Source organism: Elephas maximus, chromosome 27, assembly GCF_024166365.1.
Source record: "Elephas maximus indicus isolate mEleMax1 chromosome 27, mEleMax1 primary haplotype, whole genome shotgun sequence".
Taxonomy (NCBI): domain Eukaryota; kingdom Metazoa; phylum Chordata; class Mammalia; order Proboscidea; family Elephantidae; genus Elephas; species Elephas maximus.
This window is the reverse complement of record NC_064845.1, coordinates 4626697-4698785: the sequence shown is the minus strand read 5'-3', so window position 1 is coordinate 4698785 and position 72089 is coordinate 4626697.

The following is a 72089-nucleotide window of genomic DNA, read 5'->3' as shown; positions in this document are numbered from 1 at the left end:
TTATTCAGCTGCTCCTCTATTACACTTTCTTTTGCATGTTTTCTTTGTCTGGATATTATTCTACTCAATTTCTTTTCTTAATATATAACAGCTTTATTGAAATAAAATTTAGTACCATACAATTCACCATTAAAATCTGAATTTCAGTGTGTTTTAGTGTATTGATCAAGATGTTCAAAGATCCACAATCAATTTTAGAATAGTATATCACCTCAAAAAGAACCCTTGTAACCATTAGCAGCTTCTCCTCATTTCCTCTAAAACTCCCTCCCCAGCCGTTAAAAAAAAAAACAGACCTGTTGCCTTGGAGTCAATTCCTACTGATAGAGACCCTATAGGGACCCTATAGGCCTAGGCAACCACTAACCTACTTTCTGCCTTCACACAGTTATTTATTCTGGGCATTTTGTAAAAATAGAATCTTACAATATGAGATCTTTTATGACTTGTTTCTTTTTTTTAAACCACAAACCGTTGCCATCAAGCCAATTCCAACTCATAGCGACCATATACGACAGAGTAGAATTGCCTCATAGGGTTTCCAAGGCTGTAATCTTTACTGAAGAAGACAGCCACATCTTTTTCCCTCTAAGTGGCCTTTGGGTTCCAACTGCCAACCTCTTGGTTAGCAGCTGAGAGCTTAACCACTGTGCCACCAGGGCTCCTTTCACTGTTTTCAAGGCCCAACATTGTTGCAGCATGTATCAGTTGTTGTTAGATGTCGTCAAGTTGGTTCCGACTCATAGTGACCCTATGTACAACAGAACAAAATACTACCCAGTCCTGTACCATCCTCACAATCGTTGCTATGCTTGAGCCCATCGTTGCGACCACTGTGTCAATCCGTTTTGTAGTGGTTCTTCCTGTCTTTTGCTGACCGTCTGCTTTACCAAGCATGTTGCCCTTCTCCAGGAACTGGTGCCTCCTGATAACACGTCCAGAGTACATGAGACAAGTCTCACCATCCACACTTTCAAGGAGCGTTCTGGTTGTACTTTTTCCGAAAGAGATTTGTTCCTTCTTCTGGCAGTCCATGGTATATTCAGTATTCTTTACCAACACCATAATTCAAAGGCATCAATTCTTCTTCCATCTTCCTTATTCATTGTCCAGCTTTCACATGCATATAGGTAATTGAAAATATCATGGCTTGGGTCAGGTGCACTTTAGTCTTCAAAGTGATATCTTTGCTTTTTAACACTTTAAAGAGGCCTTTTGCTGCAGATTTCCCCAATGCAACACACTGTTTGATTTCTTGACTGCTCCTTCTATGGGTGCTGGTCGTGGACCCAAGTAAAATGAATCCTTGATGAAATCAAATTTTTCTCCATTTACCATGATGTTGCTTTTTGGTCCAGTTGTGAGGATTTTTATTTTCTTTATAATGAGGTGTAATTCATACTGAACGTTGTAGTCTTTGATTTTTATCAGTAAGTAAGTTCTTCAAACCCTCTTAGCTTTCAGCAAGCAAGGTTGTATCATCTGCATATCACAGGTTGTTAATGAATCTTGCTTCAATCCCGATGCCACGTTCTTCTTCATATAGCCTGTCTTCTTGGATTATTTGCTCAGCATACAGTTTGAATAAGTATGGTGAAAGGATCCAACCCTGACACACGCCTGTCCTGATCTTAAACCCTGCAATATCCACTTGTTCTGTTGGGATGACTGCCTCTTAGTCTACGTGCAGGTTCCTCATGAGCACAATTAACTGTTCTGGAACTCCCATTCTTTGCACTGTTATCCATAGTTTGTTAGGATCCAGACAGTCAAATGCTTTTGCATAGTCAATAAAACACAGGTAAACATCTTTCTGGTATTCTCTGCTTTCAGCCAGGATCCATCTGATCTGACATCAGCAGTGATATTCCCTTTTCCACTTCAGAATTCGAGTTGAATTTCTGGCAGTTTCCTTTTGATGTAGTGCTGCAACCACTTTTGAATGGTCTTCAGCAAAAAAATTTTTTTTCTCGTAATATTAATGGTATTTTTCAATAATTTCTGCATTCTGTTGGATCACGTTTCTTTGGAATGGGCACAAATATGGATCTCTTCCGTTGGTTGACCAGGTAGCCGTCTTCCAAATTTCTTGGCATAGACAAGTGAACACTATCAGGACTGCATCCATTTATTGAAATATCTCAGTTAGTATTCCATCAATTCTTGGAGCCTTGTTTTTTTTTTTTTTTTTTTTTTACCAATGTCTTCAGTGTAGCTTGGACTTCTTCCTTCAGTACCATCAGTTCTTGATCATACACTACCTCCTGAAATGGTTGAATGTCAACCTGTTCTTTTTGGTACAGTAACTCTGCATTCCTTCCATCTTTTTTTTTGTTTTTCATGTGTCATTCAATATTTTGCCTATAGAATACTTCAGTATTGCAATTTGAGGCTTGAATTTTCTCTTCAGTTCTTTCAGCTTGAGAAATGCCAAGTGCCTGCTTCCCTTTTGGTTTCTAACTGCACTGCCATTTCATTATAATACTTTGTCTTCTCAAGTTACCCTTCGAAGTCTTCTGTTCAGCTCTTTTACTTTATTTCTTCCTTTTGCTTTAGCTATTTTGTGTTCAAGATAAGTTTCAGAGTTTCTTCTGATATCCATTTTGGTCTTGTCTTTCTTTCCTGTCTTTCTAATTACCTTTTTCTTTCTTCATGTACAATACCCTTGATGTCTTCCCACAACTTGACTGGTCTTTAGTCATTAATGTTCAAAGTGTCATATCTATCCTTCAGATGATCTCTAAATTCAGATGGGATATACTCAGGTGGTATTTAGGCTCTTGGGGACTTATTTTAAGTGTCGGTACCTCTTTGTTTTTTTATTCCTGAATAAAATTCCATTTTATGGATATATCACATTTTATTTATCCATGCATCAGTTGATGGACACTTAGGTTGTTCCTACTTTTTGGATATTATGAATAACGCTTCTTTAAACATTCAGACTCAAGTTTTTGTGTGAACATGTTTTTAATTCTCTTTGGTAAATACACAGGACTGAAATTGTTGGGCCATTTGGTACCTTTATGCTTAAACACTTGAGAAACTTCCAGAATCCTCTTCAAAGTGCGCTGTTTCACATTCCCATAAACAGTGTAAGAGAGTTCTAACTTCTCCACATCCTTGCTAACACTTCTTAGTATATGTTCTTTTTGATTATAGCCATCCTAGTAAATGTGAATTGGTATTTCACACTGGTTTTGCTTTGCATTTTTATAATGGCTAATGATGTTCAGCACTTTTTTCATGTGCTTATTGATATTTGTACATCTTCTTTGGGGAAGTACCTATTCATATCCTCTGACTTTTGTTTTTAATTGAGGTATTTCTTCTTTCATTATTGAGTTGTAAGAGTCCTTATATTTTCTGTATACAAATCTCTGATCTGAAGTATACAATTTGCTAATATTTTCTCCCATTCTATGGGTTATTTCATTTTCTAGATAGGATCATATCTTAGAAGTTCTTCCCTAACTAATAACTTACTTGGATATTTTCTTCTAAGACTTTTATAGATTTGACTCGTACATTTAGGTCTATGATATATTTTCAGTTAATTTTTGTGAACGATGTGAGGAAAAAAGTCCAATTTTTCTATTATTGCATGTGGATATCCAGTTGTCTCACCACAATTTATTGAAAATGCTATTCTTTCCCTGTTGAATTGTCTTGGCTTCTTTGTTGAAAATCAATTAAACATAAACATAAGGTTTAATTTTTTTTCCTGTATACTACTCTAGTCCATTTATATATATATCTATCCTTATATCACTGCAACTCAGTACTGATTACTGTTGCATTTGGTTTATAGTGAGTTTTGAAATTGGAAATGTGAGTCTTTCAATTTGGCTTTTCATTTTTAGGATTATTTTGACTCTTCCATGTCCTTGCCAGTTTCTGCAAAAAAGCAATTAGGATTTTGATATGAATTGTGTTGAATCTGAATATCAGTTTGGGGAATATTACCATCTTATCAATATTGTATTTTGATTCATAAACATAGCATTAAGTCTTCTTTAATTATTTGGTAGCACTCACCTTTGAAACCATTTGGGCCTGGGTTTTCTTGTGGGAAGTTTTTTTGTTTGTTTTGATTTTTATTACTATATCCGTATAATTTTTTAAGATTTCCTTAATTTTTTTTTTTTTTTAATGGAAGGTAAAACCAAAACCAAACCCATTGCTGTCGAGTCAATTCCAAGTCATAGTGACTCTGTAGGACAGAGTAGAACTACCCCACAGAATTTCCAAGGAGTGGCTGGTGGATTTGAACTGCTGACCTTTTGGTTAGCAGCCTGAGCTCTTAACCACTACGCCACCAAGGGTCCAAATAGTTGTCTCTAAATCAATGGAAAAAGGATAGGTAGTAATATTCTCTCTTTCATTCCTGATTTTAGAAATTTGAGTCATCACTTTTTTCTTGGTCTGTCTAGCTAAAGTTTTGTCAAATGTTCTTTTCCTTTTCAAAGAACCAACTTTTGATTTTGTGCATTTTCTCAACTGTTTTTCTATTCTCTATTTAATTAATTTCCACTCTAATCTTTTTTACTTCTTTTTCTTTCTCTAAGTTTAATTTGCTCTCCTTTCTCCAGTATCTTATTCTGGAATGTAAAGTCATTGATTTGAGTTCTCTTTTCTTTTTTGGTGCCCGCTCTGAGGTACTCTTTCTTCTTTTTAGTATAGGTATTTAGAGTTAAATATTTCCATCTAAACACTGCTTTAGCTGCATCCCATAAGTTTGGTATGTCCATCTTTTCTGAGAGCACCCATAGGCTAAAAATTTCTCATACTTTGTTGTAAATAAAGTCAGTTCATTTGAGCAGAGCTTCTGAGCACTTTGTCCTTACAGCCTATCTCCACCTCTGAGAAAATCTCTATGCCACTACAGCCAGGACAGTCATCTGCTTCTCCTGGAGTGACAGCCCTCTTTTATGTGAAGAGTTCTAGGGAGGGGTGGTAGTCTCTGGTATTCTTAGCCTGCCTCTCCTGACATAGAATATCCACTCTATGGGTGAGCTGAGGCAAAGGCAATTGAGGGCCTAATATTCTTGCTGTGATGCAGAGACTCTTCCCTACGGCTAGGGACTGGGTAGAGGAAGGAAGCTTCTTCCTCCCTGGCTACACTTGCCTGGAGTTTAGCCTCTGCAACACTTAGCCTAGGGGAAGAGCACGAGAACAATATCCTTGGCCACTCGAATCCGCGGTGGAACATCTGTTACACTGAGCTGGGGGATAGGGAGTGGGTTTTTGCCACTCTCTCTTGCTGTTCTCACTGAGATTTAGTAGATTTATTTAAAATAAATATTCTTCATTTGATGTATGTTCTTATGATAATTACCAGTAGCTTTGGTGTATTTAAAAAAATTGATTTCATGAGTTATGGTTGTTTCTGAAGAAGAACTGATGCCTTTGACTTATGGTGTTGGCAAGGAATATTGAATATACCCTGGACTATCAGAAGAATGAACAAATCTGTTCCGGAAAAAGCATAGCCAGAATGCTCTTTACTGTCCGAAGATGGTAAGACTTCATCTTACGTATTTTAGGCATGTTATCAGGAAGGACCAGTTCCTGGAGAAAGACATCATGCTTGGTAAAGTAGAGGGTCAGCAAAAAAGAGGAAGACCCTCAACGAGATGGGTTGACACAGTGGCTACAACAATGGACTCAAACATAGCAATGATTGTGAGGATGGCCCAGGACTGGGCGGTGTCTCATGCTGTTGTACATAGGGTCACTATGAGTCAGAACCAACTTGACGGCACCTAACAGCAGCAATAGTTGTTTCACTAGGAGTGTGTTAACTCAACTGGAAGCCTCCGGAACAGCCCAGACTAAGTTCCTCTGTGACCCCTCCAATTCAAGTACCTGTTTCTTTAAGAAGGAAGCACACACCTATGTAAGCCAGTCAACACAATCTCGTCTTCTTTCCATCTTTCAGGAATTCTCAATAGTTTCTGAGACAGGAAGATGTAAACATTTTACTTTCTAGGAAATTTTAATAAATTCATTTAACTTAACAGCTTTTGGAGAATAAGAGTAATATATACCCAAAATATATTTGGTTCAATGTCTTGATCGAAATCAATGTATGACCTATTGAAATGAGTATATGATAAATTAATCTATATAAACTATAACTCTGCAATTCAGTGGGTTAAGGGTAAATTATTCAATAACTTATGTTCAGACAATCAGTTAACTGAAAAAAAAAAAGGTCAGATCACCATCTTTGAGTGGCTCCTTTAATCATAAAACAGGAAAAAAATGATAAATTTGACAATGTAAAAATTAATAACTTTTACACCAAAAATACCATAAGTAACTTCAAAACACACATAGAATTGATCGAATAAATTTAGAGCTTATGTTTTAATATTGGAAATGCTTAATAAGATAACACAATGAAAGGCACAGATACCATCAAACTGGAGAATAATTATTATATGAAGAATACATAGTCGAATGCAGTTGATTGTATATTGTATCAGTAAACTGATAAAATACTTGAAATAAAAGTATCTTATCAAAAAGTCTAATAGCATTAATGTTGAAAAAATTAACTTACCTACATGTGACTTGGGAACACTGGTGGCATAGTGGTTAAGAGCTACCGCTGCTAACCAAAAGGTCAGCAGTTCAAATCCACCAGGCGCTGCTTGAAAACCCTATGGGGCAGTTCTACTGTGTCCGATAGGGCCGCTGTGAGTCAGAATCAACTTGACAGCAATGGGTTATATGTGACTTGGAGTCCTGGTGGTGCAGTGGTTAAAAGTTATGGTTGCTAACCAAAAGGTCAGCAGTTCAAATCTACCAGCCACTCCTTGCAAACCCTATGGGGTAGTTCTACACTGTCCAGTAGGTTTGCTATGAGTCAGAATCAACTCAACGGCAATGGATTTGGTTTTTTGGTTTATATGAGACTTAGTTTAAACATATCAGATAAGACAGCCCATTTGACCTAGCATCGAAAGTAGAAAATATTCAGTAAAATGAAAATAATAATAAAGGAAATGTACAGAGCCTTTAGGAGAAAAATTTTATTTTTTTCTGAGAGAAGTAAAAGAAGAAAGTGAAAAAATAAAACATACTATTTGGGGAAGGTGGGGCAAAGGAGAATATTATAAAATAAAATCATCTACAAGCTCAATCCAGTCATAATTATAATGTCTATACAATGATAAAGGATATTGGGGGAGAGTATTGAAAAAAAGATGTCTAAGGATTACACAAAACCATATAAAATCTTACAAAATATTAGTAATAGAGGAATACTAGCTGTACGAAATGTTCAGAAGTTAATGATATTTAACACTACTAAAACAGATTAATGGACTGAACTTGAGAGTATAATAGTAGATAATAGTCTACGTGGGAATGTATAATATGCCTTTCGAATCACTGTGGGAAAAATGTATTCAATTAATAATGTTGGAACTCTGGGGGTCAGCAAAAATGCTGAATTCTTTTACTAAAATCAGGCACAGATGACTCCAAAATTTTAAAGAAACATAAAATGAGTAGAAATCCTTGAATAATTATTTAATCTTCATTATTATTCAATATTTACACAATTGAGCCTGTTGTGAAACCCAGAAGCAAGAAGATACAGCTATTTGATTCCACATGATAAAATCATCTTTCTGGTAAAGACAACACCAGAATCAAAGCCAAATAAAAACTGCAAAAAAATATTGCAACACATATAACAGATACTAGGCTAATGTTTTAATATGCAATAACCTTATCAATTATAAAAAGTCTGAATTTACCAATATAAAATTGAGGAACTCATATGATAGATAATTCCTCAGGTAAATCAATAGGACTTAAACATAAGGAAAATGAGTCAATTTTATTAAAATCTCAAAAAATGATAAAAATATTTGAAAATATACCATTTTCAATGGCAAACAAATTTTAAGTCGTAATAGCCAATGGAACAAAAACTTAGAGAAAATAGGTTCACATATACATGGTAAGGATGTAAACTGAAACAACCTTTGTGGACAGCAACTTATCAACAGGCTTTAAAATAAGTGCACTCAGTTTGACCTACCAATTTCACTTTAATTAATTTCTTCAAAGGTGAGAGGCATTTGAGTTCTTTATTGAGCATGGTTTATTGAGCACATTTTATGTATGAGTCCTATGACAAGCGCTTTACAAACAATATCTTATTCAACACTTTGAAAATCAAGTAGGAAACTCTTGACATTCTGATTTTCAGATGCAAATACTGAGACTCAAAAAAGAGAGCTTTATTTCTCAAGGTTACACAGCTAGTTATATCCACAGTACGATAAACCCAGAAGCTCTTCATTTCAAAATGCATGGCTTTAACCATTATCCTACGCTGCCAGAACATAGCATGCAGTATTCACCAGTAGGTAGAAGCAGTTCTATTGGGCATTTCTAGAATAGTTCATTCTATAGAAAACTTTTCTTCTTTTATGAAGTAAACCAGCCTGATTGGAACAGTGGAGTAGTAAGATATATACAGTACATGAGATATATATCTGAGATTCTGTAGACCCTTGAAAGCCAGAAAATGTATAAGCAATGAAGAAAAATGATAAGCAGTGGAGAGCCCCTAAGATTCTTGAATAGGTGAATGGCAGGGTTAAGGAGTGTGTGTGTGTGTGTGTGTGTGTGTGTGTGTGTGTGTGTGTGACAGAGAGAAAGAGAGAGATGATGGTAAATCTGGTAGAAGCATGCAAGAAGGATTTCATGTATTACAAACTAGATGTGAAAAGAAATATAAGGAGCTAGGCGTATAGCCTGAAGTATTGTAATAGCAATTGTGATAAGAAAGAGAGGGGAAGCCTGCAAACGGTTTCCACAAGACAGTAACACTCTTGGTAATATATGGACTCTCATGATGAAGGATTGAGAAAAATGAGGGCAGAATCAGCATTGCATGTGCCTCAAGGAAAGTTTTCTGAAAAGCTTTCCAGAATATTCTTGAGCAACATTCTTTGATAAGGAGTGATACTGAAACAAGAGAAACATTTTTTTTCCTCAGGACATACATTCAGCCAGGCACAGGTGTTATGAATTGAACTGTGTTCCCCAAGAAGATATTTTCAAGCACTAATCCCTGGTGGAGCCCTGGTGGCACAGTGGTTAAGAGCTTTGGCTGCTAACCAAAAGGTCAGCCGTTGGAATCCACCAGCTGCTCCCTGGAAACCCTATGGGGCAGTTCTTCTCTGTCCTATAGGGTCGTTATGAGTCAGAATCGACTCGATGGCAAGGGTGCGTGTGGTGTATAAGCCAATGGTTTGCGATATTTTGTTACAGCACTCTTAGGCTAGGAAATGAATACAATTGGAAGCAAGTAGGAAATATTTCATGTTTCTTTTTCTCTTTATGGGGCTCTAATATTGCAAAAGAAACCCTGGTGGTGTAGTGGTTAAGTGCTATAGCTGCCAATCAAAAGGTGGGCAGTTCAAATCCACCAGGTGCTCCTTGGAAACCCCATGGGGCAGTTCTACTCTGCCCTATAGGGTTGCTATGAGTTGGAACCGACTCAATGGCAGTAGGTATGGTATGAGTAATATTGCAGAATGAACAATGATGAGAGGAATGCAAAACAAAACGAAGGCTTCTTTGAATTTAAACTTGCACTATATTAGCATCATGTTGAATTATTGCTCATCCTTGCTAATACAGCATTTAACAAGGAATTACAATGTTGTGCCAGACTAGTGCAAAAGGAAACCCTAACGGGGCATGATGTGAAACATTGTCACGAAATATACTCACTAATACGAAGACATGCAATCTTTCCAGTGATACTATTTTGGATTTTCCCATAAGTGTTCTCACCAAAGTGAGAAGGAGCTGAGAAAACTGAGAATGGTGAACCGAATTTGCATAGCTGAGTGTATTCTTGTATAAGATTTTCATGGGAAAACTAAATTTTTTTTTTTCGGTGTTCTTTGAAACATTGGAATATGTATTTTGAAATTTAGGACTTCCATTAACCTACTGACCTTCTATAAAATTTATTATTTAAAAGGAGCCCTGGTGGCATGGTGGTTGAGAGTTCACCTGCTAACCAAAGGTTGGCAGTTCGAATCCATTGGTTGCTCCTTGGAAACCCTATGGGGCAGTTCTACTGTATCCTATAGGGTCTCTATGAGTCAGAATGGACTCCATGGCAACAGGTGTGGTTTGGTTTGGTTTTGGTATTATTTGAAAATCAATGCAGGAGTGGAGAGGGGAAAGGGGCGTGTCTCTGGGGAGGGGTCTAGGCAGCTTGGAACCACGGCTGGCCATCAGGTCAGAGCCCAGGAACTTGTGGAAGCCTGCAGACTCAGATTTCAACACAATGAAACCCAAAGTAATTCACAGTACCCTCCTGAGTTCCTTCTATCTGGCTCTTTACTGCCTGTGCAATGCTGAAAAATTTGTGGGGAGCCTCTTTGTAACTTTGTAAAAGTTCGTGGAAGATGAGTTCCTTGTTTTTCTCCATGGCAATCATGAGTGGAAGAAGCTGGCCATGGTTCACCACTGGCCACCAACGGTGTACATGGAAGTTGAAAATGACTGCAGAGACCCTCTGAATTACTGGAGTACAAGGGTTACGGCCTGATAAAACAGAAGAATGCAACCGATCATGGCACTTTCATTTAGAAGAGAGTAAGGATGTTCTACCAGACATGAAGATGTACTGTTTTTGATAGGTGCCGTTGAGTTGGTTCTGACTTATACCGACTCTGTGCACAACAGAACAAAACACTGCCCAGTCCTGAGCCATCCTTTCAATCGTTCCTATGCTTGAGCTCATTGTTGCAGCCACTGTGTCAATCCACCTTGTTGAGGGTCTTCCTCTTTTCCACTGATCCTGTACTTTGCCAAGCATGATGTCCTTCTCCAGGAACTGATTCCTCCTGACAACATGTCCAAGTATGTAAGACGCAGTCTTGCGATCCTTGCTTCTAAGGAGCATTCTGGTTATACTGCTTCCAAGACAGATTTGTTTGCTTTTTTGGCAGTCCGTGGTATATTCGATATTCTTCGCCAACACCACAATTCAAAGGCGTCAATTCTTCTGTCTTCCTTATTCATTGTCCAGCTTTCACATGCATATGATGCAATTGAAAATACCATGGCTTGGGTTAGGCACACCTTACTCTTCAAGGTGACATCCCTGCTTTTCAACAATTTAAAGAAGTCCTTTGCAGCAGATTTACCCAATGCAATGTGTCATTTGATATCTTGACTGCTGTTTCCATGGCTGTTAATTGTGGACCCAAGTCAAATGAAATCCTTGACAACTTCAATCTTTTCTCAGTTTATCATAATGTTGCTCATTGGTCCAGTTGTGAGGATTTTTGTTTTCTTTATGTTGAGGTGCAATCCATACTGAAGGCTGTGGTCTTTGCTCTTCATTAGCAAGTGCTTCAAGTCCTTTTCACTTTCAGCAAGCAAGGTTGTGTCATCTGCATAACGCAGGTTGTTAATGAGTCTTCCTTCAATCCTGATGCCCCGTTCTTCTTCATATATAGTCCAGCTTCTCGGATTATTTGTTCAGCATACAGATTGAATAGGTATGGTGAAAGAATACAACCCTGACGCACACCTTTCCTAACTTTAAACCAATCACTGAAGATGTACTGGCCTGCTGTAATTCATTGGTCTCCTACTTGCAGCCAATTCTGGAATCATTAGTGGGGAAAGCACGTGGCTTGGGCCACCCACATGGACGACCTCAGCTGCAGAAAAAATACTTCGGTAAATGCCTGGATCTGAATAGACCTTAACAGCATGCTCCACAAGTTGGAGATAAAGCCATTTATCAATGACTACCAGATTGCAGATATTCAAGTTGCTCTTGCCAGTGTATCTTAGGTGATGCCGTAAGTCCAGCATCTTCCACCAGAACAGAATGGGGAAGTACAGACCATTGGTCAGATAGAATCGTGTCTCACCAAGGACCTGCACACAGCCTGGGGCTTGGCCTCAAGCAGGAAGCCTTCTGGGCGCATGCGGCTGATTGTAGTCCAGGGCCGGAGGTCCGTGAAGACAGCCCCTGTTCTACCCTTCGCCCAGACAGACCACACATTGATGCCATAATTGTGTCAATCACCTGCATTTTGAAAAGCAAGAGAAAGAAATACACAATCCACTGCTTTCTTAAAAACAACTGCAAAGTGAAATCCCCTGTTGACAACTCCTTTGTTAATATAAGACTTTTTGTTTTTGTTTTCTTTTCACTTCAGAGTTTATGAATTGATTTTTGGGGTTCATGTAAAGATGGGTAGACTCTGAGTACATTGGAAGCAAGGAAATATCCCAAGCCTGAGTAGGTGGTTCATAGTGGAAATAAAGCTTCAGAGGTCCTTGTTTCTTGATTAAAAAGAAAAAAAAAATAAAAAAATCAGTGCAATATTTTGTATTCTAAGAAGGGATTTGCTAATGTTCTTAACCTCTTTGGGTGTTCCTAAATGCGTAGACTATTGTAGAAATGTGTAGAATATTCTTAGCCTAAATGAGGAGTCTATAGTGAGCCAACCAGTCTTAGTGAGCTGGGGATGTGAAACTTAGTTTGGTTTTGTAGCAAATGGCCACTGTGTTGTTTTCGTGTATGTACAGGGGGAATAATATGATGACATAGGATATCTACTGACCTGGGAAAAAAGCTGTGGGCTCCTTCCAAGAGCCTAAAGCTGAAAATGGGCAACGTTTGGTTTCTCTGATCATTCAGTTTTGTGATCCATATGAATGAGTTAGAGCACTTGAAAAAAATACTTGAAGGGAATAAAGAATCTCTTAATATTTCAAGACTCAACTCTATGATTCTGTCCTCGATATCATCTCCTCCATTTTTCCCCAAGTAACAATGAAGAGTGCCGTTCCCATTTCTCAGGATTTGTTTCTTGCTCCTTGCCTGAGCCCTCTGTTCCTATAGCCCTTGCCCTTGAGGTTGGTGCATCCCATGCCCCTTTTGGGAAACACCCTCTAACTCTTCTTTTTAATAGCTTCTTTCAAGAACTGATTTAAAATTATCCTTTTTCCAGAGAGACTTCACCAATGTTTTGTTTGTGTTCTTACCCTGCACTTATACACTACCTCTTTTTTCATTTTACATACAAACATTTCTTCTTTATACACTTGTAGTTGTCCTCAGAGTTGGTCCCTAGATTAGCTTCAACTCATTTGTTCTCTCTGTGGCTGACACCAGCCTCTCCCTGAGGCACATCCAGGTTTCTTGGTGCCAGTTGATACAGTTTCAGGACTTTTCCCTAAGGAAGAGAGTACAAAGTTATGAACACAGCGTTAGATATAAAGGTACTTAATTATTTAGAATGAGAAAATAAATCATGGTAAATATATGTTTTAAATACTTGACAAATATCAGGAACTTTAGAAATAAAAAGTTATACTGTTATTCATTAACTCCCTGGTATACCTCTATAACATTTTTCCCTGTTATTTGACTGTGTGTTGTTTAAATTGTCACTTTTTTATAGTGACTGTTTTGTGCTATGTTCCATGGAGAGAATAGGAAGATAATTCATTAGTTCCTCTAGCATGGTTGCTTATTATCTGTTAGTAGTAGTAGTATCAGTAGTATTAGCAGTACAGTATGTAGAAGATTATGAATGTTTCCTTCTACTTCACAGCTCATTATATATCATGTTTTTAGAAACACTGTCTAAAAAAAATTATCAAATTTCTTTTCCATAGAACTTGTAAGATTCTAATGAATTTCAAGTTTTCTCATGCAATGACTTAAATATGCTTCAAATTGGCCACAGTCACAGTTTGTTGCCAAAGTCTACATACGATGGCATGTGAAAATTTTATATTGTCTTTATTGATGTCAGTATTTGTGTCAAATCAGCAAGAAATTTGTTTTTTTCAATGCATTCTCATTATTCATACCTCTTCATTAGAGAGGATCATCAAACAATTTAAGAATTTTTATTACTTCTATTTGAAAATTGCCTCTTTTTCTTAATGAACTGCTACTTTGTATGTGATCTGAACATTTTTGGGGACGTTATAATTTTATTTTCTATATAAAATAATTTTTGATTTCATTTCTTTTGGGGCTTTACTTTATAATCCATTTAAAAAATTCTCTCTCTTGTTTAATAAATGAACTAAAGATAAGAAAAGAAGCTACCATTCATAAGTCCAGAACAAATTCTTTTATTTCTCAGGTGGTTTTTCGAATGTTCTAAAGCATCTTTACAACTTGCAGTTAAAATAGTGTAATTCCAAATAAGCGTACTCTGAGATGGGTCTCAACAAGATTTTAGGACTTCTCCAACAGAACCCAAGACATGGCAAAATGTAAAAAGAGACAGTGGTCTTAATTAATTGTGGTGAAACCATTTAAATTTTGAAATGTTTACATGACCTTGCCACTATACTTGTGAACAGACTGCTAGCACCTTTGCAAGAAACTTAAACAAGATTCATGCAAGCAAGCTAGGGATCTCGAAGCATAAGTTCCTTAGCGTCTTCAGAAATTAACCTCCTCTGGTCCCTCTCCTTTCATGAGACATGACCTCTTAGTCTGGGATAGAGAAGACACAGACTAGATTGGCTTAGAGAAACATGAGATACTTTATTGACCTAATCAGAAATTGTGTGTGCAACAGATCAGCGTGTAAGTTAATGTACGATTAGGCACGAGCATGAATTTGCAAGGGTACATGTGCGAAGGAATGAATCAGCATGCAAGTATCTACATACGAGAATGTATAAAAGAGAGTTCACGTGCATGTACTCAACATATTTAGTGAAAGTGTGAGATTGTGATGGGGAGAATTTGACAATAAATGTGGACATGCACGAGAGTGGGAGCATATAAGAATGAATATAAGTAACAGTATGAATGTGCAAAAGATCCTGAGTGTTGCTTTGTAATGCACTGTGATCAAGGACAGCAATGAAAAGTAAAATAAAACAACAAATAAACAAACCAAAACCTCCTATTCTTGCATTGATTTCGGCTCCTGCTCATCACCATGACAACTCATAACACATAACAAGCAGTCAGAACATCATCAGGAGAGATCAGAAGAACGAGCTGCCAAGGCAAACCTTCCTCCTGTTTGAATATGTATTTCCTCAGAGTTTGCATCATTTTTTCTTCTTTCAAGATCTTTGCCTTTTATTTCACTCATATTATTTTCCATTAAAGTTTTATTTTCTTTTGATGAGTACAGCAAATCTTGATGCTTTGCCACTAAGGGCATCTGACATCAGTAGAGTATATGAATTCTAAAATTGCACAGTTTTACATATCAACCAGAAAGAAGTTGCAGGTAAAATTATTCAAGATAAAATGGAGTGTTATCACTAGGTATGCTTTGATAGAGGGCTGTGGGAGCTCAGCAAGACAAAGATAGGACATACAAAGTAAACCAATGATTCTGGCCTCACCTTCCCTACAAAATTCTTATTGAAGTTTCCAGAATCAGTTTCTGCTGAATATAACAGAAACATAACCATAGTTGCTTAAAGAAGTTGGAAAGGCATGAACAAATCAATCTTAGAAGAAAAACTATCAAAATGTTGCTTAGAAGCAAGGATGGTGAAAGTTTGACTAGCTTACTTTGGGCACATTATCAAGAAAGACCAATCACTAGGAAAGGACATCGTATTTGGTAGAGTATAATGCCATTTAAAACAAGGAGACCCCTCTATGAGCTGGATTGGCACAATAGCTGCGACAATGGACTCAAGCATATGAAGATGGCACAGGACCAGGCGATGTTTCATCCTGCTGTAATAAGTTGCCAGTAGTCAGAGCAGATTCTCCAGCAACAATAACAGCAGAAAAAAAATTCCGAAGTAGTCAGCTTAGGGCTGGTTTGGCAGCTTTAAGTCATCACGGACCCAGGCTCCTTCTAGCTCTCCTCTTCGCCGTTCTCAGGTCACCTATGCCGAATTCGAGATGACACAAATGCTTTGCTCTCCTTCCATTGTAAGATGAGGTCTAGGCCCACTCCCCTTGAATCTAGGCAAGACGCAGGACTACTTTGACCAATAGAAGGCTACTTTGACACTGAGCTGGTGACCAGGCCTGAACCTAAAGGTACTTTCAGTTTCTGCTTTCTTCTTCTAGGAACACTCGGAGTCATGAGCTTCCATGTAAAAGAATCCAACCACCCTGTTAGAGAAATGATGTGAACTGGCCCCGAGACTATACAGAGATAATGACCCCTCTGAGCCCAGCCTTTCAGCCACACCACCAAAGTGCCCTTCATGAAAGTAAACTGTTGTGGTTCTTGCAAACCAGCCCAGCTGCCACCAAATTTCAACAAGTGACCACCAGTACGTGCCTTGTAAAACCAGAAAAATCACTTGGTTCATGCATGATATAATGAAATGTTTGATTTTTTAAACCGGTAAGTTTTGGGGTACTTTATTATCATCAACAGATAATAATGTGGTGCAGGATGGCTTCCAGAGCTTAAGCCATCATGTCCCATTGCAGAAAGCCGTGGAGTCATGTAGCAGGAAGAAGAAAGGGACCAAAAAAAAGGTATGTTTCCCATTTTTAGGAGGAACTCCCTGAAGTCACATATAACATGTCTGTTTAGGTTTGGTTGGCCAAAACTTAGTCACATGGTCACACCTACATGCAAAAAGGACTGTAGTATTTTGGATGGGCACCCTGCTGGCCTTAACATATTCACAGTTATTTTATCAAGGAAGAAGAAGGAATGGATGTTGGGGGTGAGCAACTAGGATTATCTACTACATTCCCTCAGCTCATTCATTAATACAACCATTTTTTGAACACTTATGTACCGCCATAACAGATGCATTTTATCTTGACCTTGTCAACACGATAACATTCAATATATTCTCAAATTCCCATTATAAAAATGTTTTAAGATAACAGGCAATAAATCTGTGTCAGTTTTCTATTGCTGCATAACAAATGACCACAAACTCAGTGGTTAAAAAAACAATACCCACTTATTTGCTCACAATTCTGCAGGTCAGAATCCAAGCGGGCTTGAGTGGCCTCTCTGTTTCAGGCTGAAATCCAGGTTTTGTCTGGGCGGGGCTGTAACCTGGAGGCTCTGGTGAAGACTACACTCCCAAGCTGTTTCAGGCGATTAGCTGAATTTGGTCTCGTGCAGTTGTAGAACTGAGATCCCCCTTTTCCTGCTGGCTGTCATTGGGGGACTCTTTCTAAGCTCCTGAGTAGTTGGCACCTCCTGTCACATGGCCCACAGTCTTTAAACCAGCACCGTGTTGAGTCCTTCCTACATATTGAATTTCTCGACGTCAGCCTTCAGCCCCAGAAAGCATTGTTCGTGTGGTTAGATCAGGTCCACCCAGATAACCTACTTACTTTAATATTAACTGTGCTATATAACAAATTATCATTACAATATATTCCCAGGATTTATATCTTATCATATTCACAGGTTCCATGAATTAGGGAGGAATATCTTTGGGGGGAGAGCATTTCAGAAAGTCTGTCTACAATTCAAGGCCATATTCATATTTGGATGAAAATTGGCAATAAATTTGCCACCAAATTACAAAGCAGAAACAGAGCAAAACGATCGTATTTTTGATTTTGTGATCATCTGGTCCTTTGGTAGTCGAGCATCTTGACAGGCTTTCTCTCTCAAGGTTTTCTGTCCATGTCTCTGCCACATTGTGAAAAATTTCCTTCCCATCTGTCAATGAGTGACCTCATGTTTCAGAACTCAATTCAACCGTTTTTTTAAAATAATTTTTGTTGTGCTTTAAGTGAAAGTTTTACAAATCAAGTTGTCTCTCACACAAAAACCCATATATACCTTGCTACACACTCCCAATTACTCTCCCCCTAATGAGACAGCCTGCTTTCTCCCTCCACTCTCTCTTTTCGTGTCCTTTTCGCCAGCTTCTAACCCCCTCCACCCTTTCATTTCCCCTCCAGGCGGGAGATGTCAACATAGTCTCAAGTGTTCACCTGATCCAAGAAGCTCGCTCCTCACCAGCATCCCTCTCCAACCCACTGTCCAGTCCAATCCCTGTCTGAAGAGTTGGCTTCGGGAATGGTTCCTTTCCTGGGCCAACAGAAGATCTGGGGGCCATGACCACTGGGGTCCTTCTAGTCTCAGTCAGACCATTAAGTCTGGTCTTATGAGAATTTGGGGTCTGCATCCCACTGTCCTCCTGCTCCCTCAGGGGTTCTTTGTTGTGTTCCCTGTCAGGGCAGTCATCGGTTGTAGCCGGGCACCATCTAGTTCTTCTGGTCTCAGGATGATGTAGTCGCTGGTTCATGTGGCCCTTTCTGTCTCTTGGGCTCGTAATCATCTTGTGTCCTTGGTGTTCTTCATTCTCCTTTGATCCAGGTGGGTTGAGACCAATTGATGCATCTTAGATGGCTGCTGGCTAGCGTTTAAGACCCCAGACGCCACTCTTCAAAGTGGGATGCAGAATGTTTTCTTAATAGATTTTATTATGCCAATTGACTTAGATGTCCCCTGAAACCATGGTCCCCAGACCCCTGCCCCTGCTACACTGGCCTTCGAAGCATTCAGTATATTCAGGAAACTTCTTTGCTTTTGGTTTAGTCCAGTTGTGCTGACCTCCCCTGTACTGTGTGCTGTCTTTCCCTTCACCTAAAGTAGTTCTTATCTACTATCTAATTAGTGAATGCCCCCTCCCACCTTCCCTCCCTCCCCCCTCTCGTAACCACAAAAGAATGTTTTCTTCTCAGTTTAAACTATTTCTCAAGTTCTTGTAATAGTGGTCTTATACAGTATTTGTCCTTTTGCGACTGACTAATTTCACTCAGCATAATGCCTTCCAGGTTCCTCCATGTTATGAAATGTTTCACAGATTCCTCACTGTTCTTTTTCGATGTGTAGTATTCCATTGTGTGAATATACCATAATTTATTTATCCATTCATCCATTGATGGGCACCTTGGTTGCGTCCATGTTTCTGCTTTTGTAAACAGAGCTGCAATAAACATGGGTGTGCATATATCTGTTTGGGTAAAGGCTCTTATTTCTCTAGGATATATTCCGAGGAGTGGGATTGCTGGATCCTATGGTAGTTCTATTTCTAGCTTTTTAAGGAAGTGCCAAATAGATTTCCAAAGTGGTTGTAACATTTGACACTCCCACCAGCAGTGTAGAAGTGTTCCAATCTCTCCACAGCCTCTCCAACATTTATTATTTTGTGTTTTTTGGATTAATGCCAGCCTTGTTGACGAAATCTCATTGTAGTTTTGATCTGCATTTCTCTAATGGCTAATGATCGTGAACATTTCCTCATATATCTGTTAGCTACCTGAATGTCTCCTTTAGTGAAGTGTCTATTCATATCTTTTTCCCATTTTTTAATTGGGTTATTTGTCTTTTTGCAGTTGAGTTTTTGCAGTATCATGTGGATTTTAGAGATCAGGCACTGATCAGAAATGTCATATCTCAAAACTTTTTCCCAGTCTGTAGGTAGTCTTTTTACTCTTTTGGTGAAGTCTTTGGATGAGCATAGGTGTTTGATTTTTAGGAGCTCCCAGTTATCTAGTTTTTCTTCTATGTTCTTTATAATGTTTTGTATACTGTTTATGCCATGTATTAGGGCTCCTAACGTTGTCCCTATTTTTTCTTCCATGATCTTTATTGTTTTAGATTTTATATTTAGGTCTTTGGTCCATTTCGAGTTAGTTTTTGTGCATGGAGTGAGGTATGGGTCTTGTTTCATTTTTTGCAGATGGATATCCAGTTATGCCGGGACCATTTGTTAAAAAGACTGTCTTTTCCCCATTTAACTGTTTTGGGGCCTTTGCCAAATATCAGCTGGTCATATGTGGATGGATTTATGTCTGGATTCTCAATTCTGTTCCATTGGTCCATGTATCTGTTGTTGTACCAGTACCAGGCTGTTTTGACTACTGTGGCAGTATAATAGGTTCTAAAATCAGGTAAAGTAAGGCCTCCTACTTTGTTCTTTTTCAGTAATGCTTTACTTATCTGGGGCCTCTTTCCCTTCCATACGAAATTAGTGATTTGTTTCTCCATCTCATTAAAGAATGTCGTTGGGATTTGGATTGGAATTGCATTAAATGTATAGATCGCTTTTGGTAGAATAGACATTTTTAAAATGTTAAGTCTTCCTACCCATGAGCAAGGTATGTTCTTCCACTTATATAAGTCTCTTTTGGTTTCTTTCAGAAGTGTACTGTAGTTTTCTTTATATAAGTCTTTTACATCCTTGGTAAGATTTATTCCTAAGTATTTTATCTTCTTGGGGGCTACTGTAAATGGCATTGATTTGGTGATTTCCTCTTCGATGTTCTTTTTGTTGGTATAGAGGAATCCAACTGATTTTTGTATGTTTATCTTGTATCATGATTCTCTGCTGAACTATTAGTTTCAGTAGTTTTCTGGAGGATTCTTTAGGGTTTTCTGTGTATAAGATCATGTCATCTGCAGATAGAGATACTTTTACTCCTTCCTTGCCAATCTGGATGCCCTTTATTTCTTTATCTAGCCTAATTGCTGTGGCCAGGACTTCCAGCACAATGTTGAATAAGAGTGGTGATAAAGGACATCCTTGTCTGATTCCCGATCTCAACGGGAATGTTTTCAGACTCTCTCCATTTAGGGTGATGTTGGCTATTGGCTTTGTATAAATGCCCTTTATTATGTTGAGAAATTTTCCTTCTATTCCTATTTTGCTGAGAGTTTTTTTAATCATGAATGGGTGTTGAACTTGTCAAATGCCTTTTCTGCATCAATTGATAAAATCATGTGATTCTTGTTTTATTTATGTGGTGGATTACATTAATTGTTTTTCTAATGTTGAACCATCCCTGCATACCTGGTATGAATCCCACTTGGTCATGGTGAATTATTTTTTTGATATGTTGTTGAATTCTATTGGCTAGAATTTTGTTGAGGATTTTTGCATCTATATTCATGAGGGATATAGGTCTATAATTTTCTTTTCTTATGGTGTCTTTACCTGGTTTTGGTATCAGGGATATGGTGGCTTCATAGAATGAATTTGGTAGTATTCCATCCTTTTCTATGCTCTGAAATACCTTTAGTAGTAGTGGTGTTAACTGTTCTCTGAAAGTTTGGTAGAACTCTGCAGTGAAGCCATCCGGACCAGGACTTTTTTTCTTGTTGGGAGTTTTTTGATTACCTTTTCAATCTCTTCTTTTGTTATGGGTCTATTTGGTTGTTCTACCTCTGTTTGTGTTAGTTTAGGTAGGTAGTGTGTTTCTAGGAATTCATCCATTTCTTCTAGGTTTTCAAATTTGTTTGAGTATAGTTTTTCATAGTAATCTGATGTGATTCTTTTAATTTCAGTTGGGTCTGTTGTGATATTGCCCATCTCATTTCTTATCCGGGTTATTTGCTTCCTGTCCTGTTTTTCTTTTGTCAGTTTAGCCAATGGTGTATCAATTTTGTTGAGTTTTTCAAAAAACCAGCTTTTGGTCTTGTTAATTCTTTGAATTGTTTTTCTGTTTTCTATTTCATTTAGTTCAGCTCTAATTTTTATTATTTGTTTTCTTGCGGTGGCTGTGGGTTTCTTTTGTTGCTCTCTTTCTATTTGTTCAAGTTGTAGGGATAGTTCTTTGATTTTGGCCCTTTCTTCTTTTTGCATGTGTGCATTTATTGATATAAATTGGCCTCTGAGCACGGCTTTTGCTGTGTCCCGAAGGTTCTGATAGGAAGTGTTTTCATTCTCATTGGATTCTCTGAATTTCTTTATTCCATCCTTAATGTCTTCTATAATCCAGTCTTTTTTGAGCAGGATATTGTTCAGTTTCCAAGTGTTTGACTTCTTTTCCCTGCTTTTTCTGTTATTGATTTCCACTTTTATGGCCTTATGGTCAGAGAAGATGCTTTGTAATATTTCAGTGTTTTGGATTCCACTAAGGTTGCTTTATGACCTAGTATGTGGTCTGTTCTAGAGAATGTTCCATGTGCACTAGAAAAGAAAGTATAGTTGGTTGCTGTTGGGTGGAGTGTTCTGTATGTGTCTACGAGGTCAAGTTGGTTGATTGTGGCATTTAGATCTTCCGTGTCTTTATTGAGCTTCTTTCTGGATGTCCTGTCCTTCACCGAAAGTGGTGTGTTGAAGTCTCCTACTATTATTGTGGAGCTGTCTATCTCACTTTTCAATGCTGATAGAGTTTGTTTTAATGTATCTTGCAGCCCTGTCATTGGGTGCATAAATATTTAATCTGGTTATATCTTCTTGGTGTATTGTCCCTTTAATCATTATATAGGGTCCCTCCTTATCCTTTCTGATATATTTAACTTTAAAGTCTATTTTGTCAGAAGTTAATATTTCCACTCCTGCTCTTTTTTGATTGTTGTTTGCTTGATATATTTTTTTCCATCCTTTGCGTTTTAATTTGTTTGTGTCTCTAAGTCTAACGTGTGTCTCTTGTAGGCAGCATATAGACAGATCTTGTTTTTTAACCCATTCTGCCACTGTCTGTCTCTTTATTGGTGCATTTAGTCCATTTACATTCAGGGTAATTATGGATAGGTATGAATTTAGTCGTATCATTTTGATGTCTTTTTGTGTGTGTTAACAGCTTCTTTGCCCCACTTGATTTTATGTGCTGAGTAGGTTTTCTTTATATATTGTGCTCTCCTCATATTTGTTATTGTTGATTTTGTTTCTGCTGAGTCTGTATTTTTCCCTTGTATTTTATTTTGATGAGTAGGATAGTTTGTCTCCTTTGTGGTTGCCTTTTATTATTTACGCTTATTTTTTTAAATGTATAACTAACCTTTATTTCTTTGTATTGCCGTATCTTCCTCTCCATATGGAAAGTGTTTGATTACATTTCTTAGTCCCTCTTTATTATTTTAATGTTGTCTTCTTTTATATAATAACATCGCTGTTACCCTGTGTTGGGCTTTTTTTAAAAGCTTGCTTTTTTTGGGCGGGGGGGTTTCCCTGTCTGGGTTGACTTCTGGTTGCTCTGCCCAGTATTCTAGTCTCGGTTCGATACCTGATATTATTGATTTTCTAACCAAAGAACTCCCTTTAGTATTTCTTATAGTTTTGGTTTGGTTTTTATGAATTCCCTCAACTTGTGTTTATCTGGAAATGTCTTAATTTCACCTTCATATTTAAGAGACAGTTTTGATGGAAATATGATTCTTGGCAGGCAATTTTTTTCCTTCAATTTTTTAAATATGTCATCCCATTGTCTTCTTGCCTGCATGGTTTCTGCCGAGTAGTCCGAGCTTATTCTTATTGGCTCTCCCTTGTAGGTGACTTTTCTTTTATCCCTCACTGCTCTTATAATTGTCTCTTTATCTTTGGTTTCGGCGAGCTTGATTATAATATGTCTTGGTGACTTTCTTTTAAGATCTACCTTATGTGGAGTTCAATGAGCATCTTGGATAGATATCTTCTCATCTTTCACAATATCAGGGAAGTTTTCTGCCAACAAATCCTCAGCAATTTTCTCTGTATTTTCTGTTATCCCTCCCTGTTCTGGTACTCCAATCACTCGTAGGTTATTTCTCTTGATAGAGTCCCACGTGATTCTTAAGGTTTCATTTTTTTAAATTCTTTTATCTGATTTTTCTTCAAATATATTAGTGCCAAGTGATTTAGCTTCGAGTTCAGAAATTCTAGCTTCTACTTGCTCAGTTCTGCTCCTCTGACTTTTTATTGAATTATCTAATTCTGTAATTTTGTTGTTAATCTTCTGAATTTCTGATTGCTGTCTGTCTATGGATTTTTTGAGCTTATTAAACTTTTCATTATGTTCCTGAATAATCTCTCTAATTTCTTCAGTTGCTTTATCTGTGTGTTCCTTGGCTTGTTCTGCATATTGCCTCATTTCCTTCCCAGATGTCTTGAAGGGTTCTGTATATTAAACTTTTGTATTCTGCCTCTGGTAATTCCAGGAACGCACTTTCATCTAAAAGATCCCTGGATTCTTTGTTTTGAGAGCCTGTTGAGGTGATCATGGCCTGTTTCTTTATGTGACTTGATATTGACTGTTGTCTCTGAGACATCTATAAGTTATTGTATTAGTTTATGCTTGCTTACTGTGTCATAGCTGCTTGCTTTGTTTTGTTTTGGTATACCCCTATGGGTTGCTTGAGTGAGCTAGCTTGATTATTTTCACCTTTGGAGCTCTGGTGTCCTGTCCCCAGCTGGCTAGAGCTGTTATCAGGTATCAGTCTAGCAGTCCATTCAGTTTTCTTGTATGAATTCAGCTCAGATTTCCAGGTAGCTGATATCAAATGTGTGGTACAGGCTCTGTCCTACAGTCTTAGAGGGGCAGGGGTAATTGGCATATATACCTGTATCTGATTACAGCAGGGGGTCACACTCTGAACAAGGCAGGGGGCTGAGAACCGACCCCCAAGTGTCTCTAAGGAAAACGCATCTCTGTTCCCTAGAGCATGCTGGTGGGTGGGCTCTGCAGAGGGACCATGGACACCCAAAGATTTTGTTATAAGGACTGGGAGGTAACAGTTATCCCTTGGCCCCTGTTGCGGGTGGCGGGGTGACCCAAGTGGAGCCACCAGTCCTTAGGTTCCTGTTGTGGATAGGCGAGAACCTTGTTTAATAGGCAAAGCAATGTCAAATGTCAAACACCCACCTCTCCACCGCACTGCTGAAAGGGTTGGAGTTTGCCAACAAGGGCCTATTCTCCCGAAATAGGCCCACACAGGTCCATGCAGAAGGGAAAGGTGCTCAAGGTCCATGGACAGTTTATGACTGGACAGGAACCGCTTCTGCCCTGAGCTCCCCTGGTTAATGGAGCCAGCAAATTATCTTTTCCCCCCATTTGGAAATTTTTTCCTTCCCCAAGGCCAGGAGGACAGCTCCAGGTGCTCACCAGGGTCTATCTTAGGCCTAGGGATTCAGCCACTGAAGCTGGCTTGGAGGTGGAGGGGGGGAGTAGTAAAATATACGCAAGTACTTAGCTTTTGCTGAGAGCACCCTTCTGCTCAGGTTCCAGAGGTGAGAGTGGGCTGTGTGGCTGGCTGCTTCTACCTCAGGGAACTGTGGCTAAATGCTACGACCAGCCCGCCTCTGCCACTGTCACTGCCACCACCGCTCCAGGAATGGTGCCTGAGGGCTCCCTGCTATTTAGGTCCGGCAATTCCTCTCCGCTTCTGAACGGTCTCTTCCTTCTTGCCCTCAGTTCATTGTCTAAACTTGCCTTTGATGCTCAGGGCTCCCAGCTTGTCACAAATATACTCGTTTCACTTGTTTTTTCAAGTCTTTGTTGTAAAGAGGGCTCAACGGACGCGTCTGTGTATTCTGCAATCTTGGCTCCGCCTCCAACCAGTTTTTATTTTGTGAAGTTCTTTTTGATTTTCCCTTTGATCCAAACAATATTGATGGCTCCCTTCTTTATGCCTTCCGTCTATGTTCTAGAGACTTGATCCTGAGTGATTACTACAGTTGTTTGTTACATTCTGTCTTTCCTATAAAACAGAAAACTGTTTGCATTTGTATGTGACTGTTATAGGGTCCCTATGAGTCAGAATTGACTCAATGGCATCAGTTTTTTGTTTTTTTTTTTTAATATATTAGCCCTGGTGGCATAGTGGTTAAAGCGAATGACTGCTAACTAAAAGGTCAGTGTTCAAAACCACCAGTAACTCCACGGGAGAAAGATGTGGCAGTCTGCTTCTGTACAGATTTACAGCCTTGGAAACCCTATGGGGTCTCTATGCGTTGGAATAGACTTCATGACAGTGGGTTTGGTTTTTTGTTGTTTTGTTTTGTTTTTATTATACTTAGCACAACTCCTAATGCATGGACATTTGAAACGTACTTGTTGAACAAATGAGAAGCTAGAAGACATTGCATCCAGCTCAGCTGGCCTTGATGGGGGCTCCACACACCTCCATTCATGGACAGAGGAAGGCTGCTTTATCAAGCTGTGATCCAGACATCCCTTTATACCATTCTTCCATTGTTTGAGCTTATGAATAACAGTAAGGGCACTTTCTATTTGTTTTTTGAATCTAGTCTATCTTTTGTTTCTTTAAAATGACCCCAAATGTTGTGTTAGATAATTATGTTTTCACAATTAAGTTGGATTGGAAGTGTGAAGAGCTGTTTCCCAGTGCCATGTCATAAACTATGTGGTTTGGGGACATCACTGTGACTTGAAAATCATTTATTGGGTTCCACTTATGTGTAAAACTGGCAGTAAGGAGATGGGATAGAAATGACCATGTATGTATTCACGAATCTCTGAGTTAAATGGAGAAACAGACAAAGAAACAACTGAAACCAGTGAGATTTGGGTTGTTTTGGCAACAGGGAGTCCAGGGACTATATAGGAAAGCAGAAGAGGTGCCTGTGACCTTAGCAGAAAGTGAGGGAAGGGGTTCCATGAGAGGTAATAGCAGAGATGAGTGTTGAAGAAGCAGTGTAAGTACTCAGGTGAGCGGGTGGTTGGGAACAGTGTTTAAAGTCAGAAGTTCTTCTTTGCAACAAAAGTACAACATCTACCATTTGGTTTTCAAATGGAAATCAAAGTACCTTTGGGGGAGTAAACGCTCCAAACCATTGCTCACCTTGAGCTCATCGTGGTTGAACCTGCACTGAGAGGCACGTCTATCACACAGAACGCATCTTCAGTGCTCGTGGATAACAGTGAGGGCACACCTCTATTTGCATTCTGATTCTACAAATGTATTTTATTTCTTTAAAACATCCCTCAAATATTGTCCTGTATTACTTTTATTTTAATTTCCACAATTAAATGGTTGAACATGCAGCCTAATTGCAAAGGAAAATTGAAGGTGATTATTATTAAACAGAGATGGCACGTTCGTTACCTCTAATGAAAAAACTCAGCAGACTGAATAATAGAGCTTCCATGGGCTCAGGAAACAATAGGCAGATGGGACCAGAGTTGCTGCACACAGTATACTTTTCCATGGATTTCCTGGTTGCACCTCAAGAGTTCTAAGTTTGTCCTCCTTTGACTTTGAATGTCTGTGTGTGGTGGTTTGCAGAAATTAGCTTTTATGTGATCAAACCATTCCTTTTTGATTCGGGATTCAAAGCTTTTGTAATTATGTTCGTAGCATTGTGGGAAAAAAAGAAAAAAGTCTAAATGCATCTTTAATGTATGGCGATTGGGAGGTCAGCAGCCAAGTGAGATTATCCTTAGTACCAGGAGAGAGTCAGGGAGAGTGGTAGAGGTGTGGGAAAGCACAGAAGTTAGCTGCCGTCAGAAGGGGTAGAAGAGTCAGACTCATCCTAAGAACAGAGTTGCTGGAGAGGAATTCAATAACACATCCCTTTAGCCGTGGGAGTAGAATATTAAGACACTTATAAGAATATAGACAACTTGAAACTTGGCAATACTTCCGCCTACCTACCCACCTACCAACTCATGAGAAAACCAATTATTGGGCATTGAATCCGTTCCTGTTGCATATACACAGCATCTTCTAGGCAGCAGCAGAGATGCGCAGCAGTTCATATTATCTTAATGAACATCCATGGCCGAGAAGTAAGAGACGTGTGCGAGGTAATATAAATTAAGCAAACTTTTTAGACCTCAGAGAAATCATTGAATTAAAAACTCTTCTAATTATGCTCTATGATGTGAAAACCAATGTGTCTCTCAAAGAAGAAATTCTGAAACAACTGTATTTCCTATTTGATCTATGCTGTAAATTTCTAAAAAGTGTAGCTTTTTGCAATAAGCCCCTTGGCATATGCTCATTACCAAGGAAAATAAAGCAGTTATACGACTCATTAGACTTCACCTTTCAGTTCAGGGAAAGCCTGACAACGCGCGCCTTGTTATAATAACCTAATGAATGCCTCCCCGTGTTACGTGATACCATCAGTGGTGGTTCATTACAGCCTTGTCGTCTTGTTCCATAAATGTCCAGAGATTGAAGGTGAAAGCTTTGGCTTCAGACTTTTTTTGTAGACAAGTTTTAAATAGCTCTGTGTAGTCAGACTTTTTTAAATGACAGAGACAGGTTCTACCTGATAGCAAAATGTCTAGTGGAAAAGTCGAGAAAATCTCCTAGAAAACTTCTACTTATTCTTGTTTGTATTCATGTTAAGCACTGCCTCATTGATTTTTTTTTTAACTGAAGTAGTCCACTGACAGGATGAACCAAATGTTTAGAGATGTGTAGATAAAAAGAAAATGTTTGTGTTTCTCAAATAGTCTATGGGGAATTATGTTTGTGAACCACACAGCATTATAATCCCCCCCCCACTCACACTCACACTCACACACACACACATAGAGAGAGGCAAGCCCAGCTCTTTGAAGATATATAACACTTTGAAAAAGTCTGCTAGGAACAAACTTTTTTTTGGCTTAGTTCCTTTCAGGCTTTCCAAAGTTTTGTAGTTACTCTGTGAATAATTTCTTAGAGAAAGATTTTTCTCTGAAACAAACTATGGAAAAAAGCTGTTTTAAAGTTATAAAACATTTGTGATTGTTTCAAGTGCCCATGAAAATGATTAATGTTTCATCGGAGTATTTCTCTCTAATCATTACCTGAAAAGTAGGTAAGTAGCTTTTCTACCAGTTTGAGTTTTTTCCTGACATAGAAACCCCTTTGCAATTCCAGTTCCCTATTTATTCCTTCTGGAATTCAATAGCAAGTTGGAAATGATAGGCTGGGTAAGTTTGAGAGTTCTGGGGGATTTTCTTCATCTGAAAAATTAGCACATTGAACTGAACTATTTCTATGCTTTGAAGCTGTAAATTTGATGCCTCAGTGACACATCGCTGACAATGACGGATTAAAGACAAAGGGAAATACTGTTTCCTGTATGCTTTACTTCTCTCATTTGTTAAAAACAAACAAAAAAAAAAACACTGCTGTTGAGTCGATTCCGACTCAAGGGGTGATTATTTCAGTATTTAACTGCCTCAAAGAAACAAATCCACTTTTATTGAGTCAATTCCTACTCATAGCAACCCTGTAGGCCAGAGTAGAACTGCTGCACAAGGTTTCCAAGGCTGTATTCTTTACAGAAGCAGACTACCACATCTTTCTCCCTCAGAGCATGTGGTGGGCTCAAACCACCAACCTTTCGGTTAGCAGCTGAGCGCTTAGCCACTGTTAAAGAAGATGGACAAGCAAAACAACTGGGCGAAGTAACAACCACAACAAGAAAAAAAAAAAAAGAACAGCTAATATTTATTGAACACCTACTATGTACAACCTACTCTTCTAACTATTTTACATCATTATCTCATTTAAGTTTTACAATACACCTTATTGTGGCTGGATACTAATAATTCCCATTTTAAAGATGATACTGAGTCTCCAAAAGTTTATGTAAATAGTTCCATATTTTATACATAGAAAAGGAACCATTTGGATACAGACCTAGGTCAGTTCCATTTATTCTCCATTTTACTGTGCCCTGGTGGTGCAGTGGTTAAGAGCTCAGCTACTAACCCAAAGGCTGGCAGTTCAAATCCACCAGCTGCTCCTTGGAAACTCTATGGGACAGTTCTACTTTGTCCTATAGGGTCGTTATGCATTGAAATCGACTGGACCATTATGGTTTGTTTGTTTTTCAATGCTTGTATTTGCATAGAAACAACCAATTTTAACTTCAATCAGAAGGGAATGGAAGAAAATGACATTGTAAAGAATGGAACATACTAAAGAGAACCTGCATTCAAGTATCCACTACTTATCCCTTAGGTAAGACCACTATAAAAAAAAAAAAAAGAGAGAGAGAGAGAAGGAAAAAACATTTGACCTAGGATATTGGAAACCCTGGTGGCGTAGTGGTTAAGTGCTACAGCTGCTAACCTAAGAGGTTGGCAGTTCGAATCCACCAGGAGCTGTTTGGAAGCTCTACCGGGCAGTTCTACTCTGTCCTATAGGGTCACTATCAGTCGGAATCGACTTGACGGCAGTGGGTTTTGCTTTTTTATAGCCTCGGAAAGTCAAAATTACCAACAGGTGTGTTCAATTGAACAACTGACTTGTATTCAAACAATCAAAATGTAAAAGCAAATTTTACTTAATTTTTCATCTATTACAAGAAATATCTAAATATTTAGGGAACTACACATGGCACAGGGGACTAAGACATGGTACCATGGCACTTATTCAACTGAGAAGTCTGGACTGCTAATATGACACTAAGCCAACACTAGAGGGTTGTGCTGCAGAATTTTAGCATACGATTAAGTAAAAATATTGCCCAGATATTGTATTTTTAGGTATTTGGGTATCTCAGTTCAAAGATTTAATGCTGCCATCCTGAGGAAGGCATTTAGAACATTTTTTTTTAAGTATTTTTTTCTAGAAATTAGCTAGACATTTTCTTTGAATAAAAAGACTTAAACTTCAGCCAGGAGTAATGCACCTTTCAGAGCATAAATAAAGAAATAAGCATTTGTTTCAGGGATGATGAGGGACCTAGAGAACCAAATAAATTTTCCTGTAAGATCTTATTCTTGTTGCCAGGGAAGATATAACGATGGTCATGACAGAGCTTGATAAAAGGGTTAAAGTAAATGAGAAGAACTTTAAAAAAAAAAAAACCAGAGGGAAAAGAAAGCCACAAGAAAATAGGCCTGCTAATGAATGAGGAAGGGCATGAAATTAATGATGACTCTGAAATGACTGAGCTATTGAACTCATTTTTTAAATCTGCCTTTAACTAGAGAAATGAAGCAAGGAAATAACGACAATTAGGGAGTAATGAAGACGTTGCAAAAACTGCTCTAACCAACATGTAGATAAGGGAATTCCTTACTTGGCATTCATCGGAAGACCCAAAGCACCCTGGGTGATTCAGGGGATTGGCCAAGTTGTCTACCGATCCACGCGTATTTATTCTTAGAAAACGAAAGAATGTTGGTGTACTGGGAATATAGAGGTAACAGGCTCTTGAACGAAACTGGAAACTTCTGCCCAGAAAGGTGAACTCCAATAAAGCACACCATTTGGTACCCATAGAAAAATATTAAGGATGGAAAATAGGGAGACTGTCTTCAAGAAAAGTAAATCGGGCCATATGAATTCCTATGGCTTTTCCATCACAAATCCACAAAACAACTTTAAAGGAAAATAGCAAAAGTCAAACATCTAGACCTCAAAATCATTTCTGATTTGGTAAGTCACGCAGTTGTGCCTGCAGAATTCATCAGAGTGGCTCAGAGAAAAGCAATTTAATCGTTGTCTTGGAACTCGGTTAAAGATTATCACGAGTGATGAAACTATGCGGCAAATTACATAAAAGACTAATGGGGCTCCGTGTGGGCTAATACTGGTTCTGTTTTTGTTTAAAGGCTTAACTATTTGTGATTAGCAAAAAGATTAATGAATTGTTTCAGAAATCTAAAAATGGTATTAGTCTTCTAAAGTCAGGGAAAACTTATAAAAACCACAAAGAGGCAAAATAATCAAAGTAGAACTATAAATCTCTAAGTGTTGAATTACGCAAAAAAAATTCAGGAGTAAAAGTTCCCAAGAACTCAGTGGTCTTAGGAGTCCCTGGCTGGTACAAATGGTTGACACTCTCAGCTGCTAACCAGAAAGGTGGTGGTTGAAGTTCACCTAGTGGCACCTTGGAAGAAAGGCTTGACAACCAACTTCTGAAAAATCAGTGATGGAAACCCTAGAAAGCCAGTTCTGCTCTGACACCCGTGGGGTCTCCATGAATTGGAATTGACTGGATGGCAATTGGTTTCAAGGGTCTTGTTCTGATGGAGAGAGAATGTAAGGCACCATCTTGCAGTTGAAAGGAGACAGAAGCTCAACAATATGCCAGCAGCAATGATACAGTAAGCTTGCTCTTAACTACCCTAAAATTCTCCCAATGTTGAAAAGACTATTTGGTTTCTTTTCTCACCTAATCAATAAGCAGCATGAGAAAGATTGTGCCCTGAGCACTTTAGATTCATAACCATGTCATGAGAGGGAAAAAAAAAAAAGCAGGAATGGACACAAAAGAGCTTGAAGACGATAAGAAGAAGGTATTCACAAATCAGAAGTCACAGAGAACCTTAGTTAGCTCTGGGCTCTAGGCTTTTACGAGGAAATTTAGAGGAAGTACCCAAATCAGAAGGTGGCAAGACTAGCGAAAGGAGAGTGTAGATGAAAAACATTTGATGCGGTTGGTTCAAATAAATACCAATTAACAGAAAAAATATAAACTCACAAAGTTTGGAACAGGGCAAAGAGATAGAACAAGTAGTGTTGGTATAACGTTTCAGAGAAATAACTCATCATGAACATAGTGAACATTAGTTGTTACGTGGGAAGGTGAGGTGGTGGGAATTAGCCCAAGGGAAGGACTTGGTGGACCTTCTGATGCCTCTATTTTCTCTTGTGAGATGGGAAGGTAGGTTTTCTGCCATTACTTATTGCCCAGTTCAAATGTTGTCAGAAATTTTCAAAGAGTATACACAATATATTTTCCTTCTTTAATGTGTAAGCAAAACACTTCCTCAGTGTTGATGAAAGAAATAAGGAGAATGACAGTCCTTATGAAATGTCACTTTAAGTGACATGTCCAATATCACACAACATGGGGGTGATGTGACTGGATAACAAACCTAGGTAACAGGCACCCAAACCCTTTCTCTGGTGCTCTACAATAAGATGGACCCAAAGGTCAGACTATTCAGCTTCTCTCATTCTCTGTGAGATCTGTGATTTCATCCTTCAGACATTGTCCTCAATTGCGAGGGACTGAAGTGGGGTCTTGTCAGAGTCTGTGATCTCAATTGAAACAGCTCAAAGGGATCACTAGTGACAAAGACATTTCTGTCTCCTGAGAAGCCAAGGTCATGTTGTCCAGAGGTCACAGTTCTTGCAATGGCCCTTGACTATACGTCCTTGATTCTGAGAATCTGAATTAGTTCTATAAACATAGCCACTGCCTGGAAAGTCCTCGACAGGAGAGTTGCGGTTTGCTTGTTAAAGGACTGTGTTTTCCCTGAAAGGAATTCAAGCAGAGAGAGAAGGGAGAGTGTTTGTTCTGTATCCCAGCACATCAGGTCTACACACACTTTACCCCATAGACACCTCATCTTCACAGTATGTGATTCCAGAATCTGAATCCAAGGTCTTGGTGGTTTAGCCTGGATGTCTAGTTGCTCAGAGCACTTGTTGATGGAGATTTAGATGTCATCAGGTCCCCTGGACATTCATGAATTTAAAAGAGAATATAACATTAATTAACCAAGTAGTTAACTCACGCATGAATTAATTCATTTACTGATTTATTCAGAGAATCGTTCTGTATGTGCAGTCAGCTCCTTCCATGGGTCAGGCACTGGCTCCTACAGGGGAGACACAAAGCATAATGGCAGCTGACTTTGGGTATCCTCACCCTCCAACTGGTGAATCTGCTACCCTGTGAGGTGCTTCGCAAAAGCGTACCGACGCTTGTCAAAACGCTAAAGTTTGCAAGTGACTGTTATATAAATTACCTATTATATAAAGAGGCGGAGCAAACAGCTAATCTATTTGACTGGTAACCAAAAGGTTGGAGACTTGAGTCCTCCCAGAGGTGACTTGGAAGAAAGGCCTGGCAATCTACTTCCAAAAAATAAGCCATTGACAACCCTATGGAGCACAGTTCTACTCTGACACACAGCAACTGTTTATTATTATTAACTGTATAAATTGAAGAAAATTCAATGTTTTTCTCCTAATATTGTCATTTTCACTTGCACGTATTTTTAACATGCTTTTCTAAATGTTTTTTTATTCTAAATGTGAAAGCTATTGAGTTATGGAGATGGAATAAGGAATGGCTTACAACCTTAACTATTCCCTTGGGAGCATGTTTGTGGATTAAAAGAGGAAAAAAAAAAAGTAGTTGAAAAATAGTGGTTACGGGGAGCAAGGATTTATATGGATGCCGGTGCCACTACAAGCAACATGTTATACAGAGCCCTGGTGGGGCACAGTGGTTGGGGAAGGTTTCGTACAGAAGGTGTAACTTGACACGGTGCGTGAATAGCGGCGTCTGAGTGATGTGTGAGTCAGCGCACACAATCTGAGTGAGGACGGTCCTGCGTCCGAGCTGTGCCCTCCTTCATGAGATAGCTGCATCTAATCCATCATGATCTCCACTCCCGTCTCCACATTCACTGCCCAAAGTTATAAGCCCTCTCTTTCCCCTCCCCCTCCTCCCCTCTCCCCTTCCCCCCTTCTCCCCTACCTGTCCTTCTCTTCCCCCCTTCCTCTCCCCCTCCCCACCCTTCCCCTCCCCCCTCCTTTCCCTCCTCCCTGTCCCCCAGGGTGGGTGGGGCTGGCCCAGGAACCCTCCCTGGTGTGTGAAGCAGCCCCACCCACCCCGCCCCTCGCTCAGGGCCAAGTGTCCGCAGCCTGGACCGGCCCACAAGGGCTCCCCCCAGCTCCTCCCTTCTTCCACTGGCCAAGGAGGAGACCCTTCTCTCTGGCCACTGCTTAGGTCTGGCCACCAGCACCCAGACTGGTGGGTGGTGGGAGGAGGGGGGAGGGGAGGAAGGACAGGATGGGGGAGGGGAAGAGGGGAGAAGGGAGTAATGAGGTTCCACACTGGGTGACATCAAGCCTCGTGACTGGTGGGTGACGGGGGCAGTTGGTGGTGAAAAATTACCACACTGGGTGACAGCTGACACCAACCCTAGTGACGACACTGCCTCAGCAGCCCCTCCCCAGGCAGTAGGGGCCATCCACTGCTGCTGCTGCTGGGACCCTGGGGTCATTTTGCTGTCACCCCCTCTGACAGTGTCAGGGTACAGTCCACACCCCTCACCCCGCAATGCCACTGCATTCTTGCAGCTGTTCGTCAAATCTTTATTGAATGTCTAGCTGTTATACTAAAATTCATTCTTAATCTTTTATTTATTCAACTATTTGTTGGATGCTTAGCAGTTGTATAACAAGGTATCCTTGCTCCTTTGCTCCAATAATTTATTTGTTGTTTTTCATGTATTTTAGAACCCGGTAATGAGCCAAACCTTTAAGAAAGCTGCCTGTGGTACACATAGCTCATATGTTTAAATGCTTGATAAAGGTTTTTCTTTTCACTCTCTTTTCTTTCAAAGGGATTTAAAAAGCAAGGGAAGTGTTGTCAAACTAGTTCCAGTGTGTACTTTTCATAAAAATTAACCTGCGTATGCATATACAAAATAAGTGATTGCAAATGACTCGGGAATTAGCAGCTCCTCTCTCAGTGTGGCGGTCTCGGTAGAAAGGTGATTGGCATTCAGGTCAGCTACAGGCCTGGAATTAAAGCAAAGCTGTGCTGATAGACAGGATGTTATATAAGCTCCACCATAAGCCAAGAACTGCTTCAAGAGTCGAAATAGGTTGTTTCAGGTAAAAGGGAATAAATTCAAGGAGAAACTGGACAGACCCAAAGCAATTAAAACAAACAAACCAAAAAATAAACAACTCTTAGATGTTGGCAGCTCTATAGGAAAAGTAGAACTGCCCCATAGGGTTTCCAAGGAGCAGCTGGTGGATTCGAACTGCTGATCTTTGGTTAGCAGCTGAGCTCTTTAACCGCTGCACCCACAGGGCTCCTCACAAAGCAATACTTATTTTAAATTAGAGCTGAGCTTCTGGATATCTAGTCAAACAAAGTCAATTGTGTTGAAGGTGCAGAAAAGTCTCTAGATGAAAAGAGGATCAGTTCCGTGATATACCAGATTTCATTTCTTACAAATCGCCATGCCTTGGGGGCACCAGCTCCATCATCCTCCCTCAGTTTGAAGCTGATTCACCACCTGTCTACAAACTACTAACTCATAACCCTTGCTATACTTACCAAGGTCTGGAAATAAGCCATTTTTCCTCCAAAAAAAACCATGCAGATATCTTGGGGAGAATTTATGTAGTGTATTGTTAAAAAAAATTTTTTTTATTATTTATCAAAATACTGGGACAAAAAGGCAAAAGAACAAAGAGAGAAGGGTTACGTGTGGAGTGATTAGGACAAGTATTCAGACCTACAGCCTGGAGTAGGTTTGGATTATTGCTGCCTATAAGTAAGATGGAACCCTCTATTCCAACTAGATCCAATTTCCAGCTTTTGTTTTCAGGTAGATTCCCCAGTAAAACCTCTCTTACTGGGGGCTAGGTTGCAGAAATAAACCTTCCCTTGTCTTTGGCTCATCTCACGAGAAACATATTTTATGTTCCTTCCACTGGGAACTGCTATTATTTTTAGGAAGCTTCTGAGTTTCTAGAGTAACATAGAGAAAGCCAAATCTCATTTGGATCAAGAAAATTTTATTGATGTCATGATGTCTGGCAATACAGTGTGATCATGATCTAGTATGTGTCTAGCCTTTGTCAAAGAATGCAGCTAAGCAAGAAAAAATTAATATCCTGCAGGCACTATTTCTCAGTCCTGCCCCAGCCGATCTGCCTCCCATATCACCATAACAACACACATCCCTTAACATGGAATGTGATTACAATATGTGAGAAAAATCATCTTCCTTTTGTGACCTTTATCTTCCATTTGTAGATGGTTGTCTTTCGAGGTCTCATATTCTTTTTCATGAAGGTTTTTGGCAGCTTAGACTGTTATGCACCTACTTCTGACCAGGGAAAATCATCAAGAAGGAACATACGTGTATCCATGCCCTCTGTTACACAGGCTCAAATACATCAGGCAAAAAACAAAACTAAAAACAATTTTTTTATACCATATGGAAAGAATTAATGCAAAAAAGTAAAAAAAAAAAATACTATACATATATACATTTTTTTTTTATTCTACAAGGAAATAAAGCATAAAACACATTGGAGAACTTGACAGTGCCTGATGGATGTAGGACTGAGAGAAGAGTAAGAGCACAGTTTGAGCCTAGACCCCCTTCCATAATTAGATTCCCCACCCAACTTTTGATGAAGTATTTAATCTTCTAAGCTGGCATCAAATTTTTCCCATATGGATACCGAATTCCTTCTTTTTTAATTTTATTTATTTTGTTGTTGCTGCTGAGAATATACACAGCAAAATGTACACCAGCTGAACAGTTGCTACATGTGCAGTTCGGTTCTGTGTTTTGAATCCTAAGCAACAATCTTGTAGCAGTCTCTAATTATTCCTCGTGGTCACCTTGGTCTTGGCCCCCTAGTCTCTCATTCTTGCCTTAATATTTTTCTCAACTGTTGATTCTGTTCACCAATGAGGCTTAGATTCCCCATTTCTGGTTTTTATGCTACTATTGGTCCAGGACCACGTGTCTCCCCAGCAGATCCCACCGATCCTTGGACCTGCTCCAGATGGCATTGGCTTCTTTTGAGAGTTCAAAGCAAGCACCTTGATTTTTTGGCTTGTTGTAAAGTTCAGAAATGTGCATCTATCTACCACTGGGTTCTTCTTTTCTTGAGATCAAAATAACCCTAAAGGAGAAAATTGTTTGTGTTGTCCACGGTCATTATGGATAAGGAGATGACGGCTCCAGAAGATTTAGTTGTATCTAGGCCACTAGACTGAGTTTTTTGTTTTTTGGGTTTGTTTTTAGGGCAGAGGTACTGATTTCTATTTCTCATTCTTCACAAACCATAGACAATAGAGCAAGTCGGGAAGGGAGAAAGAGAATGGGAAAGAAAGCAAGAAAAAAAGAGGCTTTGGGGAAGGGCAAATGGTAGATCCAGCCCCTTCCCAAAATTTCCCCTTCTTCGTGCAGTGCTCCCTCCGAGGTACCCAGGTGCCTCTACCCAAAGACGTCCTTATTATTTGTTTGGTTAATGCACTTACACCCATTCCTTCGGCTAGTGTCCTTCTTCAACACTGATTCCTTCAACTAGTGTGTTCTTTAACATTCATTTCGACAGTCGTAGCCTCAACATATGTATTATGCCTTTAATGAGTTAGTGAGCAGTTACCCTGAACCAGACATAGTTCCAGGCATTGGAGTTACAGAAGGGGTTGAAATGGAGACCCTGCCCTCACAGGATACCATTCTAGAGGTGAGAGACACAAAACAAACAACAGGAGAATGTATGATATAGAAAAAAAAAAAAAATTGCTATGAAGTCGATTTGGACTCATAGCAACCTTTTAGGATGAGTAGAACTGCCTCATAGGGTTTCCAATGAGCTGCTGGTGGATTTGAACTACCGACCTTTTGGTTTACAGCCGGGCCCTTAACCACTATGCCACCAGGGCTCCATATGGTATACTACCCAGTAAACCCAGTGTCGTCGTATACTAGTAGGTCATAAATCCTGTGGTGGAAACCAGGATGAGGGATGAGAGGGTACTGAGGTGCTTTGCCATTTTACGTGTGTACGGTGGCAGGGAGATCAGAGAAAAGTTTGAGAGTGTTACAATTAAGCAGATACCTGAATAGCGGAAAGGAGATAAAGGAGCAAGCTATGTGACTATCTAGGGAAAAACTAAGCCAGGCAGAGGAAATCAAGAACATATGAATCTTGAGACAACAGAGTGCTAGGACTGTTTGAGGAACAGCTATAGGCTTGTGTGGTGAGGGCGGAGCGAACAGGAGGAAGAGTGGAGGTGGGCCTCGACCTGTAGGAGCATGTACGCCTTTGTGAGGATGTCGACAGTTTCTCTGAGTAACGTGAAAACCCACTGAAGAATTTTATTTTTAATTGAGGTGCAATTCACATAACTTAAAATTAACCATTTTGAAGTGAACAATTTAATGCTATTGAATACATTCACAATTTTGTGCAACCATCACCTCTAGCTAGCCCTAAAACATGTTCGTCATCCCAAATAAAACTGTTCGCATCATGGAGTTACTCCCTGTTGCCCTTGCCCCCAGCTGCTGACAACTACGGTCTTCTCTTTATATCTGTGGATTTATATATTCTGAGTATTTCATATAAATGAAACACATGACCTTTTGTGTCTGACTTGTTTCACATACTATACTGTTTTCAAAGGTCATCCATGTTGTGGCATATATCATTACCTCATTCCTTTCTATGGATGAATGATGTTTTATTGCCTGGACAAACCACGATTTTTTATCCATTTGTCCACTGGTGAGCATTTGGGTTGTTTCTACCTTTTGGCTACTGTGAATAGTGTAGCTATGAACGCTCACTCACAAGTATTTGTTTGCATACCTGTTTTCAATTCTTCTGGGTATATTCTCAGGAGTGGAATTGCTGGGCCATGGTAATTCTGTGTTTCACTTTTTAAGGAACCGCCAAACTATTTCCATTGAAGATTTTTCATCAGAGATGTGATATGACGTAATTTATGATTTGAAAAATTGTTCTTAGTGCTATGAAAGAATAGATTGTAGGAGATCAAAGCAGAAGCAAGAAAACATTTAGAGGCAATGGCAGTAATCCAAGTGAGAGACGGTAATACTTTAAACCTGGATATAAGTAATGGCAGGGGTGAGAAGTGGTCCAATTTTTGATATTAAGGAAGAGCTGAGAGGGTGTGCTGATGGTTTGGATGTAAGAAATATGACTTTAAGGTTTGTACTTTGAGTAATTAGAAGATTTAAAGGCTCAGTAACTGATAAAAAGGAAAACTGAAGTGATAGATTTAGGGGATTAAACCAGGGGTTTGGTTTTGTGCTTGTTAAGTTAGTGATATATATTCAACATCTGTGTTAGATAGCTATTACTCTGTTTAGAATCACCACAAAGCTAGGTGGTTTATTTGGTCATCAATCTCTGGGTCAGCAATTTGGGTTAGGATCGGCTGGGCGGTTCTGCTGCTGGCCTCACCTCTAGGGTCACTCATGTGGCTCCAATAGGTTGGTGATTAATTAGGATCTGGTTGATCTTGGGGACTTTGGTTGAGATTGACCATCTCTCCTCCACATGGTCTCATGCTTCAGGAGGCTAGCCCGGGCTTCTTTCCATGGAGCTCTCAGGGCAACAAGAGGGAGAGGAGAAGCTGCATGACCTTCTGAGACCTTGGCTCGCAACTCCTGCAGTGTCAGTTCTACTGAATTCGGTTGGTCAGATCAAGTCACAAATTCAGCCCAGATTCAAGAGGCTAAAGAAGAAAATTCAGCCTCCTGATGGGACCGTCAATGTCACATTGCAAAGAGCTACGCAAAGGCAGAGATGAATTGGTCACTGCTTTTTTTGCAATCTACCACACCATCAAAGTGGAGACATTGAAAACATGTTCAGTCATATGTGCCTGAGGTTCAGAGGAAAAGACTGGGCTGGAGAGTTAGTGTAAAGTGGATTGATGGAGAAGGGAATCTGTCCAAAGATTGAACCCTAATATTTTCCAGAATTTAGAGACCAGTGAGATAAGGAGGAAAGAAAACAGTGAATTAGATGTCAGCTGGTAGAAGGCATAAACGGTTAAGCACTTAGCTACTAACTGAAAGGTTGGTGGTTCGAATCTACCCATAGGAACCTTGGAAGAAAAGCCTGGCCATCTGCTTCAGAAAGGTCACAGCCATTTATAATTCAGTGGAGCACAATTTGACTCTGAAACACATGGGGTTGCCATGAGCCAAGACTGGCTCAGTGGTGACCGGTTTGGTTTCTTTTTATTTTTTTTATTGGTGATAAAGGAGGAGACTCAAAAGACAGTGTATCCAAGAAGTTTAATTTATTGTTGAAATGCATCCAAGATGACTGCATTTGTTGTTTATGTAATAGATAATGAGTTTTCTGTTGGTTAACTTTGAAGTTGTCTGACCAGTTTGTATTGGCAACTGTTTTTCCTCTGGCCCCAGGCTAAGAGAGGGGCAGTAATTTATTTGAATACCAAAATTCCCCCTGTGTTCAGTTCATTAAGAGATCTGAACTTCCATTAATATCCAGGGAAACTAGGCCAGAAATTCTCTGCAATGCTAATGGGAGCTATGAATTTGAATTTTCATTGAAGTAATAAGGCCATGTGTTTTAAACATGGGTAAAACTCAGTGGTGAGGGCAATTGAAAGACATTCACTTTATAACCATGTTAAAACGTGGAGTATTTACTAAGCAACTTCCTAGATGGAAAATTGTTCTAGGCCTCACAATTATGCCAAATTGAATGAAGCACATGATCTTGTTTTTCAAATAGTTAGCAATTTAAATGCGGCACCGTAGATGAGATAATAAAATTTATAAAATGCTAAGGGGGGGGTAAGAGTGATCATGTTCACACACAGACATACATATGCAAAGAGAGAAAGATACAACGCAGGAGACGAGGCATGGGGCAATAGCAAAATCCCTACCCACTAGAAATGTCCAGTAACAAATCCCTTAGTCTGGCAAAAGCCCTGAATACCGTTTATTGTTGGTTTTTTGTCTTTTGTTTTAATTTTATTTATTTATTTTGTTGGTGGTGGTGTTGAGCATATACACAGCAAAACATGCACCAGTTCAGCAGTTTGTACATGTACAATTTTGTGACATTGATTATATTCTTTGAGTTGTACAACCCTTCTCACCCTCCTTTTCTGAGTTGTTCTTCCCTCATTAACGTAAACTCACTGGCCCCTAAGTTCCCTATCTAATCTTGCAAGTTGCTGTTGTCAATTTGATCTCATATAGATAGTTCTTAAGAGAGCATAATGCTCAAAGCAGACCTTTTTTTTTTTTTTTACTTGTTTAAGCGTTAAGCCATTCATTGTTTTTATAATGTGCCAAGAACCATTCTAAGTACATTCATATATTAATTTACTTAGTCCCCATGACAGTTGGCACTGTGGTTAAGAGCTTGGCTGCTAACAGAAAATTGGCAGTTGGAACCCACCAGCTGCTCACTGGAAACCCTGTAGGGCAGTTCTACTCTGTCCTATAAGGGTCACTATGATTTGGGATGAATTTGAAAGCAACAGGTTTGGTTTGGTTTTGGGACATGAGAACCGATGAGGTAGGAGATATTCTTGGTGCCACACACTGCATCCAGTTGGCCCACCTGTTTTCATTGTGTGCTGGTAGCATCTCACCACACATATGCTTCAGTGTCCCTTTTCCACGGTCAGACTGTCCCTGAAGCCTTAGAAAGCCACTCAGTCCTTCACCACTGGGGGATAGAATTTGGTAGATAAATACCCGTTTTCCTTCTGTTGGAGAGATCATTTTGAGTTGCATTCAAGCGGTTCTTTGTACAATCCCCAGAGAACTGAGCCTTAGTTGACCCACACAAACTAGCTCAGGGGTACACTGTTCATTGCCTCTTCTGCCTTCATGCTTTCATTATCCAATCTTCCTCACTTGGCTTCCTGGGGTTATTTCCCAAATAAACTAACCTCACCCAAGCCTCTATCTCAGGTACTGTTTGTGGAGAACCCAAACTAAGAGATGAACAAATTGTTCCACACGTTAGCAGATTAAAAAAAAAAAAAAAATAGGTTAAAATCTTTTAAGAGCTTGATCGAGAACACCCCCAGAAGTGAGTTGAGCCCAGATTGACCCCTGATTTTCATCATTATGCAACACTGAATCTCTTGTCATCAAGATGTTCATTATTTAACTGTAATGGCTAGGTGAAACGGTATTCATAGATCCACTATGAAATTCTACCATCCTAATTTGTATTTCTATGCATAAAAGAGGGAAAGAAACGTTTCCTTGATAAAAATGTAACTCCTAAGAAACTGGATATATGTGGGGAGGATATATTCTCACATCTTCCTACTATTTTCAAAATAAATTACTATAGGAATATTCTCATATTTTAATCTCTGTTTTGTTTCAGGAAATGATACACCAAAAGGCCACATTTTTAGGACTTTTAAAAACAACATTCTTTGTGTTCTTTGATTATTGGTTAAGGTTCTGCCTCCCAGCTATATGGGGGCCTAGAAACCCTGGTGATGTGGTGGTTAAGTGCTATGGCAGCTTACCAGAAGGTTGGCAGTTCGAATCCACCAGGTGCTCCTTGGAAACTCTATGGGGCAGTTCTGCTCTGTCCTGTAGGATCAGTATGAGTCGGGATCAACTCGACGGCAACGGGTTAAGGGTTAGTATGACAGTTACAGCCTATGTGCGTGTACTGTTATACTGTTTAGAGTGCTTCCACATATGTTGTTTCAGTTCACTGCCGCCACCACCTTATGAGGTACACAGAATTATTTCACAGATGAGGAAATTTAATTGCAGTAATTGGGACTTGCCTAGGCTAACGTGCTCGACGCATGACAAAGTCAGGCTACGCGCCTTGTAAATTCCAGGGCAGCACAGCCATTTATGAGATCTTTGGGGCAGTCGGTGCTGAGGAAAGCAGTGAAGAATGAATATGTGGAATGGAGAGCTTCAGTGAATTTATAGAGAGCGGAATTGGCGTCTTTTATTCCATTTCCAAAGCTCGTGTGGATACATAATGGAAGTTATGGAAAATAGACATAGTGTGGTAGTGCCAAGTACGGAAGTTTTAGACCCTGATGGGAATAGGCCGTCATTCTTCTCCTCCAGTAACTATGCCTGTCACTGATATTTCTTCAATATCTTCACCCTCAGCTTCAGGAAAACCAAAGCAGATGCCATAGAGTTGATTCCGACTCACGGTGACTCCGTGTGTGTCACAGTAGAACTGTGCTCCATAGGGTTTTTTCTTTTTTTTTTTTTTAATTGAACTTTAGATGAAGGTTTACAGAACAAACTAGTTTCTCATCAGTTAGTACACACATTGTTCTGTGACATTGGTTAACAACCCCATGACATGTCAACACCCTCCCTTCTCAACCCTGGGTTCCCTACTACCAGCTTTCCTGTTCCCTCCTGCCTTCCAGTTCCTGCTCCAGGGCTGGTGCGTCCCTTTGGTCTTGTTTTGCTCCAGCTCCAAAGGGTTTTTAATGGATGGTTTTTCACAGCTAGATTGCCAAGGCTTTCTTCTGACGCACCTCTGGGTGGACTCAAGCCACCAGCATTTCAGTTAGCAGCCAAGCATTTAACTGTTCGCACCACCCAGGAACTCCTAGACTCTCAGTTTTCTTATCTTTAAAGTGGGATTTATAATGCTGTATTAAATAAGACAATTTTAGGTCAACCTTTTTTTTAAACCGAGCAACGCAGTCAAGTCATAAATTGCTGTGTTGTTACCTTTTGTTAATTTCAAGCTGCTGGCTCTCAACACACTTGAAAAGAGGAAGACAAGAAGCTGAGTAAGAGGACTTAGCATTTGCCCTTTCTTGAGAGTCAAGGAAAGCATTTTTTAATTAGTCTTTTCAAACCTAGTAGTTACAGAGGGCAAGATTTTCTGGTTTTCATTTCTTCACCCTACCTGAGGAGCAATAAATCCCTTAAATCTGCTTGACATTTTCATCTGGTCTTAATAAGTCCATAGCATGTAGCTTTTCTTCTGCATCTGCAATATCTCAGGCTCTGTTCTGATCTGTTGATATCATCTCTTCTTCCACTCTCCAAGTTGTTCATTCTTAATGAGAAGTCTCAGGGTTTCGTCAACACCTCTTCCTTTCTCTACAGCCTTACCCCCGCGATATCCACCTACACCCAACACTTTTCCCCATAAAAAGTATAGAAGAAAATCAGTATATATTCATAAAACTTATTTCTTGTTCATGTTCAAGTCATCACCCCTTTCCATTACTTGATTGCTTGCAGCCTTTGAGTTTTTTTGGGTATTTTTGTGATCATATCATTAGGTTTATGGAAAGAAGAAGAGAGGAGGATTTTAAAATCCGGATTAGCTCTGCCACCTTAAACTGTCTAATCAAGGTGGAGATGAGTAAGGAGCAATATTTCAACCTTGCATCGAAAGGGGACATAAATCTTGCCTTTTTTTCTCTTCATTTTAATCAGAAGTTCTTAATTTTCTCCTCATTGATGTGAAAAATCATTTATGCTTACACTGCAACCAACATAAATCATTAACACACAAAGAATTGTAAGCAACCTTTAATCAATATCATTTCCTTCTATGAGACACAGTGGAAATGAAAGAGTACAATTTATCATTGATCACAAGCCTTGAAAACTTTTAGCTGAGGCCTCATCTCTTCTTCCCAGCACTTACTTGGCTCTGGCCACGCTGTCTTTCCTGTATTTTTAGGACTAGTTAAGGTCCTTACATCCCCAAGAACTTTGCACATCTTGGTCCTTCAGTCCAGATTGTCCTTAATGCTTACTGGCTCCTTTTCATCGTCCAAGTCTCAGCTCAATGTCACCTCCTCAGAGGGGCCTTTCCTGACACCTAACCCAATGGGGCTGCCTCCTGACTGTTCCTTTTTGTCATTTCCTCCACTGTAAAAAAAAAAAAAAAAATTTTTTTTTTTTTTTATTCTTTAGAGTACAAATCACTTTCTGAAATTATCTCATTAGTTGTTTATTCACTTGTTTGCTGGTTTATTGTCTCCACGCACATGCACATATTCAAGTGTAATTTCCATGACTGCAGAGGCTTGTTGCTTTTGATCCCCTCTGTATTCTCAGTGGAGCCCTGCATTGCCTCCCACCCCCTGCAGCTGCATCTGTTTGTGGAAGCGTCTCAGCTGATACTCCGGTAATTCCTGGAGCCTTGTTTTTCACCAATGCATTCAGCACAGCTTGCACTTCTTCCTTTAGTACCGCGGTTCTTGATCATATGCTACTTTCTGAAAGGTTGAATGTCAACCAGTTCTTTTTGGTACAGTGAATCTGTGTATTCTTTTCATCTTCTTTGTATGCTTTCTGTGTCATTCAGTAGTTTGGATCTAGAATCCTTACGCATTGCAACTCAAGGTTCAAACTTTCTCTTCAGTTCTTTCAGCTTGAGAAATGCCAGCCTTCTACTTGGCAGCAGTAGTTCAAGTCGCAGCTGGATTCAATTTCAGCTTCTTTCAGCCCTCTGAAATCTGTCTTCTCAGAAATATCAGCACAAGCCAGGCAACAGCCTCTCCTCAGAGGTCTGAGTCCTATATACATAGACTCACTGCACCAATACTAATTTTTGATAACTCCAAGAAATGTTCTTGCCTTTGGTTTCTCACTCCAGGTCTTTGAACATTCCCACAGCAGATGCTGTGGGAAAGATAGGAATCCTGTCTTCATCCTTACCCCTTAAGGATCAAAAGCAGAAATCTGCTGCAGGAAAGGCAGCAATCCTTCACTCTCCTGGAACTCCTTCCACATCTGTTGTTTTCCAAGGTGTACCAGAAGTGGGGTGTTGAGTTATATGTCCTCTTTGGAGTCTATGCATCTTTTGATGCCTACTTTCTACTGAGGGCTATTTTTAAGATTTGCCAACATTTAATAGAATTTTTAAATGAGATTAGTGTTCTTTGGTGACTTAATTTTTATTGTAGGCAGCAGAGTTACCAAAATACTGTGTTCGAATGACATGGAACAAGAGCTGTCCAGCTTCTTATATGTGTTTCCTTTCCATCCTATATTCAATCACTGGGCCAGTGCTTCACACTCAAATTTTTGGCATGACAGCACTCCAGTTACAGAATCAATTTCTGTTTTAATAAGGATAAGTAATGCTGGCTACGATAACAATCAACATAGAATCTCAGTGACTTTAAATAACTAAGTTTTTTGTTTGTTTGTTTTATTTTATTATTTTTCACTTAGACTCCAACACTGGGCAGCAGGGGAAGTGTGGTTTTCTGCTTTACAGAGAGGGTCCAGGACCAGGTTCCTTCCATACTATGGGTCTACTATACTCAACATGTGGCTTCAGAGCTACCCTGGTTTGATGTGGCTGGCATGCTAGCTATATTAACAGATAATTTAAGATAGGGAATTGGTTATCAAGTCCTGAAAGACTGAAAGTACATAAAGAAAACACTGACAATGGAGAGAAAGAGAGCAAGAAAGCAAGAGAGGAAGAGCGAGAGAGACCACAGGAAGTAGATACTTGCCTTGGGGCTATGGGTAAAAAGAAAGAAATTGGGGTTATCAGAATTAGTACTTGGTATAGTGGATTTATATATATAGAATCCAGACATCTGAGGAGAAGGTGTTGCCTGGCTTGTGCTTATTTTTCTGAGAATACAGACTTTAGAGAACTAAAAGAAGCTGAAATTGAATCCAGCTGCTACTTGAACTACTGTCACCAGGTGGAAGAACTATTGCTGATGTATGGCTTATAAACCCATTGCTGTCAAGTCCATTCTGACTCAGAGCGATCCTATGGACAGAGCAGAACTGCCTCATAGAGTTTCCAAAGTGCAACTGGTAGATTTGAACAGCCGACCTTTTGGTTAGCAGCTATAGCTCACTGTGGCTGTTAATGGCTGCACTGGCAGGGCTCCATGTTGCTTATAGGAACCACAAAATTTTTTAAAAAGCCATTGCTATCAAGTTGATTCTGACTCATAGCGACCCTATACAACAGAGTAGAACTGCCCCATAAAGTTTCTAAGGAGCAGCTGGTGGATTCAAACCACTTACCTTTTGGTTAGCAGCTGAGCTCTTAGCCACTGCACCACCAGGGCTCCAAAGGTAGGGCTGCCAAAGCAAGTTACAACTATAAGCCATGCGAAAAAGAACTGATCTCTTTTTCCTCTATTAGGAGCCGTGGTAATGCAGTGGTTAAGTGCTCAGGTGCTAACTGAAAGGTTGGTGATTCAAACCCACCAGCCGCTCCATGGGGAAAGAAGTGGCAGCATTCCCCCATAAAGATTTACAGGCTTGAAAACCCTATGAGGCAGTTCTACTCTGGTTCCTATAGGGCCGAAATGAGTCGAAATCGATTCGATGACAATGGCTTTGGTTCTTTGGCTAGTGCCCCTACTGGCACAATGTAGCAGCAAGAAAACAAGTTTAAAAGGAGAAATAAAATTGTAGATCTCCAGCCCCAGCATCACAGAGGTGACTCTAGAGAATGGGAGGGTTTTGAGCTGAGGGTCAATAGCTTGGTAAGTGGAATAGTCTTCTGACTTGTTACTTGTTCAGATGTTCTCACATCTTGCCCCAGTTGTGGTAACTGAGAACTAATAATAGTAACTATCTTTATTAGCCCTCATGCATCCATCAGTTTGTCGTACTGTGGGGGCTTGCATGTTGCTGTGATGCTGGAAGCTATGCCACCAGTATTCAAATACCACCGGGGCCACCACTGGAAGATCAGGCTCCAGCTGATCTTCCAGACTAAGACAGACTAGAAATAAGAATCTGGTGGTCTACTTTGGAAAAAAAGTAGCCAGTGGAAGCCTTATGAATGGCAGCTGAACATTGTGTGACATAGTGCCAAAAGATGAGCCCTCTCAGGTTGGAAGGCACTCAAAATACAACTGGGGAAGAGCTGCCCCCTGAAAGTAGAGTTGACCTTAATGAGGTGGATGGAGTCAAGCTTTTGGGACCTTCGTTTGCTGATGTGGCATGATCCAAAAGGAGAAGAAACAGCTGCAAACATCCATTAAGAATCAGACCTTGAAATGTATGAAATATGAATCTAGGAAAATTGAAAATCACCAAAAATGAAATGGAAGGTATAAACATCGATATCCTAGGTGTTAGTGAGCTGAAATGGACTGGTATGGGCCATTTTGAATCAGACAATCCTCTGGTCTACTATGCCGGGAATGGCAAATCGAAAGGAATGGCATTGCCTTAATCATCAAAAAGAACATTTCAAGATCTATCCTGAAGTACAGTGCCATCAGGGATTGAATAATATCCATGCACCTACAAGGAAAACCAGTTAATACGAATATTGTTCAAATTTATGCACCAACCGCTGAGGCCAAAGATGAAGAAATTGAAGATTTTTACCACCTTCTGCAGTCTGAAATTTGATCAAGCAGGATGCATTGATTATTACTGGTGATTGGAATGTGAAAGTTGGAAACAAAGAAGGATCAGTAGTTGGAAAATAGGGCCTTGGTAATAGAAACGATGCTGAAGATTATATGACAGAATTTTGCAAGATCAATGACTTCTTCATTGCAAATACCTTTTTTTAACAACATAAATAGCAACATACGTGTGGACTTCGCCAAATGGAATACACAGGAATAAAATCGACTACATCTGTGGAAAGAGACGATGGAAATTCTCAATATCAATCAGAACAAGGCCAGGGGCCGACTATAGAACAGACCATCAGTTGGTCATATGCAAGTTCAAGTTGGTGCTGAAGAAAATTAGAACAAGTCCACGAGAGCCAAAGTATGATCTTGAGTATATTCTACCTGAATTTAGAGACCATCTAAAGGATAGATTTTTTTTTAAAGGATAGATTTGTCGCATTGAACACTAATGATCAAAGGCCAGATGAGTTGTAGAATGACATCAAGGGCATAACACATGAAAAAAGCAAAAAGTCATTAAAAAGACAAGAAAGGAAAAAAAGACCAAAATGGTTGTCAGAAGAGATTATGCAACTTGCTCTTGAACATCAAGTAGCTAAAGTGAATGGGAGAAATGATGAAGTAATAGAGCTGAACAGAAGATTTCAAGGGGTGGCTTGAGAAGACAAAGTAAAGTACTGTAATGAAATATGCAAAGCCTTGGAGTTAGAAAACCAAAAGGGAAGAACATGCTTGGTATTTCTCAAGCTGAAAGAACTAAAGAAAAACTTCAAGCCTCAAGTTGCAATATTGAAGGATTCTGTGAGGAAATATTAAACGATGCAGGAAGCATGAAAAGAAGATGGAAGGAACACACAGAGGCACTGTACCAAAAAGGATTGGTGGAAGTTCAGTCATTTCAGGAGGTAGCATATAATCAAGAACCAGTAGTCTTAAAGGGAGAAGTCCAAGCTACACTGAAGACATTGGCGAAAAACAAGGCTCCGGGAATTGACGGAGTACCAAATGAGAAGTTTCAACAAACAGATGCAGTGCTGGAAGTACTTATCTATGCCAAGAAATTTGGAAGACGGCTACCTGGCCAACCAACTGGAAGAGATCCATTTTTATGCCTATTCCAAAGAAAGGTGATCAAACCGAATATGAAAATTTTCAAAAAATATCATAAATACCACACATTTTTAAAATCTTGCTGAAGAACATTCCAAAGCTGTTGTAGCAGTATATCAACAGGGAACTGCCAGAAATTCAAGCAGAATTCAGAAGAGAGCGTGGAATGAGAGATATCATTGCTGATGTCAGATGGATCCTGGCTGAAAGCAGAGAATACCAGAAGAATGTTTATCTGTGTTTTATTGACTATGCAAAGGCATTCAACTGTGTGGATCGTAACAAATTATGGATAACATTGCAAAGAATGAGAATTCCAGAACACTTAATTGTGCTCAGACCAAGAGGCAGTCATTCGAACAGAAGAAGGGAATGCTGTGTGATTTAAAGTCAGCAAAGGTGTGCATCAGGTTTGTATCCTTTCATCATACTTATTCAATCTGTATGCTGAGCAAATAATCTGAGAAGCTGGAGTATATGAAGAAGAACACAGCATCAGGATTGGAGGAAGATTCATTAACAACCTGCAATATGCAGATGATACAACCTTGCTTGTTGAAAGTGAAGAGGACTTGAAGCACTTACTGATGAAGATCAAAGACCACAGCCTTCAGTAATGGATTGCACCTCAACATAAAACAAAATCCTCACAATTGGACCAATAAGCAACATCATAATAAATGAAGAAAAGATTGAAGTTGTCGAGGATTTCATTTTACTTGGATCCAAAATCAGCGCCCATGGAGCAGTAGTCAAGAAATGAAATGACGCATTGCCTTGGGCAAATCTGCTGCAAAAGACCTCTTTAGAGTGTTGAGAAGCAAAGATGTCACCTTGAAGACTCAGGTGCACCTGACCCAAGCCATGGTGTTTTCAATTGCTTCCGATGCATGTGAAAGCTTGGCAATGAATATGGAAGACTGAAGAAGAATTGATGCCTTTGAGTTATGGTGTTGGCAAAGAATGTTGAATGTACCATCAACTGCCAAAAAAGGGAACAAATCTGTCTTGGAAGAAGTACAGCCAGAATGCTTCTTAGAATTGACTTCATCTCACATACTTTAGACATGTTATTAGGAGGCATCAGTCCCTGGAGAAGGACATCATGCTTGCTAAAATGAAGGGTCAGCAAAAAAGAAGACCTGCAACAATGTGGATTGACACAGTGGCTGCAGCAATGGGGCTCAAGCACAATGATTATGAGGATGGCGTAGGACCGGGCTGTGTTTTGTTCTATTGTACATAGGATTGCTATGAGTCGGAGCCCACTTGATGCTAACAACAAGAACAACAACCTTTATTAGAGAGCATCGTAATTTATAAATCACTACTTGGGTCCAGTTCACTACTTGGGTCCAATTGGTCACATGATTAGGAATGTAGTTACACTAGGATGAGGCTCTTGCTTTAATCTTGCTAGAATATTCCTTGCACACCCCTAATCCAGAATCACTAAGAACTGATTCCTGTGCAGAAACCCAGGATGCTGTTGTGGACCCTGATTCTGCTGGCGCATTTACCCAGTAATGACTGTTGGACTGGAAAACTAAAAACTTGTGAATAGACATCTTTTCATCCAAAGTACCATCTCTGCTCTTTGACTTGAATTCTGCTCAGCCAAGGAACTGGTTTTGTCCAAACATAAATACTTAGTTCCAGTTTCTGGTCTACCCCTGAACATTATACTTGTTCAAGGAAGTTCTATATCCCAGATAATTATATTTTTCAACTACTGACAAAGGAAGTAAGTTTCGATTATTAGGTGTTCCATTTATTTATTGCTGTTAAAAAAACTACTCCCAAATAACAATAATTTTGTTATCTGACAAGATTTTGTGGGCCAGGAATTTAGGCAGGTCTCATGAGCAATTCTTCTGCTCCACAGGTGTCAACTGGGGTCACCCAGTGCTGTTTATCTGGAAGCTGGAATGCCTGGAACATCCACGATGGCTTCACTCACATGCCTATTGTCTTGAAGGCTGCCCTCAGGCGGGACCTCTAGCTCTCCAAGAGGGTTTTAGAGCTTCTCCATATTATCGCTCTAGCAGGGTAATGGGTCATTCTACATGGTAACTCAGGTCTTTAAGAAACCAAGGCAGAAGCTGTCATTCCTCTGGAAGGCTAGACTCAGAAACGGCATAGGGTCACTGCTACCATAATATGCAAAGGAATTATTCTTTATGTTGCCTACGCCTTTGCACAGGAGATACTTTTGTGAAGGAGGCATTTTCCACATACCTATAGAATCGATAGAGGCATCCAATAGAATCGATCGGATTGGCATATGCTGACGAAAGGACTAATGAGGCTTCCTTGAGCAAGTCAGCATGCTCACCACCAGAGACCAAACAGAAATGAAGCTTGGAAACATGGTGCTCTGCTCTCCTAATAATTTTCTTTCAAACCACAGAAATAATAAGAAGCAATGCCCAAGAGCTCAGGTATTTCTCAAATGGTGGTCTAAAATCATATCTTAATTTGGAGGCTGAGAAGTCAAGCACAGCCATATGTGAAACCTCTCATGGTTGCAATCCAGGGGAAAGGCTGTTCAGTTCAGACATATGCTTAGATTTGGTGCTTTTAGCTGAACAATGCGGATAGCCTGGGGTTTTTAAACGACAATATGCTCATGATCTATTTGGGTTACAAAGTCTGAAGTCTTTTACCTTGTATCTGAAATTTATCTAACACCCGCCCTTTAACTTGCAACGTCCTTAACTTGCTCCCTAGACCTTCCTGTTTATACCCCCATCTTTCTTTCAAGAAGCATGTTATTACCATTATTATTACTTCACTTTAGTGAGAGGTGGGAGAGAAGTCTTCATTACGTAAAATGAGATACATAAACGTATGTGGAAAGCTTCTAAAAGCAGAATGTCTGCCAAGCTCTCTAACAGCTTTACCAGCGTGTAATTAAGTTCTCATTTAAACTATTGTTTATGTTTGTGTGAAGGGAGAGTGCAGAACTCAGAAATAGAAGTTGTTGTGGGCTTTTTTCTTTTTCTTGTATTTTTTAAATTATAAGTTAGATCCTGTTTTTGACAACTGTGAATTTTAAAGTAACACGACTGGATTTTCAGGTCTAGTAATAAAGAGTTCTAGAGAGGGGGAAATGGGAAAACTCATTGGGACGAGTCAGTGCACGGAAAGGAAATGACCGAGAATTTTCCAAAGCTTATGAAACAAATCAGTCAGACTCAGGATGAACAAAAACCAGAAACCCACTGCTGTCGAGTCAATTTCGACTCGTAGCGACCCTACAGGACAGAGTACAACTGCCCCATAGAGTTTCCAAGGAGCGCCTGGTGGATTTGAACTGCCCACCTTTTGGCTAGCACCCGTAGCTCTTAATCACTCTACCACCAGGGTTTCAGGATGAACAAAGAATCCCCCAAAACCAACAGTTTAAAAAGAAAATGATAAAAAAAAATACACCCCTATATCAAAATTTAAGTACAGAACACCAAATTAATAGGAACTGTCTTGTAAGTAGACAAAGAGAAAAATAGATTACAAAGAAAATAAATTGAGTGCTGACTTTTTGAATCACAAAAATCGATAGAATAATATCTTCAAAATACTGAAAGAAAATAACTGTATAACTGGACATATATTAAACTTTAGTTTGGGGGTAAAATTATGACCAAAAAAAACCTGAACAAGTTTGTTCATTAGATTCTAACTGAGGGATTATCTAAAAATGCCTATCTGGAATGAAGGAAGGATTATTCCGCACAGGAAATAGTAGATAAATCTAAACAAATGTTTATGATACTAATATGTCCTCTGGTATTAAAAAATAACAAGATAAATTTTAAATATAGCTAAAAAAAATTTTTTTTAATCCATACATATAAATCAATCCATATGTACAAATTTCAGGTACAAGATAAAATTTATTCTAAAATCTAGAATATTAACATATTCTAAGGTATTAATCAGAACTTTCGACTTGCCTGCCTGTGTTTTAAGCTCTTATCTGCCTTTACATTATTTTTCCTCTCTGTTTCCATTTGTATGTTTTTCCTGTAGAACTCTCCAAGTCTTCCTAACCCTAACTTCCGCTATGATTAGTCTGTTTTAAACACATCATTGTGCATTTCAGCTAATGTATTTTCCATGTTTGGAATGCTTATCTGATTCTTTAATACAGTTAAAAGAGCCACAGAAGCTCTAGATTGTGCTGTTCTCAATTGATCCAGTCCTTTACATCAATACAATTTGAGATTGCTGTAGAGAAAAAGATTTTCCAACTCTTCTAAAGTAAAATCAGAGATGTATGTATTGAAGCCAATGTATCATTTAAATGGTGGTGGGGGAAAACCTTAGCGATCTGAAGCTCATGGATCCCAGGGAGGGGGTGCAAACCCCACATAGTTATAATACTGTAGGAAGGATGATGAAACACTATTCTGATTGATTTACAGCGACTGAGGTCAATCAAAGGCAGAACGAAGCAAGGCTTGGTTTTTAACGTTATTGGTTGCATTAATACAGCCGGAAAACATTGATTGGCTAAAGGACATAATTGCAATGTCTGTGGCTGAGGAGGGTCTTCACAAACCAATGGCATGGCGTTGGCCTGACGATACTGTCAGGACAGATTGTTAAACATTACCTTGCCCAGACCCTAAGATCTCCTGGGGAGACCTAACACAAGGAGTTTTCAATAAGGTTTAGTTACGGATTCACAGTCTTAGTCTAACTACAAAGCCTTAATAAGAAGATGGTTCCTAAGCAACGAGGTTTGAATCTGTGTAAAAGGTTACATTAAGCTTTAATGTTAGTTCAGCCATTTTACTTTTAGGTCAGACGCCTCTTTTGATTTTATACCCCACATCAAAATCTACCTGAGTCAGGGCCGAGTTGGAGTTTAAACAGACTCTGTCAACACTGGGCTTGCCTAAATCCTAGGATCGCCACTGGGATTTTGATAGAGGATTTGGTGAGCCTCAGTTGCCTCACTCTTGGGAAAAACAAAAACAAAACAACAACAACAAAAAACTACAGGAGATGACATTCTGCCATTGAGGGGTTTCAGCTCAGGTCTCTAGTCTCCTAACCCATATAGACTTTAAAATAGAGAAAATGTCTTGGGGAAGACAGGAATTGTGTTTGATGCAGATCCCATCTCTTGCAGGCTTTTGTTTCCCAAGAATCACAAGAACAGCAGAGATTATCCTCTTTAAGACATTTGTAGCCTAAATTGATAGATTGTCAAGCAGTAGCAGAACCCAGCAAAGGTCCCATGGGGAAAACAGACCATTCTTTATCCCTCCTCAAACTTTCCATTTATCATGCCAACACCAATAGCTGTTCAATGATTTGCTTATTTATTGTACTCCCAGCAGGCGTTCTCTGATTGGGCAAGTTGGTTGTTCAGCTTGCCTTGGAAAACAGAATTTTCCCAGGGGAAAGAAAAAGCAGTTGGAAATTATTAGCTCAGCTCAGAGAGGTTCTCTATTCTCTGGAATTTTAATTTCTAATCTTGTTTTCACAGCTATATGAGGACTTTAAATTATTAAATTGATAATTTAGTTTTTTCCCTCTATTTATGTTATGTGAGACCTAGTCTCACCATCCTTGCTTCTAAGGAGCGTTCTGGTTGTACTTCTTCCAAGACAGATTTGTTCGTTCTTTTGGCAGTTCAATATTCAATATCCTTCCCCAACACCACAGTTCAAAGGCGTCAATTCTTCTTAAGATCTTCCTTATTCGTTGTCCAGGTTTCCCATGCATATGAGGTGATTGAAAACACCATGGTTTGGATCAGGTGCACCTTAGTCCTCAAGGTGACATCTTTGCTTTTCTATACTCTAAAGAGGTCTTTTGCAGCAGATTTACCCAATGCAATGCATCTTTTGATTTCTTGACTGCTGCTTCCATTGCTATTAATTGTGGATCCAAGTAAAATGAAATCCTTGACAACCTCAATCTTTTCCCTGTTTGTCATGACATTGCTTATTGGTCCAGTTGTGAGGATTTTTGTCTTCTTTATGTTGAGATGTAATCCATACTGAAGGGTGTAGTCTTTGATCTTCATCAGTAAGTGCTTCAAGTCCTCGTCACTTTCAGCAGATAACATTGTGTCATCTGAATAACACAGGTTGTTAATGAGCCTTCCTCCAATCTTCTTCGTATAGTCCAGCTTCTCAGATTATTTGCTCAGCATACAGATTGAATAGGTATGGCAAAAGGATACATCTCTGACACGCACCTTTCCTGACTTTAAACCATGCAGTATCCCCTTGTTATGTTCGAACAACTGCCTCTTGATCCAAGTACAGACTCCTCATGAGCACAATTAAGCGTTCTGGAATTCCCATTCTTTGCAATGTTGTCCATAATTTGTTATGATCCACACAGTTGAATGCCTTTGCATAGTCAATAAAATACAGGTAAACATCTTTCTGGTATTCTTTCCTTTCAGCCAGGATCCATCAGACATCAGCAGTGATATCCCTGGTTCCACATCCTCTTCTAAACTCGACTTGAATTTCTGGCAGTTCCCTGTCGATATACTGCTGCAGCCGCTTTTGAATGATCTTCAGCAAAATTTTGCTTGCATGTGATATTAATGATATTGTTTGATAATTTCTGCATTTAGTTGGATCACCTTTCTTTGGAATAGGCATAAAATAGATCTCTTCCAGTCAGTTGGCCAGGTAACTGTCTTCCAAATTTCTTGGCATAGACCAGTGAGCACTTCTGGTGTTGCATCTGCTTGTTGAAACATCTCAGTTGGTATTCCGTCAATCCCTGGAGCCTTGTTTTTTGCCAGTACCTTCAGTGCAGCTTGGACTTCTCTCTTCGGTACCATCAGTTCCTGATCGTGTGTTACCTCCTGAAAAGGTTGAATGTTGTCCAATTCTTTTTGGTATAGTGACTCTGTGTATTCCTTTCATCTTCTTTTGATGCTTCCTGCATTGTTTAATATTTTCCCCCTAGAATCCTTCAGTATTGCAACTAGAAGCTTGAATTTTTTCTTCAGTTCTTTTAGCTTGAGAAATACCAAGCATGTTCTTCTCTTTTGGTTTTGTATCTCCAGCTCTTTGCACATGTCATCATAGTACTTTACTTTGTCTTCTTGAGCCACGCTTTGAAATCTAATAAGCTAAGTAAGTGTTGTTATTTCATGTCACTATATTTTGTTTGTTTTTTACACAGTGTTATTTTGACAATAGATATCTGGTTTAGGTTTGCACTGAATCTATAGGTCTGTTTGAGGATGGTTGACATCTTTACAATATTGTATCTTCTGGTTCACATATATAGATTGCTGTTGTTGTATGCTGTCGGGTCAATTCCAACTCACGGCTGCCTTATAGAACAGAGTAGAACTTCCCACCTAGGGTTTCCTAGGCTGTAATTTTCACAACAGCAGACCACCAGGTCTTTTCTCCCGCAGAGCGGCTGATGGATTCAAACTGCTGACCTTTTGGTTAGCACCAGAGTGCTTAACCATTATCCTTCCATTGATTTGTCTTTAATTTCTGTCTATAAAATGATGTGTGTATGTGAGTGTGTGTGTGTGTACACATATGTGTTTGTAGCGGTCTTACCTCCCGTTAGATTTACTAAGTTTTTTTTTTAATGCTATTTTAAATTATGTTTTAAAACATTGTTTCATTATCCTTATTTCAATATATAATTAAAATTGGCATTTGCGTGCTGGCATTGTATTTCATAAAATTGCTAAATTCACTTACTCATGATAACTACATATAACAACAAAAGCATTTTCTGTGTTAAAAAAAAGTTTGCAATTAATGATGGTTTTCCTTTTTTGTTTTAAATCCACGTATCTCTTAATTATTCTTCTTGCCTTATTGTACGAGAAAGGATTTCTGGTCCGGTGGTAAAGAAACCACTAAAAAGAATGTTTTTGCAAACCAGTTTGAGATACTCTATACCAAATTAAGGAAGCAATCTTTTATTCCTGGATTTTTAAGATTTTTCTCCTAAATTGCTGATAAATTATATCAAATTGTCTTTTTGCATCTATTAACCCATTGCTGTCGAGTTGATTGACTCATAGTGACCCTATTATAGGACAGAGTAGAACTGGCCCACTGGATTTCTGAGGTGGATTTGAACTGCAGACCTTTTGGTTAGCAGCCATAGCTCTTAACCGCTATACCACCAAGCCTCCTTTTGTATCTATCAGATGATGTAATTATTTTGCATGTATCCCTGAAAGAAATTGATCTACACTTTTCCTTTTTCTAATAACCTTGTCAGGTTTTGAGTATCAAGGTCCTGTTGCACTGATTAATTTTCAAATTATAAATCTATGTTACTTTCCTGGCCAACTTGGTTTTGTAATATTTTTGTGAGTCGAAATCGACTTGACAGCAATGGGTTTGGTTTTTGTTTTTTTTTTTATACATCACAGTATTTGATTTGCTGATATTTTGCTGAGAAGTTTTTCACCCATACCTATAAGAGGAATTGATCTACATTTCTCTCTTTTTCTGATATCCTTGTTAGGTTTTGAATATCAGGATCCCATTCAATCACCTGTTGTTGTCTCTTTTCTGGAAAACTTTGCTTACTTGTTTGGTAGAATTTTCTACTGAAGCCATCTAAGCATGGAGATATCTATGTTGGAATGACTTAATATGAATTCAAATTATTAAATAATTGTAGGATGAGTTGATGTTTTATTTTTTTATCTATCCATCCTTGGAATTTATTCATTTCATGTCAATTTTAAAATCCATTGGCATGTTTCAAATATATATTTATCTTCTTAGTGTTGGTAGAATCATGCATAGTTATGCCTCTATTTTTCTCTCTTATATCCATCGCATTTTTTCTTTTTTTTTAATCTGTCTTGCTAGGGGTTTAGGACTTTTAGTAGTTTTTTTAAAGTGCACTCATTTGGCTTTGATGGCTCTTTTTTAGTGTTGTTCTGTATTTTGTTATTTCTGCCCCTATATGATTTTCTCCTATTTACTTTAAGTTTCTATTCTGTTTCTAATTCTTAAGCTGATGATTGTTAACTTTTCTCCTCTTCTAATATGTAAATTTAAGGCTATACATTTCCCTCTAAACACATCTTTAGCTATTTTCCCAATTTTTTTCATATATACTATTTTTGTCACTGAGTTCAGTGTTCAAAATATTGTCTAAAACCACTGTTAATCTTTGATTCATTTGTAATTGAGAAATGCATTATTTAATTTCTAATTATTTATGAATTTTGTGTTTTTTATTTATCAATATATAGCTTAGTTTAGTTTTCATGAGGGAACACTTCAGTATATTTCAATCGCTTGAAACTTGCTTTATGTTCTAGCATATTTTTCATTTTAGTAAATATTTTATGTCCTCCTGAAAAATGTGTATTCTGCATTGTTTGGAGCAGTGATTTATATGTCAATTACACCTAATCATGTTGCTTAAATCTGTTGTACATCTCTCTCTCTCTTTTTTTTTTTTTGCATTTATTTGATGAGTTATTCAGAGATACGTGTTAAAATCACTCACTGTATCTTTACTCACCATGGCAGGAAGGAAGGATGGGTGACAAAAGGGTGCAGAGAAACATTTGGAGGGATGGATATGTTCACCATTGTGATCATGGCGGTGATTTACAGGTGTATACGTATGGTAAAACTTATAAAATGCTACACTTTAAACATTTCAAATTTATTATATGTGAGCTATATCTCAATAAAGGAGTTAAATGCATCATGATATTTTACGTTTTGACAATGTAAGAGAGCAACGGGACATGAGCATATCAGTAGGTGCAGAAAAATCATTTTATCTCAACTTTTTTATGAAAGGAAATGGTCTCAACATACTAGAACTAGACAGAAAAATTCTTAATTTATTGTGTAAGCTGGGGTATCTACAAGATAAAAAAATAACTATGGCTATCATAACTTTTTAGTGGCAAAGTATTCAAAACCTTCCCAAATGGGTTGATAATGAGTTAAGAGCACTCACTATCACTCTGTATATTAAACACCAAACTAGTTCCAACTCATAGTTACCATTGAGTCAATTCCAGCTCATGGCGGTACTATAGGACAGAGTAGAACTGCCCCCATAAGATTTCCAAGGCTGTAAATCTTTAAGGAATCAGAGTGCCGCGTATTTCTCCCACAGAGTGGCTGGTGGGTTCAAACCACCATTCTTTCAGTTAGCAGCACAGTACTTGAACCACTTTATCCCCAGGGCTCCCCCGTATATTAAACACCATTAATTCTATACATTGTTAAACCTATATACAAAGCAGTTATTTAACCCTTTTGTGATCCAGTTATTTTTTCCTTTTAGGTTTTTATTGACACTGTGTGTTTTTGGTAATGGAAGACATGCTGAATAATTCTGTCTGAATTTTTGGTAGGTAATATGGTTTTTGTTTTATGCCTCATTCCCCAAATTGTACCCTTGGAGTCCAGAGGTAGATATGTGTACCCTTTGTGAACAAATCCTACCCCAAGTCTAGAGGTACGTATGTGTGCCAAATATAAATTTTCCAAAATTTGTGTTTTTCCTACCAAAAATTCACTGATTTAGTACTGCCTGGTACAATATCCTGTGAAAATGGTAATTTGTGACACATGCCTGTTTTTTCCATTTCAAACTGTGGTACAGGCTTCTGCCTGCCAGCAGCAAGGACTGACAATGGGACAGTAGTTTCCCAATGAACCCCAGAGGTACAAAAATAAGTGGTAGATATAAATACCACCAGTCCTGAAAGAGTTATAATAAATACCAAAAAACCATGCCCATTGCCATCGAGTCAATTCTGACTCATAGCAACCCAAGAGGACAGAATACAGCAGCCCCATAGGGTTTCCAAAGTTAAAATTTTTATGGATGCTAATTTTTTTTTTTTAACTGCCACATCTTTCTCCCGTGGAGCGGCTTGTGGGTTCAAACCACCAACATTACAGTTAGTAGCTGAGCACTTTAACCACTGTGCCATCAGGGGTCCTTTTAATAAATACTGATGGATAAATAAATAAATGTGTAAGTAGAGAATCAGACAAATGTGTTTCTAAGAATACCTCCGACCTCTAGCAAGCTTTTTCAACTGGGGTTCTTGAAAAGAATATACCTTAATGTTTATGTCATCCAATGTGTATAATGAATGAATTTATTTTTTATGCATCTAGACTGGCCTTAGTTAAATACCGTCCATGGGAGAACCAGAAAATGGTCATTCTAATCATTTTCGGAGCTCTGAGGCACAGATGAAGAGCTCTAAATATGTAAGGCTGATAGAGGCCATGTTTCAAGATTCTACTGACAAATCTTGGTCAATTTCTATGTATTGTCTGTCTGGGTATGAGAAGAATTGTTACGTTAAGTGATTCTTCTTCAAAGGTTGAATTTTTGAAGTTTTTTTTTTTTTTTTTTTAATAGCTGACAGAACATAGTGACTGTAGCAGGCATTGACAACTTCATTAAGTGCTATTAACTATAAATTGAATATTACCCGTTGCTGTCAAGTTGATTGGGATGCATGGTGACCCCATGTGTGTCAGAGTAGAACTGTGCCCCCATAGGGTTTTCAGTGGCTGATTTTTTGGAATAAATGGTTAGTCTTTCTTCCAAGGTGTCTCTGGGTGAGCTCAAATGCCAACTTTTTGGTTAACAGCTGAGTTTGTTAACTGTTTCTATACCCAGGGACTCCAAACTGAGGGATGGCCCTCAGCATATTTTTAAGTCATTTTAAGGAATGAGTATTCCTTGTTCTGAATCCCCTTCACCTGCACCAGGAATCTTGCAATTTTTGCACTGCTCTCAGTAACTTCTGTCAGCAAAAGAGAAACTTTATAAGTTACTGCTTAGATGCAGCAAATGTTACTTGTTATTTTTCAATTTAATTTTAGTATAAATTAACTTATCTCTGTGCAAGTAATGTTAAAGCTAATAACCTTAAAAAGGATTAAGATGAGAAAGTAATGCTGTCAGTGACAAAGCTCATTAAAGGCCTTTATCACTACAAGCTGATGAGCTATAGCTAGGATAATTGGCCTAATTATAATACATTTGTTTCTTTAGCCAGGTATTCTTTGCTTCACTCTCTACTGATTACTTATGGGTCTCAGTTTGGCCAATTAAATTTCTTTACCCACTCTATCCATTTCTAAAATTGATAGTATATAGCTCAGATGTGCCTCACGATCAGGGTGCCTGTGCTCTGTGGATAGTTAAGAGCTGAATTAAGGAGACAGGAAATAGGGAGGCCGAAAGGGATAGCTTCATCCTAGGGCATAGGCCAGAAAACGGAATATAGAGGGAATTATAATTATTTTAGGACTTCTACCTGTTTCTTTTAAATCGAGTTGTTAAAATTTATGTAAAAAATGTTAAGAGCAGCTGTAGCTCTTAACCACTGCACCACCAGGGCTCCAGGTACAACATAACCCATTGTCTTCCAGTCGATTCTGACTCATAACAACCCTATAGGACAAAGTAGAACTGCCTCATGGGTTTTCAGATATATAGGTCCCTGATACACTCTAACTGATTCATTGCCACAGAGCACTTTCAATTATGTTATTTTCACAACAGGTAACAGAATACCCCACTAAAAGTGGCTTAAACAAACAAACAACAGAATTATTTTATATAAGAAATAGTATGGAGTTAGACAGTTCCACATATGAAAAACTGGCTAACGAATATCTGTGAGGAACCCTTTACTAGGCTTTCCACCAACCGTAGAATACTGGTTTTTTATTTCTTGTGCCTGTGGGCCCTCATTGACTTAAGATGATTATCATAGCCCTGGTCATTAGGGTCACATGCAAAGACCAGAAACAGGACAGAAGCCAGGGCAATGAAAGAGAATCATCACATAACTTTCTCTTCGTTGATCAGAAAAGAAGAACATTCCTAGAAGAAATTCCCTCACATCTCAATGGCCAAAAATGGATAATATGTTCATGCCTAGATGAGAGGGAGACAGGGAGAGTTTCTGGATTTTCCATCGTCTGTTTGTAGTAAGAGAGGCACAGGCAGAGGAGATCACTGACTAGTTGAACCTTCGAGTATCCAATTAAACGTGTATATAACAAGAAGGAAATCCCTTATCTAGTGAGTAGACATCTCCCTGGAGCTTGCTTGTCCCTATTGACTCCTATTTTATGTTGTATACTCATGGAGGGTAAGTTTGAATTGGAGTACTTGAAGGCATTATCAGTATTTCCAGCTGAGTTGTTAGTGAGTGGAGCCCTGGTGGCGCACTGATTAAAAGCTCAGCTACTCACCAAAAGGTCAGCAGTTTGAGTCCACCAGCTACTCCTTGGAAACCCTATGGGGCAGTTCTACTCTGTCCTGTAGGGCCACTGTGAGTTGGAATCAACTCGACGGCAGTGGGTTTTTTTGTTGTTGTTGTTTGTTTGTTACTAAACATTAGGGTCCACCATAATGAGAACGATCAAGCAATTTGTTGTCCAGAATAGATAGAGTAAAAAGTGAAACTACTCATAATTATTCTTGAACAAGTGAAAGCCCAGGAATGTCCTCAATCAACTGGTGCATATGGTGTACCTTATCTTTAGTAGCCCTGTTTACATATTAGAACCACAAGAGCACTGTTTTGTCATTGCTTGTTTCATCGCTGGGCCAGGTAAAAATGACAGATGAATGCAGTGCACGAGACTCTTGGATAAGGTGAAAAGAAACTACCACCAAATGGTGCCAAAAAGTGTAAGTGATTCAGACATACAATGCATCCCCTCTCTTCTCATTGCCATTGCCAACACCCAGGAATATGTGAATCAGAGGAGAGGTCTCCAGGTCTGACTATCATAGGTATTCCTCATGCTATGCTTTTTAAACATTGTCACTCTGAATGTGAGGATTATTCATGTTCCAACCAATAAACAGTGAACAAATAGATAAAAAGATGAAGTAGAAATTCTAGAACTGAATTAACACTATAATTGAAATGTAAATTTTACTTAACAGGAGATTGTATGCTGGAGGACAATCTAAGGACACAAAGAGAAAATATTGAAAACAAAACAAATAGAATGTTGGTGATCAGTGGGCAAGATGAAGTGGTCTAATAGAAATGTACCTGGGGTCCCAGAATGAGAAGGGAGTTAGTGGAAAAAAGAAAGAAAGAATGGAGGAGAATTTCCCAGCTCTGGTAAAAAAATCTAAACTTACAGAGATGATGAAAACTCTGCCTAGGCAAATCACAATCAAAAGGCTAAAAACCAAATACAAAGAAAAAATCTTGAAAGCAGACTAAGAAAAAAGCATAGGACATAGAAAGGAACAATGATAATTATTAATGGGAACTTATCCAAAGCAACAGAGGCCAGAGCACAGTTGAATAACAGCTTTATAACTTCAAAATAAATAATAATAATAATAATAAAAAGATCATCCCAGAATTTTATATGCATTGAAAATATCCTTCAAAAATTTAAGTGATATAAAGGAATGATCAGATTATCAAATACTGAGAGAATTCATTAGCAGCTGACTTGTATTAGAAGTTTTTCATACTGAAGGCAATGACGCAATATAGAAACAAATGTATAGATAGATGAAAATAAAAGGATATGGCAAATCTATATGTGAACCTGAGATAATATATATTGTTCTTTCTTTTTATTTCTTTATATGACAACTGACAATTCTAAGCAAAAATTAATAATTTTGTATTTTAGAATATTTAAATACATTATAAATAACAGGAGTAGAAGGTTGGAATTATATCATTGCAAGTTTCTAATATTTTACTCAAAGTGATAAATATTCATTATTAGTAGACTGAGAGCATTTAAGATGCCTATTATAATCCCTATAATTATGAGTCAGAATCAACTCGACGGCACTGGGTTTTGTCTGGGGTTATTATAATCGCTAGATAAGGCACTTAAAACACAGAGAGAGAGAGAGAGAGAACAAAAACTAAAAAAGTCAGCAGAAGTATTAAAGCAAAATACTGAAAGTAATTCTAATTAAAAGGCAGAGACTGTCAGACTGAATTAAACACACACACACACACACACACACAATACACCTTGTATGTAATACATACCTTAAATATAAAGATCCATATAATGGGGAAGTAAAAAGATAAAAAAGACATATCATAGTTCAAAAAAATACAAAAATTTGTCTTTCTTAATATTAATTAAGGTGAAATCCAGGACAATGCATTACCAGAGGGGAAGAAAAGAAAACATTATATCATTAACAGGGTTAATTCATTAGGAAGACATAAATATCCAAATGCCTACACATTTAACAACATTCAAAATTTGTGGAACATATAGTGACCAGACTAAAAGAAAAAAAAAATCAGTAAATGCACCGTCATAGGAGAAATTTATTTTTGGATACAATAATTGATGGATGCAAGAGTAGAAAAAAAAAAAATCAGAAAAGACACAGAAAATTTGAGCAACAGTATAAACTGCTTTGACCTAACTGACATTTATAGAACTCTACACCCAAGAGTCCCTAGGTGGCTCAAAAGGTTAAGTGCTCAGCTATTAACCGAAAGATTGGCTGTTTGAATCCACCCAGAGGCGCATGAAAGACAGGCCTTGCACTCCACTTCAGAAAGGTCGCAGTCTTGAAACCTCTATGGAGCAGTTCTATTCTGCTGCCGTGAATTGGAATGGACCTAATGGCAACCAATGGCAGCAGCATCCAATATCTGCAGAAATCCATTGTGTTCAAGTTCACGTGGGATATTCGGTAAAACTGATCCATATGCTTGAGCATATCACAGGTCTAAATGGAAAGAACTGAAATAATATAAAACACGTACTCTGATGACAACAATGGAATAAAATTAAAACTCCATATAAAAATGCTACCCACAGAATTCCTAAACATTTCAGTCTTTAATCCAACTGCAATGAAATTTTGTGTAAAGGTCAAGCAAGTTCCTTATGCATAGCCAGCTGTCTTAATTCTGTTTATTAAGTAATCTATCTTTTTCAAAATAAATTTAAATAAATGCTTTCCTTGTATTTAATTTTCACAAATGCTGTGATCTATTAGCGGATCCTCAATTGTCTGCCGTTCATCTATTTGATTATTTTAAAGCACATTCCATGTAGATTTTATTAAAATGGTGTTATAGTGTAATAACCCGGTCCCAGGATAATAGTTCTTAATTTAAAAGAAACTAAGACGTTTTAGTCATTTTTTTCATTAGTTCTGTTTATTTTTATGGTAAAACAGACCTATAAACTCTCCAAATTTGTTAGTTTTTTAATCTATGAAATTGTCTTTGTGGCTAAATGAATGACTCAGTTTTGTAAAAGTCCCATGAGCATGCCAAAATGTATAATCTTTATCAGATAGTTGGAATATTATATCCATCAGATAATCCAACAATATTATTTAAAATTTATTGGTTCTATCATTCACATTTCTGTACCATTGTTTTTTTCCTCCAAAATTTGTCTAATTAAAAAAAAAAAAAAACCTGTTTTGAAGTCATCTACTAAATTGTACTTTGCCAATTCTAGTTTTATTTCTAATGCTGTATGCTTTATGTATTTTACTAGGATGTGGTTTGGTACGTACAGAATCATTTATCCATCTTAGAAAATTACTTCTGAACTTGATGATTGATCTATTCAACAGTCAGTGCCAAAATATCTTGGTTAAATGTCAAAAAAAAAATCCTGAAGTGGAAAAACACTTGCACAAAAAAGCGTACATACCACAGCAACAACAAGGGCAACAACCGATAACAAAAAAAGGAAAGAAAATAAAAGGGTGATCTGTGAGTTTAACGCACAGCCAAGTTAACCATTCATGTATGAAGGCAGCATAAATACGATAAACAAGAACCAGGATATAGTATGCAAGAGGACTTCCGGAACATTAAAACACAAATTTCGGATTGTCCTTAATAAACATGGCCACAGAAAATATGCTAATGCAGATTTATAAAATAATTCATGCAGAAGAAGTTCTTGGGCAAAGCAAGAGAGAGACACTGAAACAAATATACTTGATACATTGAAATGAATCCAAAGAAAAGGGAATCTCTAGCTCTTAAATATACCCACAGTGCTCTTATTCTGTCTTTGCTGCTGCCATATTCCAAGCCAGCACCATCTTTCATCTTGACTGCTAACAGTAGCCATCCATCTTGGCTTTCTGGTAGCAGCTTTCTCCTTATTCCACTAAAATACATCTTTCTCTCTCTAAATGCTCTCCCTCTAAAATGCTCAGTCCTCATAGTTTGCATGACTGTCTAAAGTGTTCTTTTTTTTTTTTTAATCTCATTAATTGGGTCTTAGCATGCCATCTTATCCTAAACAGGCCACCGTAAACAGTCCATCAATGGAGCCATCAATAGCTGATATTTTCCCGTGTGTTATAGTCTTAGAATGTATTAATACTGGACATTTTCTTTGTTGATTTGGTCTTTGCCAGTATCTCCCCTGCCCAAATATAGGTTCATGAGTCAGTCTTTTCTTCCTTATTTGCTGTTATTCCCCAGTGCCTGGAGCAGTGTCTGACAGAGAGGAGGCACCCAATAAATATGTCTAGAATGGACAGATGATAGAATGAGCCAAACAAACAAGGAAACCTGTTGTCATCAAGTCACTTGCAACTCCTAGTGACCCTATAGGACAGAGTAGAACTGTCCTATAGGGTTTCTAAGGAGTGGCTGGTGGATTTGAACTGCCGACTTTTTGGTTAACAGCTGTAGCTCTTAACCACTTCACCAGTGATAGAATAAAAGGTGATAAACTTATTTATCTCTTTAAAATATTGAGGGTAAAAGCTGTGGGGATTATAATGAAGTAATAGAAAATATCCTAAATATTTAAAGAAAAGCTACAATAATGTAACAAAAATGCCAAAATGTGTGTTCATGTAAGAGAATGAAGAATTTACCGACAACAGGTGGCACATGGTTGGAAGAGAATGAGTTGTTCAAGGAAGTTTAAGCGCACTAACTAATTTTTTCACCTTTCATAGTACAAGGTTGTGAAATTTGAAAAGCTGATAAATTACAAAATGAAAAATTTAGTCTATAATCCAGATTTATAAAGGGAACCAATAATAAGCTAAAACTTAAACTATATGCATTACAAATGGCTAAAAGGTAAAACAAAGTGGAAAGAAAGCTTGAACAATATGGCAACTATAACAAATATGGCAAAAGATAGACCACAAAGGAAATGACAAAGTGAACTTTAATAACATTAAATGTACCCTGGAAAAATTGGCAAAGCAAATGGGGAAAATATTCTTATAGGAAGTTATTCTTTGTTTCGTAAAAGAGATAAGTGTAAAAGGAAGTGACATACTATTATTGAAAATAATAAGTATTGGCTAAGATACACAAGGCAGATAACAAATGTCAGGCAGGGGTCCTGGCACGGGCATCATACGAGAGTTTAATTAAAGGCCAGAGTCATTGTACAAGACAAATGTGGTGCGCCATATAATTATAAAATACACAATCTTCAAAAATATATATAACAGTCATGAGTCTCTTTATACACCAAATAACTTGGCATCAAAAATTTATATCCAAAACTGGGTGAATTTAAAGGAGAAATAAAAGCACAATAATTTTTCAGCCAATATTACATAATAAAAAAATTCAAATGGGTAAGCCTTTAGAGGCCTTGCAATTAATCTTAAACAAAATGTATGTTCTTTAAAACACCCTTAAAATAATCCTGAAATAGCTGTGTGTTAAGCCACAAGATTTTTACAATAAAAAAAATTCCAAAAAATGTAAATAATATAATACAATCTTTTTGAAAATTAGTAGCAAAGACGCTAACACGATCTCATGCAATTACAGAATATCTCTCCTGAAGAACTCTTCAGTCAAAGAAGAACTGAAATTTCATAATTGATTTTTAATGTAAGCGATATACATCAAACCCACGGAGAAAACCTGAAGTTAGCATAAGAGGAAAATTTACTACCTCAAGCATTTTTGTACCTGAACAAGAATGAAAGAATATTTGTAAAACAGTAAACTCAATTTTAAGTATATTCAAGAGGAGGGAGAAATTAATAAACATAAAAGTAAATGCTGAGTAATTTGTAAGCAAAATAATGACAATAAGATAATCTGGAAAACCATTAGTTCTTAGGAAACAGCAGTAAAACAGATGACTAGATAGATACAAAAAAAAAAAAACACAGTTAACAGAGTGAGAGCTAAGAAGGCAGAAAAAATCACAGACAGAAGGAAATGGAAAGAAGTATCTGGAAGTATTCTTCACAGTCATGCAAATAAATTTGGAAGTCTGTATAAAATAGATGATTTCTCAGAAAACATCAGTGACAAAAAATGACTCAAGAAGAAAAAATGGAACCAGATCAATAGTTATAGAATATTTGAGGAGGTTAAAAATAGCACAAGGCCAAAGTGATTTCCCAGTTGAATTCTTTAAAATCTTCAAAGAATAGTTACTTTAAGTGCTGTAACGGTGCGTAGAAGAATATAAGTTGGTAATATTTATAGAAAGCCAACCAAGAACAAATTACAAAATATGTAAAAATGTTTTGAACAGGAAACTAGAGACCTGTACTGTCCAAACTGGTAGTCACTTGCCCCATGCAGCTATTTCAATTTAAATGTAAATGATATTCAAGATTAAGTTCCTCAGTTGCACTAGTCATATTTCAATTGCTTAATAGCCACATGTAACTAGTGGCTACCACGTAGGACTTCACAGGCAGTTCTGGAAGAAAAGCTCTAATGAGTTTCTCCTATTTGGATATATCACTGAGCAAAAAACACAGAAAGTACAATAGCTAAACGCGGTTCATCTACCTCCACTGGGGCCAGGAGACATGGAGACACTGTGATAGATGGTCAGATACATTAAATTTCCTTGTTGGAGAAGAGTTTTCTGAGACAGATAATGTTAAAGAAGAGGAAATGAAGACACACAGAGTTTAGGGACTTCCCCAGGTTTTCTCTGCCAGTAAGTGTCAATGTTTGGTCTTCTCAATCCAAGCCTACTGCATTTTTCACAACAAAACACCCAATTCTTGCTCAAATTCTCACTTTGGCATCGTCTGGTTGCTTATGCCCATTGCCATTAAGTGGTTTCCAACTCATGGCGACCCTATAGGACAGAGTAGAACTGCCCCATAGGGTTTCCAAGGAGTGGCTGGTAAATTAGAACTTTGGATCCTTTGGTTAGCAGCGGTAGCTCTTAACCACTGTGCCACCAGGGCTCCTGGTCACTTATACTTCTTGGTATAGTTTTATGTCCGTGTAACTGAAAGCTAGTTTGTAGTCCAAAAGAGCTTGTGAACACAAAGTGCTAGCAAGCATTCAGTATGTGTATTTCCAGTGATTAATTTTGCTGCTTGATATTTACTAGGCTGGATAAACATTTTAACCTTTAATATATAGTATACGAACAGACAGAAAAATGCTCTGGTTGGAATAATTATACAAAGTAGATTAGAGGACGTAATTTTGACCCAGTGTTGTACGGAGAAAAACACGTGGTTTGTAAATATAAAAGAAATTACTCTTTATGAACGTATTCAGCATAGCTGCTGAAGCATAGTAGGTACTCAATAAATGTTGGTGCCTGCGGGCTGCTCGTAAACTTTACAGAGCTGAAATGGCATTTCTCACATCTCACAAATAAGCAACGGTCTGTTTATTTGCGAGAGAGGTCAGTAATGTCTGTCATTCTGAGAAGAATCAAGTAGCAGGCATAATATAAATATACCGTTTGTCACTCTGGAGCCCTGGTGGCACAGTGATTAAAAGCTACAGCTGCTAACCAAAAGGTCAGCAGTTCAAATCCACCAGTCACTCCTTGGAAACCCTATGGGTCAGTTCTACTCTGCTCTACAGGGTTGCTAAGTCAGGTTCAACTCAATGGCACATACCAACAACCACAACAACAATTTATCACTGTAAAAGAAAACCCAAATCGCTGCGCCACCAAGGCTTCCTATTATACCTCACATCCTCTCAGTTCACCGCTCACTTACTCCGTTGCTACAGCAGACAGCTTGGTGAAGCGGTAACTTGAACCATCTTGTCTCACTCTAGAGGGGTCCTTTTTGGTTTTATGACGTAGGAATCAGTTTTGGCAAGGTATTTGGGCTGACCCCAGAATGACAACAAACTAAACTAGGAAAAAAATACATTCCCACTGCAATTTGCTCTGTTCTGCATCTCAGTGAACACTGTTCATGCCCAAAGCACATAAAATGGCAGATCAATGCTAGTGGGGTGGGGAGATAGATGACCTACAGAGTGCTAAGCTCACTTAATGGCTTTTTTTGCATAATTCTTGGTGGTGGTGTTGACATAGACACTGAGGCCAGGAAGCTCCTGTCTGTGGACGTATTCCTGCTTAGGTATCAGTAGAAGGCCTGTGAGAGAAGTTATTTTCTAGTAAACTAACTGGTTAAAAGAGGTGAGGACAGGGAAGACAGTACATTAAAGAATAATTGGGCAGGAATAATGAAATTCATCACTCTGAAAAATTTGAAATTGCTCCTCCAGGATTTGGGACATGGTTCAGGAAAATACTAAACTGACAGTGTTATGCCAGCTAGATTGGAGACGGGAGTATTCACAGCTAAGGAGCCCAGTGAGAAGACTAACGTAGTCTCAAAATGGGTGCCATGATGAGACTGGAACGGAAGACTGCGAGACCAGCGTGGGAGACATTAGCAGTCTGATGAACTGATTAATTCATCCAACCCAATTGGGACATCTGCAGGGAGGTTCTGTTCTAGATGAGGCAATAAGGCAAAGAGATGGGGAAAAAAAAAAAAAAAAGAAGCCTGGTGCCTGTTTTTCAAGAAATAATAGACTACAGTGGATAAGATAGGTCAGCAAATAATGAAACTGCACTAGCAATAACTTCCATTTGGTAAAATTGGTGTAAGAAGAAATGAAATAAGACGGTGAAGTGACTAGGCCATGTGATGAGAACTCACTGGGAAAAGAAGCAGCTTCCTTGGAACAGGAGGTAAGATATTTGCTTTTGTGCGCAACAGGTTTAAGGCACCAGGACAGTCAGTGGTGATGAGGGTATGATTAGAAGAAGTGGCATAAATAGAGTGAACCTAACAGACAAATAAAATACCAAACAAAAATTAAAAAAGCCAAGGTGTTTATTTTTAGCTTAATTTTAACACAGGCAATTGCATTTGAAACACTAGGACAAAGCACCTGTTCCTATTGCTAGCTAGTGATGAGGAGGAACTATTTAGGGCATAATATAAGGATTAAGGTGATATGGACCGTGGTCTGAAAAATCACTAAACTACACTAATGTAAAGAAAAATCATTCAATAAAGGAAACCAACTATGGCGCTTTTTTGAATAAAGAAAGTTAAATGCCACTTAAGGAAATAAAAAAAAGCGCAGGTGCTGAGTCCAGGCTGCACGCTTGTGGTCCCATTTGTGTGCTGTGATCAGAGAGGATGCATTTCTT